This window comes from Elgaria multicarinata, chromosome 9, assembly GCF_023053635.1.
Source record: "Elgaria multicarinata webbii isolate HBS135686 ecotype San Diego chromosome 9, rElgMul1.1.pri, whole genome shotgun sequence".
NCBI lineage: Eukaryota > Metazoa > Chordata > Lepidosauria > Squamata > Anguidae > Elgaria > Elgaria multicarinata.
This window is the reverse complement of record NC_086179.1, coordinates 2,021,393-2,088,985: the sequence shown is the minus strand read 5'-3', so window position 1 is coordinate 2,088,985 and position 67,593 is coordinate 2,021,393. Positions and strand designations below refer to the sequence as shown.

At 49.0% G+C, this 67,593-nt stretch overlaps 4 protein-coding genes across 4 annotated transcripts in view; 1 reads left to right on the top strand and 3 right to left on the bottom strand.

The window, feature by feature from the left end:
• Positions 1-13,238: 13,238 nt before the first annotated feature.
• LOC134403505 (nucleoside diphosphate kinase 6-like) lies at positions 13,239-22,485 on the bottom strand. The gene is made up of 5 exons (XM_063133746.1): positions 22,297-22,485; positions 20,261-20,363; positions 19,521-19,560; positions 18,450-18,610; positions 13,239-14,755 (listed from the first exon to the last, which is right to left on the bottom strand). The coding sequence occupies exons 1-5, from the start codon at positions 22,390-22,392 to the stop codon at positions 14,589-14,591; spliced, it is 567 nt and encodes a 188-aa protein (XP_062989816.1). The 5' UTR covers positions 22,393-22,485; the 3' UTR covers positions 13,239-14,588.
• Positions 22,486-26,019: 3,534 nt separating this feature from the next.
• RABL2B (RAB, member of RAS oncogene family like 2B) lies at positions 26,020-38,773 on the top strand. Its single transcript, XM_063133745.1, has 9 exons — positions 26,020-26,038; positions 26,715-26,869; positions 28,149-28,178; positions 29,162-29,241; positions 30,572-30,651; positions 32,373-32,484; positions 35,329-35,426; positions 35,574-35,657; positions 38,366-38,773. Exons 2-9 carry the CDS (start codon positions 26,751-26,753, stop codon positions 38,444-38,446), a joined length of 684 nt encoding a protein of 227 aa, XP_062989815.1. The 5' UTR covers positions 26,020-26,038; positions 26,715-26,750; the 3' UTR covers positions 38,447-38,773.
• A 4,969-nt stretch (positions 38,774-43,742) lies between these two features.
• Positions 43,743-56,116, bottom strand: LOC134403936 (acrosin-like). The gene is made up of 5 exons (XM_063134478.1): positions 55,881-56,116; positions 52,254-52,503; positions 50,141-50,326; positions 45,009-45,251; positions 43,743-44,258 (listed from the first exon to the last, which is right to left on the bottom strand). Exons 1-5 carry the CDS (start codon positions 56,114-56,116, stop codon positions 43,743-43,745), a joined length of 1,431 nt encoding a protein of 476 aa, XP_062990548.1.
• Positions 56,117-63,189: 7,073 nt separating this feature from the next.
• Positions 63,190-67,593, bottom strand: part of LOC134403935 (acrosin-like) — a 16,880-nt gene continuing 12,476 nt past the window's right edge. Inside the window, exons 5-6 of the mRNA XM_063134477.1 lie at positions 67,021-67,169; positions 63,190-63,705 (exon numbers count right to left, since the gene is read on the bottom strand). Of these exons, the coding sequence (XP_062990547.1) occupies positions 63,190-63,705; positions 67,021-67,169 (665 nt within the window). The remainder of the gene's footprint in view (positions 63,706-67,020; positions 67,170-67,593) is intronic.

Here is a 67,593-nt window from a genome sequence, read left to right as displayed (position 1 = left end):
CAGTCAGGAAGTTTTTCCTGATGTCCAGCTGGAATCTGGCTTCCTTTAACTTGAGCCCGTTATTCCGTGTCCTGCACTCTGGGAGGATCCTGGCCCTCCTCTGTGTGACCACCTTTTAAGTATTTGAAGAGTGCTATCATGTCTCCCCTCCATCTTCTCTTCTCCAGGCTAAACATGCCCAGAGAAGAGAAGATGGAGGGGGACATGACGGCACTCTTCAAATACTTAAAATGTGGTCACACAGAGGAGGGCCAGGATCTCTTCTCGATCCTCCCAGGGTACCAGCCAGACTCTTTTGTTTTTAGGTTTCAGTACATTCATAAACGTATGCTCCTTCCATTGGAACTTCCTGGCACAGGTAAGGGACAAACCTGATACCCTTCTGCTACCAAAGTCCACCTATGCTGCCTCATCCTGGGAAGCAGGACAGCAGAAGGACAGGCAATTGCCAGGCTCCTTTTTTTCCATTTTCCCTATGGGATTTCCGAGGTTTGGGTCACTTTGCAATCAGAACACTGTTTTAACGGTTTAAGAAATAAAAGTATTGAACACTTTAACCTGTTTCATTTGAGACCCTGAGATCTCGATGAATGCAACCATCAACTAGCTGCGTTGCATTCATGCTGAGCCAAGATCAAGGAAACGGTAACGTGTGCAGGAGATTTCTTGGTCAGAGAAGGAGGATCCTCAATCAACCCCTTCCCATATACCAAAGCTGTGAAAGAAGCACTTCTAAATGGGCCATCCTGAACCGCCCAGAGAGCTTTGTGAACCACCCAGAGTGCTCCAGCTATTGGGCGGTATAGAAATGTAATAAATAAATGTAATAAATGTAATTAATAAAATAAATAAATAATATAAAATCCTGGCAGAGCAAGGCCAGGCCAGCAGGGAGTTCTCAGCCCAGGTGACTCACCTCTGCCTCCTCAAAAGACAATGGATCTTCAAAGAACTCAAAGCAGTACCATCGTACACCTTCTCGGTAGGTAAAGGTACCACTAGGGCAGCGGGCTTTGGCCTCCGGTTCTGGCTGAAGACCTACAGAGCAGGAGGCAGAAGTGATGAGGAGGGAGGGGAGCATAGCATAGCCAGTTCCAAGGGCTCCTAGTCCTGTGGGGACACATTTTATGGAATGGAATTGCCAGAGGGATGGTTTTATATGTAAGAGGCTTTGGCAAAGGGTCTGTGCTGTGTAGTGGTTAGAGCGCTGGACTGGGGTGAGATCTACACTAAGCAGGATATAACACTTTTGAAGACTGTACAGGGAGTGTGTCCTGGGCCCCAACAATTGTCACTACTGTTATAAACCGTTTTAAAACAGTAGTGTAGATCCTGGCCAGGACTCAAGAGATCTGGGTTCTAGTCCCCACTCACCAGCAGAGAGGCAGCTGGTTCCAGAAGCCAGTCAACAGAGCATTGATGTCTCTGAAGACAGAGCTTCCATTTGAAGGTGCTGTAATAAATCTTTGAAGGTATTATAGTAGCCTTCACCTGATTCCTTGAGGGCTCTTCAGCCTCAGCCCTCCCACTTCCCATGTTGTGGACCCACAGAGCTCCGCAGGGCCTCTGCCCCCTTTCTCTGGGCTCTGGTTCAACTACGTGACTGCTGCTACCACCTTTGCGCTGACAACTCCTCAATCTATGTTTCCAGCAATGACCTTCAGCGATTATTATGTATTCAGTTTATATCCCGCCGATATACAGAACACCCTAAGTGGCATGCAAACTTAAAACAAGTTAAACAAGATCAAACAATCAATAAAACAGTGCCACAGGAGCTTTTGCCTTGAAAGACGGACAATAAATGTTATAAATAAATAAATAAATAAAACGTTAAAAATAATTTTAAAAGATAAAACAATCAATAAAATGCTATAAAACGATATATAACAGTCAGCAATAAGATTCTTAAAAGGGGAGTTTAATCTCTAGGGCTTCGGATTAGATGTTTCTGTCATGACTGAAGCATCTAATCCGAAGCCCTTCCCTAAAATGCCAGATATTTAGAGGACGGGTGTGTGGTCCCTCAAAGATGGGTAGGAATGCATACTGCACATGTTCACTTGTTCAGGGGCTCAGCATTTTCATTCCCCCAGTGCCTGGACTGAGACACCAATACCAACACACACCCCTTAACACCCAGCCCAGTTCCGTAGCTCTTACAGCCTTGCTCTCCCACTGGGTGTCACGCCAACATTTCAAGTGGAGTGATCAAGAAATTGCTCCTCCTTTTCCCACTCCAACCCTTAAACCAACCTGCTGCCCTCCCATTATTCCCAGGCCAGCCAGCATGGTCACTGGTGGTGGATGAAGTCCAACACATCTGGAGAACCATAGAATCATAGAATAGCAGAGTTGGAAGGGGCCTACAAGGCCATGGAGTCCAACCCCCTGCTCAATGCAGGAATCCATCCTAAAGCATCCCTGACAGGTGGTTGTCCAGCTGCCTCTTGAAGGCCTCTAGTGTGGGAGAGCCCACAACCTCCCTAGGTAACTTATTCCATTGCCGTACTGCTCTAACAGTCAGGAAGTTTTTCCTGATGTCCAGCCGGAATCAGGCTTCCAGCTTGTCTGCATCCTTCTTGAATTGTGGAGCCCAGAATTGGACGCAATACTCTAGATGAGGCCTAACCAGGGCTGAATAGAGAGGAACCAGGACCTCACATGATTTGGAAGCTATACTTCTATTAATGCAGCCCAAAATAGCATTTGCCTTTCTTGCAGCCATATCGCACGGTTGGCTCCTTTTCAGCTTGCGATCTACAACAATTCCAGGATCCTTCTCGTTTGTAGTATTGCTGAGCCAAGTCTCCCCCATCTTGTAACTGTGCCTTTGGTTTCTATTTCCTAAATGTAGAACTTGGCATTTATCCCTATTAAATTTCACCCTGTTGTTTTCAGCCCAGCACTCCAGCCTATCAAGATCCCTTTGAAGTTTGTTCAAAGTGATTGATTGTATCCTTGAGGGAGCTGATGCAACTGAACTCTCAGCTGGGATGGCCCTACCCTGAACGGGTCCCATTCCTGAAGCCACACAGTCCCCGTCGTCTCTGAGCCTGCTGCTGAGACTCCACTCGGTGCTGTGGGCGCTCTTCGACTCCCTCTTCCTAGACTTCTTTTCCTGGCCTTTTCCCTGTCCAACAGATCCAGAAGTTCCTTGGCTGAACTTATTTTCCCCGCCTGCTTTTAACATCCTGTCACCCTTTTCCTTAAGCTCCCCTCATCACGTTCTTCATTAATTGTGTCCAAGCATTTTGTCCTTACATTTAAAACCTCTTCATCTCAAGGTTCACTTGAGGGCCATTTTCAATTTGTACACACTAGAGCAGAGCTTTCCAAACTGTGTGTCGCAACACGTTAGTGTGTCAGCTGCAGTGTGCAGGTGTGTCACGCGAACGTAACGAGAAACCTCTGAGTCTATGTGAAATAATCAAAACCAACTTGCATGCATTTTTACGCAGCAAAGGTGCCTATTAATATGGTGCACTAGTATATTCCCCTTCCGTTGTATCCGTATATGCACACCACGGTCAAGGGATCATACAGGTACTGCGCATGCGCAGTACGCATAATCGGGTCGAAAGAGCTGACTCCGCGTCACTTCCGGTGACGCGGCTGCACCTGAAGTGACGCATTCGAGAAATTCCGTGGGTCCATTTTTTTGATAGAACACCGTCTCAACCGCTGCTCAATCGCAGCTCAACAAAACTGGTTCAATGTGAAAAGTCTTGGAAATGTATGTTATTATCTTGCAAATGATATATTTTAAAAATATAAATGAAAGGTTTTCATGAGATATGTTGTGTCCCCATACGTTTTGTTATTACAATTTATGTATGTGTCCGGATCTCTTACAAGGGCTTAGTTTAACCTCTGGTTTGCTAGTAAAACTGAATTACTGTGTCGCGAAATGATGCAAGTCTAAAAAGTGTGTCACCAACATGAAAAGTTTGGAAAGGTCTGCACTAGAGTGATTTCATGTTCATTTAAAGAGAGATTAAAGCTCAGAAATGTAGTGCTTTTGCCATGGTTAATCTTTGTGCACATATCACCTCCCACATATCCAAACCATGGGTTTCCTGAGTGGTTATTAAATTCTAGGCACTTTTTTTCATGTATTTGCCTTTATGGTGATTTTTAGTATTTTGTAATTTGGTGTACAGCACTCTGATGATTGCTGATGTGGATTGGTTTATAAATTTTATAATGAATATTATTTTTTATTTTTTATTTATTACATTTCTATACTGTCCCTTATCTGAAGCTCTCTGGGCAGTTTACAAAAGATTAAAACATTAAAACTATATATCATAGAATCATAGAATAGCAGAGTTGGAAGGGGCCTACAAGGCCATCAAGTCCAACCCTCTGCTCAATGCAGGAATCCTCCTCAAAGCATACCTGACAGATGTTTATATGGTTTTATACTAATATAAAACCATGTAAACATAAAATAGATAGCATACATCTAAAAAGAGCCATTGAACTGTCAGCCAAACCTAAAACATGTCTGGGATCAATTTAAAAACTCATCACATGCTCCTAAATGCCTAAGAAAAGAGAAAAGTCTTGACCTGGTGCCAAAAAGATGATGATGTTCGCGCCAGGCAGGTCTCATTGGGGAGATCATTCCATAATTAATAATAATAATAATAATAATAATAATCTTTAAGGCACTGGGTAGAGTGTTCACACAAGGCATCACTTATCAGTCATTAACCATGGAAGAACAGTGATTAGGATCCTCTTTGGGGCGCAGAATATATACACTTTTATCATATTTGAAGTGGTGACAATAACTTACCTTCTGCCCAGGTGGTGGACAGGAAGCTGCCAAAGAGGCAAAAGACAAGGCAGACAATGGGTGCCATCTTGGATCTAGGCCTGTGGAGAGAGAGACATAGGTTGAGGAATCATAGAATAGTAGAGTTGGAAGGGTCCTATAAGGCCATTAAGTCCAACCCCCTGTTCAATGCAGGAATCTATCTTAAAGCATCCCTGCAGGTGGACAGAGGGACATCAGCCTTCATTCTTCAGCCTTCAGTGACTTCTGAGCTGTGGACAACACTGCCCAGCTGCCTCTTTGGCCTTCCTCCCCCTAAGAGAGGGTGCGTGCTCATCTCTGAGTTGTACCACCCCTCATGTTCACCCCCCCCCCTCTGGAATGAGCCACTGTTTTTTCTTTGAAGGAAGACTATGCAGTGGTCAAACGCCTGTTTGAGAATGTGCCTCCCTAAATAGTACTAGGATGGCTGTTCATATTCTCACTTCCAGGGCAAATATTTAGGAACATGACAGTGCCAGCATCATTATGTACGTTTGGACTTAACGGCTCCTTTCGATTGTTGCCATTCATCTTAGGAAAATATTGATTGATTCTGAACTTCTGGGCTCTCAAGGACAGGTTGCTGAATTACGTGGCTGAGAATTCTTCCTCTCCTCCTAGGACTGTGGTGTACGGTCTGCAGAAGATATGCCTTCTAAAGATATTTTATTGTTCATTTGTGGCTCGTGGGTGCTGTCGAGGCTTTTAGGCAAAGGATCAAGGACTATTCTCAGTTCTGCCCCTCTCTTTGTGGACACAGGCAAGGTTCTATGGCAAGGATGGGCAACTGGGCCAGGTCCAGCCCTGACAAAATATCCTGTGGCCTCCAAAGCCGCCCAATGCCAGGTTGGGTGAAGCTTCATGTCAGGCATGCAACCTTCTGTGAGCGAAATGCTCAGGCAGAGTTGTTTATGGGTGGAGGACATTTCTCAGGTAAGCTCTTGGGATAGAGTGGAGGATGTACAACCTGATCCCCCTCCTCCACTCCAGGCTGAAGAATTTGGCATGATCCACTATTGTAACCATAGTTCTCACTGAGGAGGGCCCAGGGTAGGCGGAAAAAAAGGAATTGCATTAAATATTCCAGTTACGAATCATACAGCCAACTCCCTCTCACTTGGCGGCATGCTTGGGAAACCCCAGAAGCTCTCCTGGACATCAGGAATTGGGTGTGGGGGGAGGGAGGGAGGACCACCCACGCACGTTTTGGAAAGTGATGCTCCTCTAGGCCTCCAGTCCACCTGACTCAAACCTTAATTATGTGGAATTGACTTTGTTCCCATCCACCCCTTTTGACCCACTGGTCTCTCTATTCTCCTTCCACTCTTAGAATCATAGAATCATAGAATAGCAGAGTTGGAAGGGGCCTACAAGGCCATCGAGTCCAACCCCCTGCTCAATGCAGGAATCCACCCTTCTCCCTTGGTTGTCTGCTTCTATCTATCATCTATTTTTCTATCTATCTATCTATCTATCTATCTATCTATCTATGAATCATAGGATAGTAGAGTTGGAAGGGGCCTACAAGGCCATCGAGTCCAACCCCCTGCTCAATGCAGGAATCCACCCTAAAGCATCCCTGACAGATGGTTGTCCAGCTTCCTCTTGAAGGCCTCTAGTGTGGGAGAGCCCGCAACCTCCCTAGGTCACTGGTTCCATTGTTGTACTGCTCTAACAGTCAGGAAGTTTTTCCTGATGTCCAGCCGGAATCTGGCTTCCTGTCACTTGAGCCCATTATTCCGTGTCCTGCACTCTGGGAGGATCGAGAAGAGATCCTGGCCCTCCTCTGGGTGACAACCTTTTAAGTATTTGAAGAGTGCTATCATGTCTCCCCTCAATCTTCTCTTCTCCAGGCTAAACATGCCCAGATCTTTCAGTCTCTCCTCATAGGGCTTTGTTTCCAGACCCCTGATCATCCTGGTTGCCCTCCTCTAAACACGCTCCAGCTTGTCTGCGTCCTTCTTGAATTGTGGAGCCCAGAACTGGACGCGATACTCTAGATGAGGCCTAACCAGGGCCAAATATCTATCTATCTATCTATCTATCTATCTATCTATCTATCTATCTATCTATCTATCTATCTATCTCTTCTCTTCATGTTAGCCATTGTGACTGCCTAAGGGCAAGGTATAAATGGATCTAATAAATCAACTATAGATTTCAAACTCCAAACAGCAGAAACTTTTCAACCTTTCAATTACTCTGTTACGTTCCACGTACATTATTGGTGCTCTATAAAAAACAACAGACAGACAGACAGACAGCTGCATCTTTTACCTAAAGGATTTCTGGTGATGGTGATGAATACTTCTGACCTAGAGAAAAAGGTAGAGGATGTTACTCCTGACCATTTTTGTTAGATGAAAACCTTCTGATCTCCACGATCTTGTAACAACATGTCACTGCAAGGGAAAAAGATGGCAGACATGCCAGAAGCCGGGGTTCTCACCTCTGAATGGGATGTTCAGTCCAAGCAGGAGATGCTCTACACCGGTCCATGGCATCCTTTTATGCTTGTAGAAGTAGTAGGAGGGAACCAAATGTCCCCACCTCAGCCCCATCCCATTCACAACCTCCAGCAGGATTAGAGCATGCGGAGGTTCAAGATAAGCGGAATGGAAATGGTGAGATAAGGTGAAGGAAGCTGGGACATTTGAAGGGCTGGGAAATTGATAAAGTAATGCAGCTGCTGGTTCTGCCTTTCCTGGAAGTTGCAGGAAAATGTTGATTCTCTCGGCCGGGTACCCAACTGACCTGGGGGGGGGGGGGAGCCAGGGATGCTCGAGCTGGCTGAGATTCACACTTTGAAGCTGCCTGCCTCTCACTTTCGCTTGTGACCTGTTTTTCTTTTTTAACAGGAAAAGTGTGCATTTTGAAAGGGGAAAGTGTCCAATTCCATACACATTTTAAGAAAGTGCGCTCTATTCCCCCCCCCCCCAATTGAGTAAAGCACAAAATGCATCTATTTTGAAAAACAACAACACATTTTTGAATGAACATTATACATACATATAGTTGGAAACAGGGCGAATTCTAATGATTTGTGAACTTTAACAAAATTCGTGTACATCCCTCAGTAGACTATCATTCTGGATTATATTTCAAGTTGGAATTTATTATTTATTATTATTTATTTATATAGCACCATCAGTGTACATGGTGCTGTACAGAGTAAAACAATAAAATAGCAAAACCCTGCCGCATAGGGTTACATTCTAATAGAATCATAATAATAAAACAATAAGAAGGGGAAGAGAATGCACCAAACAGGCACAGGGTAGAGTAAAAGTAACAGTATAAAAGTCAGATCAAAATCAAGTTCTAAAAGCTTTAGAACAAAGAAAAGGTTTTAGCTGAGCTTTAAAAACTGCGATTGAACTTGTAGTTCACAAATGTTCTGGAAGAGCGTTCCAGGCGTAAGGGGCAGCGGAAGAGAATGGACGAAGCCGAGCAAGGGAAGTAGAGACCCTTGGGCAGGTGAGAAACATGGCATCAGAGGAGCGAAGAGCGAAGAATTTTAAGGTGCAGATCTTTCTTCCTCTTCAGAGGCCTTGCTCTGCGTTGTGCCACCAGTGGAAAAGTAAGACTGTGACGAGTTTGCACGGCACTTTGAAGATAAAGTCGCTCAGATTCGTCATGAATTGGACACCACACTTAATGCAGCTCCACCAATAGAGGCGTTCAGAGCGCCATCCGGTTCAGTTTTATTGGATGAGTTTCAGTTATTAAGGCCCAAGGATGTGGACAAGATGCTTGGCCAAGTCCGGTCGACCACCTGTGTGCTTGACCCTTGACCCTTGTGGCTCATTACATCAAATAAGGAGGGGATCGCCGGCTGGGTCCAGGAGGTTGTAAATGCCTCCTTGAGAGAGGGAGTGGTGCTGGCCTCTTTAAAAGAGGCGGTAATTAGACCGCTCCTGAAGAAGCCTAATCTGGACCCGGAGGAGGTTAACAACTACAGGCCGGTGGCTAATATCCCTTTCCTGGGCAAGGTGCTTGAGCGGGTGGTTGCAGGACAACCCCAGGCACTCTTAAATGAAACGGATTATCTAGATCCATTTCAATCGGGTTTCAGGCCTGGTTTTGGAACGGAAACTGCCTTGGTCGCCCTGTGGGATGACCTCTGTCGGGAGAGAGACAGGGGGAGTGTGACCCTGTTGGTTCTCCTGGACCTCTCAGCAGCCTTTGATACCATCGACCATGGTATCCTTCTGGATAGGTTGTCTGAGCTGGGAGTTGGAGGTACTGCGTTGCAGTGGTTCCGCTCCTACTTGGATGGCCAATTCCAGAAGGTGGTGCTGGGGGATTATTGCTCTGTGCCGTGGCTCCTAAGCCATGGGGTTCCACAGGGCTCTATCTTATCCCCTATGCTGTTTAACATATACATGAAGCCGCTGGAGGAGGTTATCTGGAGATGTGGACTGAGGTGTCATCAATATGCGGATGATACCCAGCTCTACTTTTCCTTTTCATCAAACCCAGGTGAGGCAGTGACTGTTCTGAACCAGTGCCTGGGCACGGTAATGGACTGGATGAGGGCTAACAAACTGAGACTCAATCCAGACAAGACGGAGGTACTGTTAGCGGGTGGTTCATCTTTCCGGCGAGGTGATGTTTGCCCTGTCCTGGACGGGGTTGCACTCTCCCTAAAGGATCGGGTCTGTAGTTTGGGGGTGCTCTTGGATCCAGAACTGTCACTTGAGGCACAGGTGAACTCAGTGGCAAAGAGCACCTTTTATCAGCTTAGGTTGATATACCAACTACGCCCTTATCTGGACAGAGATAGCCTAGCTACAGTTATCCATGCTCTGATAACCTCTCGCTTGGATTACTGCAATGCGTTATACGTGGGGCTGCCTTTGAAAACGGTCCGGAAGCTTCAGCTGGTACAAAACAGGGCAGCCCGTTTACTAACAGGGACTGGCCGGCGAGATCACATTACGCCAGTCCTTTTACAACTTCATTGGCTGCCAGTCCAGGTCCGGGCCTGATTCAAAGTGCTGATATTGACATTTAAAGCCCTAAATGGTTTGGGGCCAGGTTATTTGAAGGAACGCCTCCTCCCATATGTACCTGCCCGGACCTTAAGATCATCTACAGGGGCCCTTCTCCGTGAGCCCCTGCCAAAGGAAGTGAGGCAGGTGGCTACTAGGAGGAGGGCCTTCTCCGCTGTGGCACCCCGGCTGTGGAATGAGCTCCCCAGAGAGGTCCGCGTGGCGCCTGCACTGTACTCCTTTCGTCACCAGCTGAAGACCTTTTTATTCTCTCAGTATTTTAACACTTAATTTTAACTTAAATTTAAATTTTACTGTTTTAACTCTGTATTTTAATTTTATATCAATTTTGCTGTGTGATTTTTATCCTTGTTGTGCTTTTTATACTGTATTTTGTATTTGTGTTTTTAACCTGTTGGTTGTTTTATTGTGGTTTTAATTTTTGTGAACCGCCCAGAGAGCTTCGGCTATTGGGTGGTATAAAAATGTAATAAATAAATAAATAAATAAAATAAACTAGCATTCAAATAGGCCCACATGGGTGAATCTTCTGATAAGACCCTTGTCCATGCTTTGGTTATCTCCCATTTGGACTTTTGTCATCTTCTTTTGACTGGTCTTCCTTCTGCTCATCTCTCCTCTTCCGTCTCTCTTTGCCATTCTGCAGCCAAAAGAATCCTGCCTCTCCTGGGAAAAGCAGATCTGGGCACACCTGCCTCGGTCACGTCCATATCAGGTGACTGTAACACACTGTGTGGGACTGTCATTGGGAATTACGTACAGCTGGTATGAAATGTAGCAGCCGGAGCAATGTTCTGCTTCTGCTTTGAAGGTCACATCACGCTGGTGTTGTTGAACTCGTCCTGGCTTAAATTGCACCGGTTACTACCTGCAAAAAGAACAAAATGTTTTCCCAACAGGATATTTGAAGGACTGTCCCCTGCCACATATACTTGCCCCGTAACTGCACTGTTCTTCAGCGGCCTTGCTCCACGTTCCCCCACACGGTGAGGTATGTTTGGCTGGGACAAGGACGGGGCCTTCTTGGGGGATGCAGTGCTCCATCTTCATAGATGACTTGTGGGGGGGGGGGGGGCGGCGAGAGTGGAGGCTTCCTAAAAATCCCACTAGGCCTTTGGTTGTAACTGCTACCTCCTTGCCTCCTGGTGGATCTGCTTTGGTGGGTTGTTTTTAATGCTCCCCAGTTTTAAATTGGCATTTTAATGCTGTCAAAACCACCTTTTTGTTTATACGAGAGCGTTTGCCTCCACTGACAAAACGATCCAACATGGCTTGCCATTTGGAGAAGCGCTTAGCCGGGATTTTAATGGGTAAGACCTGATAGAGGAACAGAAATTTAGGCAATAGGTTCATCTTTACAGCAGCTATTCTGCCAAGCCATGTTAGGTTTAGTTGACTCCATTTAGTGAGATCATTTAACATCTGTCTACGTAGTTGGCCAAAATTTGAACCTTACAACCCCCCTCACCCGCAAATGGCCAGATGAGACATGAGATTTGATCTGGAGCAGCTGAGATGATTCCGAGTAGGCCCTGTCCTTCAGCTCATCGCTGAGATACTCAGTTTGAAGGGAACGCGCCGAGAGCCAAGCTCGGCCCGGGTTTTGTAAGGTGGCTTATTTTCCATGCACAAGCCAGGCTGAGAACCCAGCGCTTGACTTGATGCCCATGGTGGCTTATTGTGTTGGCCAAACCCGGCGGGACGATTTCTTTGTCAGTTTCCAGGAACAGCTACTGAGCAGCAAAAACGTCTGCCGTTCCTCGCAGTCTCACTAGAGCTGCCATCATTCTCCCTCATCCCTTCTCAGTACCCTCACGCTTTTGCAGACCTGTGTGCAGGAGCGAAGAGCAGCTTCCTTTGCATTTGAGCAGTTTCCCAGTCGGTGTTGCTGCTCTGCCTCGAGACGTGTGCAACCCCATTGCCTTGTTGAGACATTTGTGTATATTCAGTGATCCCGCTGGCTGCTCTGCAACCCGTAGGTAGATGTGGCAGCTAGCAATGGAGAGAAACAACAAGCAGGAAGTGAGGCGGGGAGCCGAAAGCCGTTTTGCCCACAGATGCCCCTCCTTCAGAATACGGGACATGCAGGAGCTCTTGGCATATATGTCATTGTAGGGATCTACGGTCGAGAGATGGCAGTCAGATTGGGTCTAGTGGCAGGTGGCCATTCATATCACTTCACAAATTCTGATGGTTCAGTTTCGGTCATGAGGTTCTGACTAGCTACCTTTGGAGGCGTGCAAGTAAATACAAGCATGACACACACACACACACCCTCAGTGAGTCTGGTTATGAGAAGGAGTCCTGCTTGTCCAGGGATTGAAGGACAGATGCTAGACCACAGATGCTAGACCACTAGACCAGTGCTAGACCACTGGAGCTTCCAACACAGTTTATTAGCAAGCAGAAGGGCATGTTCTCCAAAAAGATGGGCAGAGAAAGTCAAAGTGACCTTAAGGGCTCCCACCGCTTCTCTGCTCCTGGTTTCGTTGCTCAGTTACTTCCTGTTTCAAAACAGGAAAGAAACAACCACCACCAGGCCCATTCAGTAGGCTCCTCTAATCCCGCTGCTTCTCCTTGCACACAGCAGGAGAGCGCAGCAACTTCAAATTTATATCGGACTTTCTTGAGAGTTTTTTTGTCACGCAAGGAAGGCCAGAAAGGGGGGGAAGGCGTGTGGGAGGCAGACGTCATGTGAGGGACCTGCGGAAAATCTTGAATGAGTGTGCAATAAAACGCTCGTCGGATGGAGCCCTTAGTCACAGCCAAAGGAGAAGGCCCTTGGAAGGTGCAGGAGAGACGTCTTCAGCTCAGCAAGCACGCGAGGGTCTCCACTTGCAGAGAAACGCTGTCTTAACGACCTGTGCTTTCACCGAGAAAGGCTGGGAAAATGCTGAAGGAAACATACAGGCCACGGAAAGATGGTTCACTGTCGTATTGTGAGGACAGCCATTCCCAATTTCATTCACGCTCATGGGCATTTGCAAGACGGGGCAAGGAGGTGCAATTGACCCTCTAGGGATAAGCCTTAGTTCTCCAGATTCTCAGCTTTAATAAAAAAGAAAAGAAAAAGCAATCCTCCAGCCCTTGTAGAACTCATGATATGTAGCAAAATATGAAGCCACTTTTCTGGCCCTTCGTTTTGTGAGAAGCTAGCCTGTTTCCACCTTTCAGTGTTTTTACGGAAGAGAAATTGCAGCCTCATAAAAATATATATAATTAGAAATCTAGTTTTGTGAACCGCCCAGAGAGCTCCGGCTATTGGGCGGTATAGAAATGTAATAAATAAATAAATAAATAAATAGTCCCTTTTAGCTGGGTTTGGGCAGTAGTTTGTTTACAAGAAACAACAGGTAGTAGCAAAGACAGGTCTTGTGAATATATTTATTTTTCCTGAGTTCATAAACATTTTAAAAATGACCTTGACGATGTGTGCAGATGAAGTTCATCGTTATCGAACCCATATTGCAGGAGGCAAGCTGAGCAGATCTACCTGCCTTGGCAGCAGTGGTGCCCAGGCTTTCAGCAATGCTCTGTCCCCCAATCCACCAGAAACGACAGACCTGTTACCTGATGCTATCGGGGCTTTTTAAAAATGTGTCATCATACACAAAACGTACAGTTCAAGAAGAAATTTGCAATTCCAGAAGACATTGCTGTCGTTCGGAATTCAAGCCATGCAAATGTTCTGTTGTTGGCTGATGTAAAAAGTGGCTGATAACAATGTGAAAGGCAAAGTGTGTAGTCCTGGCTCCTCTAGAACTGGAGAAGCGTCATCATTTCTCCTTCCACCACTAAAGGCACTCTCCACAGGCTCCACTGCCTTCCCCAACCTGGTGCCCTTCAGATGTTTAGGACTTCCAACTCCAATCAGCCCCTGCCACCATGGCCAACGATCGAGAATCCTGGGGTTGCGGTCCAAAACATCTGGAGGGCACCAGGTTCTAGACCACAATACCTGATGGAACGCCTCTCCCGACATGAACCTACCCATACACTGTGCTCAACATCTAAGGTCCTCCTCCGAGTGCCTACTCCGAGGGAAGCTCGGAGGATGGCAACAAGGGAGAGGGCCTTCTCAGTGGTGGCCCCCCAATTATGGAATGATCTCCCCGATGAGGCTCGCCTGGAGCCAACATTGTTATCTTTTCAGCACCAGGTCAAGACTTTTCTATTTTCCCAGGCATTTAACAGCATACAACAACGCTAAAATTGTTTTTTTAACAGACCCCAGAACTGTTGTTAAATGGACTCCGTTGTTTTTATACTGTTTATGTTTTTGATGGTTTTAAATTCTGTATACTTTTTAATGTTCACTGTTTTTTAACTTCTGTAAACCACCCAGAGAGCTTTGGCTATGGGGCGGTATATAAATCTAATAAATCAAATCAAAGTGTTCACCAGTGTTTCCAAAATAAAAGAAATCATCCTAGGATGAGTCAGGTGAAGTTGTCATTTATAAGGGCAGTGATGCCATAGAATATACATTCTGGCAGCCTTAAGACAGCTATACTGTGTTTGTGCATTTCGGGGGGTTTCCTCTTGTTCCTGGGTGTGTGTTTTAATCTCTCAGTCCAAATAATTTTGTTGGAGTTCATGATGCTTCTTGAATTTAGTTGCCAGGAAAGGGCAACTAAAATGATCCAGGGGCTGGAGCCTCTTCCTTACGAGGGAAAATTATAACAGCTGCCATCTCAAGAAGCAGGCCCCTGTGCGTGCCCCCTGACACCAGGGCCCCCTGCGTGCCTTCAGTCTGCCTCTGTCCAGCCGTCTTTGGGCCTATGGCGAATGACCTCCTTGGCATCACAGCAAGCCGGCCCATTGCGCAGCTGCGGCTCCTCGTGCTCGTACCAGTCCTCTTCGCTGAAATCTGGGAAGAAGAAGGCAATTTCCCGGCTGGCTGATGCTGCTGAATCTGCCAGGGCAGGAGAGGGGAAAAACCATGAGCAGGGTGGTCTTTGAACAAGGGAGAGGGTAACAGCGCATACCACGCGGGGAGAGTTTGGGTAACGGCGGCACTTTCGAAGAGGTTACGGCTCAGGACACCACCTGTGTGCTCTTCACACATTTTTTTATTTAATCAATTTATGGACCACTTAACTATACCTTAGACTTAGAGCCTCATGTGGCGCAGAGCGGTAAAGCAGCAGTTTCTGCAGCTGAAACTCTCCCCACAACCTGAGTTTGATCCCAGCGGAAGCTGGTTTCAGGCAGCCGGCTCGGGTCGACTCGGCTTTCCATCTTCCCGAAGTCGGTAAAATGAGTACCCAGTTAGCTGGGGGAAAGGTAATAATGGCCGGGGAAGGCAACAGCAAACCACCCCGCTATAAGGCCTGCCAAGAAAACGTCAGCGAAAGCTGGCGTCCCTCCAAGAGTCAGTAATGACTCAGTGCTTGCACGAGAGGTTCCTTTCCTTTTCCTTAACTATACCTTAAATGGCATCTCAAGGTGGTATACGACATTAAAAAACGTAAAGACAGAATGTTGACTTGAAGTAATTTACAATGTATAGCATCATTTCACTTCCTAGTTTAATAATCATAGAATCATAGAATAGTAGCGTTAGAAGGGGCCTCTAAGGCCATCGAGTCCAACCCCCTGCTCAAGGCAGGAATCCACCCTAAAGCATGCCTCACAGATGGCTATGCAGCTGCCTCTTGAAGGCTTCTAGTGTGGGAGAGCCCACCACCTTCCTAGGCAACTGATTCCATTGTCGACCTGCTCTAACAGTCAGGAAGTTTTTCCTGATATCCAGCTGGAATCTGGTTTCCTTTAACTTGAGCCTGTTATTCTCTGTCCTGCATTCTGGGAGGATGGAGAAGAGATCCTGGCCCTCCTCTTTGTAACAACCTTTCAAGTATTTGAAGAGTGCTATCATGTCTCCCCTCCATCTTCTCTTCTCCAGGCTAAACATGCCCAGTTTTTTCAGTCTCTCTTCATAGGGCTTTGTTTCCAGACCCCTGATCATCCTGGTTGCCCTCCTCTGAACACGACGTTGGCCAATACGAATCTAATTAATCCCTTTGCTTGCCTGGTTTTAAAATACCTGCAATCCTTGCCTCTTCCAATGAATGTCGTGATTCTGCCTCTTTCATTATCTGATTAAATAATGTTATCATATACGTCAGTAACAGATATTTAAATTTTTGATAGGATTTTGAACCATAGTCATCTATACCTGGGGACTTTCTGTTTTAAATTTCTTTATCACATTTTCTATTTCTCTGCTTTCAATGGGCTTAGTTAATACTTGTTTATGCTCATTTTTCAGCTCTAGAATTGTAAAATTTTATAAATATTCTTTAATTCCCCCCCGCGAGAGGGCTTACCTAAAGAATATAATTTTTCAAAGTATACAGAAAAGTGTCCTACTATTTGTTCTGTGCTATGTGTTTGAGAATTATTATATTCTATTGCTATTTTATTCCTATTTCTATGTTTTTTTGCTAACCATTTTGAACTCTTGTTACCAAAGTAATAATGATTCTGTTTAATATGCAAGTTTTATTGTAAACCGCCCAGAGAGCTTCGGCTATGGGGCGGTATATAAATTTAATAAATAATTAAATAAATACATAAATATTGTAGTAGAATAGTGGTTTTAAATGTATGTGTATATTGTGTGTTTTTGTTGTTTTTAGTTTTTGTATATTGTTTGTAAGTGACTTAATATTATGTAAACTGCCCAGAGAGCTTTGGCGATGGGGCGGTATACAAATGCAATAAATAAATAAAATAATCATGTGCATTGATGGTGAATAATAATAATAATAACAACAACAACAAGAAGAAGAACAACAATGGTTGGCCACTGTGTGAAGAGTTTGCTGGACTAGATGGACCCTTGGTCTGATCCAGCATCAGGGCACTTCTGATGTTCTTAAAAACAGTCAATAAAAAATGTATCCGTTAAAACATTTTAAACAGAAGACGACGACGACGACAACACACTCCCAAATTTTAACATTTAAAATCAGAGAACCAACAATAAACTAACTGGGCAGGACAATCAGTCAGGGAAGCCTGGGTGAACAGACCAGTCTGTAACTGGGGCCTCAAGCATGTCACAGTTGGCGCCACCCACGTACCAAGGGAGAGAGCATCCCGCAAAGTGAGCGCCACAAACGGAGAAGGCCCGGTTCCAGATTGCTCCCAGATGGCAACCTGCAAGTTGCAGTACAACTGGCAAGGCCTCCTCCAATTCTCTTGTGGCCGGAGGGTTGATTTCTTTCTTTCTTTACAACATGTGTTTACCGCTCCTCGTCTAAAGAGGTTCCGTAGCAGTGAACAAAAAGCGATAAAGGAATAAAATGATAAAAAAGAGTAAAACACGATATTAAAATTGTTCTTTTTGAAAAAGGAGCACCAATGAAAATTTTGGCTGCTCAATGAAGGAAGGTTTCTTGAAATAGAGCTGTTTTCAGGAGGCGCCGCAAACAACCAGTGCTGGCACCTGCCTGACCTCCAGAGGTAGAGAGTTCCACAGGGGAAGGCGATTGGATCCTAAGTCACTCAGACCTTTATATGCCAGCAACAAAACCTTAAACCTGGTTTGGTAGCTCATAGGCATTTTGTGAACCGCCCAGAGAGCTTCGGCTATTGGGCAGTATAAAAATGTAATAAATAAATAAATAAATAAATAAATAGGCAACCAGTGCAGCTGGGATCACGTATGCTTGGTCAGGCATCCCAGTCAACATCCCGGCCACTGCAGCGTCATAGAATCATAGAACAGCAGAGTTGGAAGGGGCCTACAAGGCCATCAAGTCCAACCCCCTGCTCAATGCAGGAATCCACCTGAAAGCATCCCTGACAGATGGCTGTCCAGCTGCCTCTGGAAGGCCTCTAGGGTGGGAGAGGCCACAACCTCACCAGGCAACTGATTCCATTGTTGTACTGCTCTAACAGCCAGGAAGTTTTTCCTGATGTCCAGCCGGAATGTGGCTTCCTGTAACTTGAGCCCATTGTTCCATATCCTGCCCTCTGGGATGATCGAGAAGAGATCCTGGCCCTCCTCTGTGTGACAACCTTTCAAGGATTTGAAGAGTGCTCTCATGTCCCCCCTCCATCTTCTCTTCTCCCGGCTAAACATGCCCAGTTCTTGCAGTCTGTCTTCATAGGGCGTTGTTTGCATCCGGATGCTGTACAAGGGTAGCTTCACATAAAGTGCATTGCAGTCATCGAACTATGAGGTTCCCAGTGCACGAACTCAGTGGCCAGGCAAGGGCGTAGTTGGCATCCCATCTGAAGCTGGTAAGAGGCGCTGCTCAGCACAGAAGAGGGAACGCTCTGCAAATGAGGAATTAGGTGCCTGGCCTGCATGGAGCATTCTGAGAAGCCCAACTTCAAAATCTCGAAAATCTGCAGTTAGGTTTGATGATGAGACGCGTTTTAGCTTCCCACAGGCTTTGCTTGTGGTGGATTCTGTGGAATTCCTTGGAACAATTTCACACTCCCAGCTGACAGTGTTTCTTGGCCCAAAGTATTACGCCAATTCTGCATGTGTTTGTTTTCATGGGACCCTGAACATTGCAAATTGCTTTGGGAACACAATTCTAGGTGAAATGTGCTTAATATGTTCCTCCCTCTACCACGTCTTTCGGACTTACCTGAGCCGTGCACAGTGTTCCGGGTGTCGGTGAGGCCAAATGTCCCCCGGATGGACTCCGGGTCCGTGTGCTGGGCACGAAATACCTTGGTGGGGCCCATCAGAGATCTCCAGAGTGGGATGGCTTCTTTGTGGGCCAGGATGTAAGCCCTCATGGGGCCGCTAGAGAGCAGAGAAGAAGATATATCACAAACAAGTTCACGTCGTCCTGGATTTTGCATACTCCAAGACCATTGTTCCCTCTTCCTTCCCATTCTTCAGAACCAGAAATCCGCTTCCCCTGGGGGACAATAGTTCACTGGTGACTTCCTGCTTTCCACATATACCATCTTTGTAGGCAAGCAGTGCTCATGAGGGATAAGGGCCCTCCTGTCCTGCTCTGACATGACTTATCCTTCAATCAATTTGGTGAAGCAGAGTAGAACTGGAAACAGGGCCTCCCCGGGGGCTGCTCCTGCATTGTGCACTTCCTTGCCCCATAAAGTGCTTCTGGCTCCCTCCGTCGCAGCTCTGCACCAGTTGTTGAAGACCAGCCCGCTGGAAGGGAATTCTGGGAGCTGCAGTCCAACACCGCTGGAGGGCACCAGATTGGGGAAAGCTGTTGAAGAGCATTTTATTCTGGCAGGCTTTTGAGCTAAATGGCAGATCATGGTTTGTTTGTTTGTTTATTTATTTATTTATTGCATTTTTATACCGCCCAATAGCTGAAGCTCTCTGGGCGGTTTACAAAAACTAAAACCATAAATGCTGATTCTGGCTCCTTGGTGAACTGCTATTTTACACAATTGTAATATTATGCATTTATTAATTATCTGATTTATACCCCGCCTTTTCACTAAGAAAACAGTGCTCAAGGTAGCTAGTTTTAAAATGTTATCGGCCGCTCCGAGCAGTGCCGTTGCATCGCAAGGGTGGGATATAAATGTTTCACTGTATTAATTTACATAAATACAGCTGGCGTGAATTTAGTTGAAGGGTGCTATGGGGATCACCCAACACAGAGAGGAATCCAGGGGCATGAAGGCGGTGGGTGGGGGGGAGGAGTATTTCTCAAGACATGTCGTGGGCATACCTGGCCATGAACTCCACCAGCCTCTGGTAGAAAAAACGCCCTGAAAAAAGAAGAGAAACGCAGGCTTTTATCAGAGGCCCTCCGAGATTTCCCACATTCTTCTCCTTTTTCTTACGCACAAAGCGCAGCGTCGTTTCTGTCTTTCAAGCAACTTGGCGATGCAGACGAGTGCAGGGACTGCACTTGTCCCAGGAAGGGGCTTACCCACCGAGCTTCATGGCTAAGGGCCATTCTGCGCAAGGCACAATTCCTACACGGATGCATCCATTCCGTGTAGGAAACTCATTGTATGAACAGGCATGTGGGTTTTCTGCTTCCTGTACACCCTGCTGTGAGGATTTGGGGCTCCACACCTGTCCCTGCCGACAGCATGGGGCCAGCGGGTCACCAGCATAAGATGAATCAGCCTGCATCAGCCCACCCAAAGCTGCCCACCTTCCTGATGTCTTGGACTGCAACTCCTGTAATTCCCAACCAGCGTGCCCAAAACATCTGGCACGCTGGCTGGGAATTATGGGGCTTGCAGTCGAACACATCTGGAGGGGGACAGCTTGGGTAAGGCTGGCCTGGAGGTAGCAGAAGGAAGGAAGGAAGGAAGGAAACGACTCCCCTAATCCCTCCAAAGCAGAGCTGTCTGTTGACGTGGCCGCTACCAGCTTCTCTGCCGGCTCCATCTACTTCCCCAGCTCAGATGGACAGAACAATGTTTGTGGTGAAGCTCTGGGTGCCTGTGACCCTACCTGAGTGCTCCTGGTAGAAGCGCTGGCTGTCCTGCCTGCTCCACAGCAGATCCTTGCTCCTGACAATCAAGAATCTGTTGTTCAGGATTGTCTCATGCACAGCCTAGAAAGAGAAAGAACATGAATCATAAACTCTTCAACCCAGCACTACGAACAAGGGTGGGGGAGGCAGAAGGGGCAGTTGTGGGGCTGCAGAGGGCAGGCAGCACGGGAGCCACAATCGAGTCTACTGGCCACAACCTCGCACATCTTTTATGGAGAGATCTTGGCAATGGATCCATGTGCAAAGGTATCTGTAATGCAACTCCTGAGTAGGGACACAGGGAAGGGTTTAGAGAGAAAGCAAAACATTGCAATGGGGCACTACGAGGTCATGAGCTGCAGGATTCCTGGATCAGACTCTATCGCCTGGTAAGACGGGCACCATCTATAGCTCTTACGGGGAGACAGTGCAGCACTGGCAAAGTCCACCTCCCCTGGTCGCCCTGGTGCAGAGCACTGGGCTGCTGGTGGTGGTTGACGTGGTGTCCCAGGAGAACTCTTCTGGCTGTGAAGAAGCCCTGCCCCTTTCTCTCAAATCCACACCAGCGACTATAAGTCATGCCCTTGGGACCTCAAGACTGAGCCACTGTGATGCATTCATTCTGCATGGGGCTCCCTTTGATGACAGTTGCGGGTGGCTTATCCCTGCCCCCCTCCCCATTACTCATTACCTTCTGTGTACAATCCTAAAATGCTGGTTTTGAACAAGAAAGCCTCAATTAGCGTCTGATATCAGCTGGCTGAGAACGAACAAACTGAAATTTAATCCAGACGGGGCAAAGGCTACATGATGTTTTACTTTAAAAAATTGTTTTTAAGCTGGACCTTATAATTAAGATTGAGGGGAGACATGATAGCACTCCTCAAATACTTGAAAGGTTGTCACACAGAGGAGGGCCAGGATCTCTTCTCGATCCTCCCAGAGTGCAGGACACGGAATAACGGGCCCAAGTTAAAGGAAGCCAGATTCCGGCTGGACATCAGGAAAAACTTCCTGACTGTTAGAGCAGTACGACAACGGAACCAGTTACCTAGGGAGGTTGTGGGCTCTCCCACACTAGAGGCCTTCAAGAGGCAGCTGGACAACCACCTGTCAGGGATGCTTTAGGGTGGATTCCTGCATTGAGCAGGGGGTTGGACTAGATGGCCTTGTAGACCCTTTCCAACTCTGCTATTGTATGATTCTATGATTCTATGAATTATTTCTCTCTCAATATTTTATTTATAGCCAACAGCCATCACAATACAAACACAAAGCACACAAAACAAAGAAACATTTGATACAATAAAACAAGAATACAGTAAAATGATCAAGATTTAGAACATTCGCAGCAGTTTCTGCAGCTGAAACTCTCCCCACGGCCTGAGTTTGATCCCAGTGGAAGTTGGTTTCAGGCAGCCGGCTCAGGTCAACTCAGCCTTCCATCCTCCCGAGGTCGGTAAAATGAGTACCCAGTTAGCTGGGGGAAAGGTAATAACGGCCGGGGAAGGCAACGGCAAACCACCCCGCTAAAAGGCCTGCCAAGAAAACGTCAGCGAAAGCTGGCGTCCCTCCAAGAGTCAGTAATGACTCAGTGCTTGCGCAAGAGGTTCCTTTCCTTTTCCTTCTGTTTAACCCCCTTAGGATTTGACAGTGGTCTGGTTTAGAAAGGCTGCTCTTAACTTTCTTGCAGCTAGTGCAAACAAAGCTATCCTATAGCTCAGCCTTCCTCAACCTGGGGTGCTCCAGATGTGTTGGACTACAACTCCCAGAATGCCCCAGCCAACTGGCTGGGGCATTATGGGAGGTGCAGTCCAACACATCTGGAGCCCCCCAGGTTGAGGAAGGCTGCGGGTATAGCTGATGAATTTGTCCAAATCAGCCAACAGCCATCTAATTTTAAAATCGTCTGATTGGCCTTCTAAGGTGGTCTGGAAAGGGAGAATAATTAGGTGCCCTGAATGCTATCTTTGGGCAGAAAGGCGGGTGTCCTCTTCTGCAGCTGTGCTCTTACCTTGAGGAAGAGGGGGTGAGCCACGGCATCTGGTTTGACCAGGGCGAGAGTGAGCTGCAGCACGCGCTGAGGAGGGGTCTGCAAAACAGCCCTCATCCTGTTCTTGGGTTCCTTCTGCCCTGGCGGGATCAGGTGGGTGCGCTGCCTGCCGAGGGGAGCAGCCTGTGGAGGCCTGTCCAGGAAGCATCCGCCTGGCAGAAAGACATCAAGCGCATCAAACTTAAGGGAGCAGGAAAAGAAGGGAATGAGAGTTTGGGGAGCGCTGAACAGCTAGCAGGAGTTACGCACACAAACTCCCCAAGGCTAGTACTGATGAATTCTTTACAGTTGGAATTTACGAAAAACTATCTATTTATTAGATCTATATTAGATCTATATTGCTGTATAATATGGCCAGGATTCGACCATTTTTGTCTGTCTCTTCTGCCAAGACTCTCGTTCACGCACTGGTTATCTCTCGGTTGGACTACTGCAACCTTCTTCTCTCTGGCCTTCCTTCGTCTGACATCAGTCCGCTGGTCTCTGTCCACCACTCTGTCGCTAAGATCATCTTCTTGGCCCGCCGCTCTGACCATGTCACTCCACTTTTGAAATCTCTTCATTGGCTTCCAATTCACTCCAGAATCCAATATAAACTTCTCCTGTTGACCTTCAAAGCTTTTCACGGCCTAGCTCCTGCCTATCTCTCCTCTCTCATCTCACACTATTGTCCCGCTCGTGCTCTCCTGCTTCTCGCCTGCCCAAGGACCTCTACTTCCCTTACTCGGCTTCGTCCTTTTTCTTCTGCTGCCCCTTACGCCTGGAACGCTCTTCCAGAACACTTGAGAACTACCAACTCAATCACAGCTTTTAAAACTCAGCTAAAAACTTTTCTGTTCCCTATAGCTTTTAAATATTGAGTTTGTTCTGACTCTATACTGTTTAGCTTCACCCTACCCGGTGCCTGTTTACACTTCCCTGTGCCTGTTTGCATTCTCCTTCCCTCTTTATTGTTTACTACAACTTATTAGATTGTAAGCCTATGCGGCAGGGTCTTGCTATTTACTGTGTAATCTGTACAGCACCATGTACATTGATGGTGCTATATAAATAAATAAATAAATAATAATAATAATAAATAATAATAATAATAAATTGACTGTCTTACAACATCAAAAGCAGACAACAAATCTAATATAAAAACAATACAATTACACACTAAAAAGTATTTTTAAAAAAACTTTTCTTCAATCAGCAAAACAAACAGCCATCATTCAGTACAAAAGTAACTTAAATGTTTATATAAAATGTACAAATGTTAAAATGCCAAAGCAAAAAAGAAAACGGTTTAACTTGGCGCCAAAAAGGAAAAAAAGTTGGCCCCAGTCGGATCTTCTTTTGAAGGGCGTTGGGGGGCCACCACAGAGGAGGCTGCCTTCCTTTGTGGATACATCATTTATTTATTTATTGCATTTTTATACCGCCCAATAGCCGAAGTTCCCTGGGTGGTTCACTGTTTTTAGTGTGAGAGTCTTCACAACAACCCAAAGGGGAGTGTGTCACTGTTATTCCCATTTCACAGATGGGGAATGAGCCTGATATTAGGAGAAGCAGGGAGGGGGAACACGTGTCTATCCACGTGTCTTTTATTTATTTATTTATTTGTTTATTTAATTTATTACATTTATATACTGCCCCATAGCTGAAGCTCTCTGGGCGGTTTACAAAAGTTAAAAACAGTAAACATTAAAAAGTATACAAAATTTAAAAACCATCAGAAACATAAAAACAACAGTATAAAAACAACAGTATCCATTTAAAAAGAACAGTTCTGGGGTCCGTTAAAAACAATTTGCAATTGTGGCTGAGCTATGGTCACTCCACGGGTCGGGTGCATGAGCTGCGCTGATGTGAGCCCCACAGAGGTGTGTGTGTGGGCAGGGGTGTGTGTGTTCTGATTTGGATATCCTGCAGTGCGCAGGAGTCACACCTGGTCCCTGCATCTCCCACACCCCACATGCCTCTCTGCCCTGCCCTGCCATGTCTTGCCCAAGCTGGAGGCTGGACTCAAACCCGGGTCTCTGAGACCCATGTCTCCCTCTCTCCCTCCCCCTGCCTGCCTATCTATCTACACACCTTCTCCCCCCTTGGCATGGGCCCCAATCGAAATCCAGACTAAGGGGCTGGGAAGGCAGTGTGCGCAATGGGCCAGCAGCAGGTGCCGGATTCAGATTCAGCCCTGTTAACCAGAAGAGGAAACGGAGAGGGCAGCCGGCCTGGCTCTGCCACCTCTTCTTGTAAGCCGCCTTGGGAAGGCTTCTGCCCTGAGAGGCGGCTAAGACATGTGATAGATTAGATAGATAGATACAGGGCCGGTGCTACCATAGAGGCCGCTCAGGCGGCCGCCTAGTGCCAAGCTAAGAGGGGCACCGGGCACAGCACAGCAGTCACATGTGTTGGCTGTGAGCCAGGCCAGCCCGAGGATTCAGCTGGGCCTGGGCGGGCGAGATGGCGCCTCGCGCCCGCCCAGCCAAAGCGAAGCCAGGAACGCTGGCGTGGGGGTGGGGCGGCTCCAGGTTTGGACTTCCAGAACGCGCCCGGAAGAGAGAGAGAGAGAGAATGTATGGGTGAATGGGGTGCATCATGGGGTCTTTGAGCGAATGCATGTGTTCATGCGTGTGTTTGTTTGGAGTGAGTGATGCTGAGTGTGAGTGTGTGTGCATGCGTGTGAGTTGGGGGGGGGATGATTTGGAGGTGATATTCCTATTAAATAATGCATTTTAGACCCATAGACGTTCCTTTCCAATTTGTTTGCTATAATTGGCATGACGTATTTCTTGCACTTTAAAATAAATTTAGCAGTTTCAAGTTTTGTGCTTCTTATTTTTTCCAGGAAACATCTGTTCTTAAAAATCAAAGTTGGCTTTTTTTTTTTTTTTTTTTTGGAAGGGGTGTATGTGAAAGTAGCTCACCTTGCCTAGGGCGCAAAATAGTCTGGCACCGGCCCTGGATAGATAGATAGATAGATAGATAGATAGATATCCTTTTCCCCCTCCTTCTCCTCCTCCCTCCCAATCCCCTTTCCTTTTGTGTCATGTCTTTTAGATGGTAAGCCTGTGGGCAGGGACTGTCAAGAAATACTTTTGTAAGCCGCCGTGAGAGCCTTTTTGGGCTGAATGGCGGCATAAAAATCCTTAAATAAATAAATAGATAGATAGATAGATAGATAGATGATAGATAGATAGATAGATAGATAGATAGATAGATAGATAGATAGAATGAATATACTGGACCCATGGGGGAGGGGGGCCGACACCAGGTGGGAGTTAGGATGCCCCCCCCCCCCGGGGAGAAGGGGAGTCAGACAGGATCCCTCCCGGCATAATGTGGGGTGGGTGCGTGGGGGGCCTCGTTGAGATGTAGAGGGGCTGGGGCGAAGAGGGGCGAAGGGGGGGGAGAGGCTGAACCCCCAAACCGCTCCCTTGTGGGCTGGGTTGCCGGGGGGGGGCAGGTCCTGACTGGCGGGAGGGGGGCTGCTCTTACCTGGGGGGCAGGAGGAGGAGGCGGCGGACCGAGGCGGCCGCTTCGTGGCGGGGGCGGCGGGAGCAGCGGAGGCGGCTGCTCCGGGGCCTGGCGGGGCCTGGCGGCGGGGCGGAGTAGGCCGCGTCGCCGCGTCCCGTCGCGTAGCAGCCGAGCCAGGGAAGGCAGGAGGGAAGGAGGGAAGGAGGCGGCGCCTGGGCGGGGAAGGCCGGCTGCGGGCGAGGTGGGCCCTGAAGGGGGGCGGCCGTGGGGCCGTGGTGGTGGGGGCCCGTGAGGCGGGAGCCTGAGAGGTGCCGGGGCGGAGGGAGACGGGGGTGGGGGGCTCGCTTCGTCCCCTCCCCCCCCAGCCCCCAGCCATGGCGTTCTCTCCCCCCACGGCGAGCAAAGCTTCGGAGTCCCCCTTCCGCCCCAGAGGGGTGAATGGGGCCACATTGGGCATTTCAAGGGCATGTTTATGGCCCAGGAATGGGGGGTGGGGGTGGGGGTGGGCATTCATGGGCGACCCCGCCTTGGGAGCTTCTCCCCCCACTTCCCAGGGAATGCCTTGTGTGGAGATGGGGCTGGCTGCGGTGGGGCTGGGGTGGGGCGGGGGGGGGGAGGTGGAAGGCAGTGGGGCAGTGCCACGAGAGGGGGGGTGGGCATCAAGCGCTGCTGCCACCCAAGGGAGCCCGTGCCAGGCAAGCCTTGCCAATGCAGAAGAAGTGGGGCTTGGCAGAGGGTCGGAGGAGGTCCTGGTTTGTGGGGAGGGGGTCGGGGGGTCGGTGCCCACTGGGCTGAATTCCCCCCCCCCGGAGACGGGCAGTGCCACTTGGGGGTCCCGGCAGCCCCTCCGCATGGGGCAGGGCAGGGGGCAGGGAGGTGTGCCAGGTGCTACTTTCGCCCTCTTTGCCTTCTTGCAGGTGCGGCCCGGATCCTCCACTCGTGTCCAGAGCGCCATGGCCAAGCAGGCGACGTGCGACGGAGACGCCAGCCTGGAGCTGGATCAGGAGAAATATGACGCCGATGAGAACGTGAAGATTATCTGCCTGGGGGACAGCGCCGTGGGGAAGTCCAAGTGAGCGGCCTGAACGTCCGCTGGCTCTTCCCTGGGCTGCGGCGGGTCAGATGATATTAGAATCATAGAATAGCAGAGTTGGAAGGGGCCTACAAGGCCATCAAGTCCAACCCCTGCTCAATGTTCCCTGCTTCACTTCCGTGACCGCCGTTTCCGAGATCGAGCGCTGCAAACAAACAGATTATTTCGAACTTAGAATCATAGCAGCCTTCCCCAACCTGGTTCTGTTCAGATATTTTGGGCTCCCACTCCCATCAGCCTCATCCAGCAATGCCAGTGGTCGTGTCGGGTGGCAGCTGTGGCCCAGACCAACGAGAGAAACCCAAAGTGGGGGGTGGCTGCCTTAAATTCTGTGGCTGCCTTAAATTCACTAACAGCAAATACAAAACGTGGCCAGCAAGCAATGCCTAAAATGATCCATTAATCATTTAAAGAATCATCTGCAAAATTAACCAAAAAAACCTTCCCCAAACCCTTAAAATACAACACTAGGTATCCACTCAGGGTATTCTCCTGCTCATAGTCTGACCAGCTGTCATGGTTGGTGTGTGGAAAGAATGTTTTCCTAACTCCTGCCTGGTGTCTGCCCCCCTCCCCCAAACCATGGGTCCAGTATATTTTATTTATTTAAAACATGTCTTAGCCACCTCACAGGGCAGAAACCCGCCCAAGGTGGCTTACAACTTAGATAAGCTGGAGCGTGTTCAGAGGAGGGCAACCAGAATGATCGGGGGTCTGGAAACAAAGCCCTATGAAGAGAAACTGAAAGAACTGGGCATGTTTAGCCTGGAGAAGAGAAGATGGAGGGGAGACATGATAGCACTCTTCAAATACTTAAAAGGTTGTCACACAGAGGAGGGCCAGGATCTCTTCTCGATCCTCCCAGAGTGCAGGACACGGAATAAGGGGCTCAAGTTAAAGGAAGCCAGATTCCAGCTGGACATCAGGAAAAACTTCCTGACTGTTAGAGCAGTACAACAATGGAACCAGTGACCTAGGGAGGTTGTGGGCTCTCCCACCCTAGAGGCCTTCAAGAGGCAGCTGGACAACCCTCTGTCAGGGATGCTTTTGGGTGGATTCCTGCATTGAGCAAGGGGTTAGACTGGATGGCCTTAGAGGCCCCTTCCAACTCTGCTCTTCTATGATTCTATGTGGATGGTATGGATTAATTAGGGGGCTGGGAAATGGTCCGTGGATTAGAAGGCCTTTTATTTCCCCAGGTCTGTGATGTAACAAACGGGGTTGTTACTCATCGGATGTCTTTCTCCCTCTCTTTCAGATTAATGGAACGCTTTCTCCTGGATGGATTGTATCCTTTGAGACTTTGCAAATTCATCCGAAGCCCAGTCCAGGGGAAATTAATTGTATTTTGCTTATCCGTTGTAAAACATCTCTTGAGCTTTCATAGGAGGCCCGGGGCAATCATGGCAATGTTATAAGCACACGCCACGATCCCCCATAAGCCAGGATTGAAAAGGGTGGCAGGAAGTACAACCCTCTGGCCACCCAGCTTGTGAGCACAAGAGAGTGCTGACAAGGGTGTCAAAGGGGTGTGAATAATCCATAGGAGAGACTGTGCCATAGGGGGCAAAAGAAGTTCGGACCCCTCCCTCAGTAAGCCATTCCGTATGAAACGCCTGTGTGATCGTGGAGCCTGATGGCCCCATACCTCACGATCACACAGGGCTTTCATACGGAATGGCTTACTGAGGGAGGGGTCCGAACTTCTTTTGCCTTCTATGGCACAGTCTCTTGTTTTGGAGAAGGTGCAAAGAGTGGCTCATTCAGAACGGCTCACGTTTGGGAGGCAGAAAGAAAACGTGGTAGCTCCACGGTCATGCTGTGCGGCAGCTAGCATGTGATCATGGAATCATAGAATAGCAGAGTTGGAAGGGGCCTATAAGGCCATCGAGTCCAACCCCCTGCGCAATGCAGGAATCCACCCTAAAGCATCCCTGACAGATGGTTGTCCAGCTGCCTCTTGAAGGCCTCTAGGGTGGGAGAGCCCACCACCTCGCCAGGCAACTGATTCCAGTGATGTCACATTTGCTCAGCTGGAAAGGCTTCAGCCTGCAGCGGGATGGGTGACTGCAGGTGGATGTTGTCTGCTGTGGATTATTCACAGGGGCAACTAATTCCCATTGCATGACCTTGGAAGCAAAGAGCCCCCACATCCGTCACACTCCAAAGCCCCTCAGCACCCGCTGCAGTTGCTGAAGGTGCCTTTTTCCATTCGTTCCCCGGGCCCAGTAGCTCTCACCTCTGAGTGCATCCCTTGACTCCCAGTCACAGCAAGCCTCAGCAGCTCTCCACCTTTGCCCTGACGCTCTACAAATACACCGCGACTGTGGACGGGAAGACGGTCCTCGTAGGTAAGGGGCTCGCTTGGCACGACCACCCTGGGCCACGCAAGTGCTGTCCTCCAGCCTTGTGGCACAGCGTCCCTGTCTCCTCCTCCTCCTCCTCCTCCTCCTCCTCCTCCTCCTCCTCCTCCTCCTCTGTTCCCTTTGGGGTCACCAGTCAGAACAGGAGCTCAAACCATGGGAAATCCAAGTTCATTCAAGGATAATGCGTGTAGGTCATGGGAGGGAAAGCTGGAGGTACGTTGGCCAGTAGCGGGCAAGCGTGAGAGGAGGCACATTGGCCAGGAGTTGATAAGCCAGGAGGGTCACAGGAGGAAAGTCCTCATTTCTTGGCTACTGGCTGTCCTCAGAAAGTCCAGGATTGAGGTTGGCCAAGGAGAGCTTATATATCAACCAACGCCTCGAGTGGGCAACTGTGGGAGTTCAGGGCTGGCACCCTGACTGTGGAATGCCCTCCCCTTGGCTGGCACCAACACTGATTTTATTTCGATGCCAAGTAAAAACATGGCTTTTTAACAAAGCCTTTGATGGTTAAATCCACTAAGATGGCACATTGTTTTAACTGCTTTTAAATTATATATTGTTTTAACTTGGTTCATGGTTTAATTTGTTTTTAACCGTGCATATGTATTGTTTTATACTGTATACTTTTATCTGTACGCCGCTTTGAGATCTTAATGATATAGGACGGGATATAACATTTTATTTTATTTATTTATTTATTTATTTATTCCATTTCTATACCGCCCAATAGCTGGAGCTCTCTGGGCGGTTCACAAAAATTAAAAACATTCAAAGTATAAAACAACAGTATAAAACCATACAATAAAATACAATATAAAAGCTCAACCAGATAAAAACAGCAGCAATGCAAAATTACAAATTTAAAACACCAAGTTAAAATTTATTTATAGACTGTTAAAATGCTGGGAGAATAAAAAGGTCTTCACCTGGCGTCTAAAAGCGTATAATGTAGGTGCCAAATGAACCTCCTTAGGGAGCTCATTCCACAGCCGGGGTGCCACAGCAGCATTTTTAAAAACTCCTGGAAAAACAACACCAGTTTCAGCAGCAAACTGCTACGTTGCACTACAGCGCGCTAAAAGTGTGAAATGTCGTTGGTTTCCAAGCTAAATTCAACCTGTGTGGCACTCTGTAGCTGTTACGGATGCCCTTTCCCCCCTTTAAACCCTTCTTCCTTTTAATGGGGTTCGTGGTGGGAGGGCGCATGTGTCCTGCCTCTGGCCTACTGCGTCCTGTAACCCGGGAGAGTTTGGGTCAGGAGCCGGCCTGCTTCCTGGGCTGTGACAAATGGAGCTCTTGGCTTCTGGCTTTTCAGACTTCTGGGACACGGCCGGGCAGGAGCGCTTCCAGAGCATGCACGCGTCCTACTACCATAAGGCCCACGCCTGTGTCATGGTAAGGAAACGGGGCGTCTGGTTTGGTGGGGGGAACGGTCGTCCAGCGTGAGGGCTGGCAGTCTGGCCACTTTCTCACCCTCGTCGTCCCCCGTGCTGCCCTCCTGCTTAAAATAGGCCAGGCTCCATATGCAGTAGATATTATGGGCTGCGTGTATTCAGCGTGACCAGAAGCCCACAGTATGAAAGTTGCTACATGTGGGGAATCGTCCATCAAGGAAAACTTCCATTTTCATTATTGCTGACATTGTAATAGGGAAGTTTCTGTTCCTTCTCACTGCAGAGGGAACCTTGAAAACACTTGTGCCTGAACAAATGTTCGAAGCTGGAGGGAGACCGGGCAGCCCTTCAAGGGCTGGGTCTTCCATGCTCTGCTTCGCTCCTTCCTTCCCACCCCGTGGCAGAATAAACCAGCGTTGTGAGCCAATATAAACGAAATGTGATTGAGTTGTACAACTGCTATTTTATTTGGACTGTTCATAGCAGGCTTCCTACAAGCAGTGTGGTGTAGTGGCTAAAGTGTTGGTCTGGGAGTCAGGAGATCCGGGTTCTAGTCTTCAGTCGGCCATGGAAACCCACTGGGTGACTTTGGGCCAGTCACAGACTCTCAGCCCAGCCTACCTCACAGGGTTGTTGTTGGGAGGTTAAAATGGAGAGGAGGAGGATTATGTACACCGCCTTGGGTTCCTTGGAGGAAAAAGGCAGGATATAAATGTAATAAATGAAATAAATAAACCAGATAACCCTTGTCCACGTAAGAGCTGCCTGCCACGGCGCCCCTGTACCTTTGCTGAGCGCTGTGGCCCGCATCCGAGAGGGCCCTGGCTCTGTGTGCTTGGCACAGCCCAGGCCCGCTGCAATCCCTGCCACCCTTTGTGAACTGCCCCCTCCCCCCCGCCACCTCACAGCCAGCTGTGTGCTGACAGGACCTCTCGGTCGTGGGCCAGGGCCCAGGGGTATTATTGATGCAAGAGGAAGCACCTCCTGCATAACTCACAGTCCGCCCTCCTGCCATCTCAGAACAGCAGCAGGTGGGTTGGGGCACGGGGCTTCTTTCTCTTCCAACCTCAGGCCTCCTACACCCCCACAGTAGCCTCAGTTGGGGGGTGTGTGCTCTTTTACCTTCCTGTCCTGCTACCAAGGGGCCTCATTCTCAGCTTTCCTGGACACCTGTCAGTAGCACCCCCTGGGCTGTGTCTGCTCCCCAGCACTCTCCCCAAGGCCTCCTCCTTGCCAGGGCTGCCTTGCGCTCCCAGGCAGCTGCAGTACTGGAGCAGGCATCCGTTGCCCTGGGCATTGATCCGTCACACTGGGCCTGTTCAGAGGACGATCCAGGCTCTGCGGTTAGCGAAACTGTGCACAAGCCGTGCTGTCGCACACAACGCTTTAAGCCACGCTTAGAGCCGCTGACCCAGCTGCAGACGGTCTGACTGGGCTTAATGAATGAGCAGGGTTTAGAAAAACGCATCACATACGACACCTTAAACCCTGCTGCTTAACCAAAGGCCTCAACCAGCAGGATTTAAGGTGTCTCCTGAACAGGCCCACTCCTCCTGGTCCGTGATGAGAGAGGTGACTGCCCTTGGGCACGGTACAAGCTCTTTTGAGTCCGGCGGGCTGGGGCAGCCCTCCTAGACCTCCCTGGCAATGCTTGCGATAGTTGCAGCAGCGCCGCCCTCTGGCCGGTGTCTCCCTCATGGGCTGTGCCCCCTCTCTTGCCAGGTTTTCGACGTCCAGAGGAAAGTCACCTACAAGAACCTGAGCAGTTGGTACAAGGAGCTGCGTGAATTCCGGCCCCGGATCCCCTGCATCGTGGTTGCCAACAAGATTGACGGTGGGCCTCCTCACGCCCAGGGGCTCTGCGGGATTGGGGCAGGGCAGGGCAGGGCAGGGCAGGGCAGGGCAGGTGTGGGTGATCGGAAGCCACTGCCACTGCTTTGTCTCGCTGTGAATGCTGGAAGTACATTTTAGGTTTTCTTTGGGAGCTATTGTTTGAAACCCAATGGAACCGTTGCAGGGTGGAGTGGGCGGGTGGGAATTATGCCAGCTTCCAGCTGGTGTCATTAAGGGACCCACTTGGGGGCGGGGCGGGGGGGAGCGAGAGAATGTTGGATGTGGCGAATGTGAGGCTGCTCCCTGGACTGGCCCATAGCACCAGTGGGGACTCTTGACACCTGCAGAGCTGGCCACGGCCATCGCGGGGTTGCCGGGGGCAGAACGCGGCCCCACCAGTGGGGCAGCCCTTCTGCCTTCTCTTAACCCCACTCAGCCGGTTGTCAGCAGGGGTGAGGATTACTTTCTAAAGTTGCAGAAATGCAACAGTGACTTTAGGGTTGGGGGGGGGCGTAAGATGGGGCAGGTCACCTTGCGGCCCTCCATATATTTTGGCCCACGACTCCCATCGGCCTTAGCTACCATAACCAAGGATGAGGGATTACGGGGGCTGTAGGCCAAAACATCTGGAGGCCCACAGGTTGCTCACCCCCTGACCTAAGGGAAGGGGAAAAGTGAGGACTGAGCATGCTCAGGGGCACAGCATACCAGCTGATGTCTAGTGGGTGGGGAGGGGATAAAAATCAGGGGATGGAATAGTGTACTCTGGAAAAGGACACGGCTGACTGGCTGGCTGTCACGCTGAACAGGGGCACTCCACACTGTGGCATTTTGTGATCCCTTAGGGTGAAATTCCCCTGTGGAATTCCCTGCCTCCGGAGGTCAGGCAGGCGCCAACTTTGTACTCCTTTCAGCGCCTCCTGAAAACATCATTATTCCAGGAAGCCTTTCCTTAATGTCCAACCAGGAGTCACTGTATTTGCTTCTTTTAAGATCTGTTTTTAAGTGTTTTATTCTGTTTTTATTTTCATTTTATCTTGTAAACCACTCCAAAATTTTCAGTGGGGAGCGGTATATAAATATTGTAAATAAATAAATAATAAAACAGTTGGGAGTCCCTCCTCCTGAGGTCATTTGAGAGAGCCATCGTAATTATGGTGCCCAGTATGGGGACGGACCTCCACAAGGATCTCCCCCTGATGTCCTTCTGATGCCAGGCAAAAACCCAGCCCATTCAGCATATCTGGTGGTTTAAACCCATTGGCTGTGGATTTTCCCACATTGGCTACCAGTTTGTATTTATTAGTGTTTTAAATTCTATGTATGATTCATCGTTAAGGGGTTTTATAGAGCAGTGGTTCTTAACCTTTTTGGTGTCACACCTCCCTTGTGAAAAATCTTATGACCCACGCCTCCCATGTGCTAACGGCCCAAAATTTAGGCTTAGGCAGGACGAGTTTGCATTTTTTAGTTCTGTCTCTGGACTAAAAAAAATGCATATTCAATGAAAGCAGCACAAACACAAGCAATGAATAGTTATGTAGCTGACTGTGGAGGAGTCTTGTTTGTTTGTTTGTAAACCACCCCTCAGCACTTGGAAGATCCCAGCCGCACAATCCAGTCAAGTTTAGGGAGAAGAGGCCTATGTTGGGAGTTGTAGGCTAGGGTGACCCTATGAAAAGGAGGACCGGGCTCCTGTATCTTTAACAGTTGCATAGAAAAGGGAATTTCAGCAGGTGTCATTTGTAGATATGGAGAACCTGGTGAAATTCCCCCTTCATCACAACAGTTAAAGCTGCAGGAGCTATACTAGAGTGACCAGATTTTAAAGAGGGCAGGACTCCTGCAGCTTTAACTGTTGTGATGAAGAGGGAATTTCCCCAGGTTCTCCAAATATACAAATGACACCTGCTGAAATTCCCTTTTCTATGCAACTGTTAAAGATACAGGAGCCCGGTCCTCCTTTCCATAGGGTCACCCTACTGTAGGCCTTTTCTCCTGTGCTCCTAGGCCAGCAGTTGGAGACCACATGACCTCACCCACTCCAAGCAGCATTCAGATAGAACTCTTGGGCTGCTGCATTTTTAAGGGGCACTTTTAAAAATAGGAAAAAAAATGAAAGACAAAAGGAACAACTGCTTAAACTTCAAAAGGTGGAAACCCTGTCCCTTTCCCCAAGGAGAAATTCTCCGAAAATTTCTCCTTCCCCAAGCCTTTTTCTCCAGAGTTTTCATTTTCCTCCCACCCCTCCACAAAATGCCCCCAAATGGAACAATCAACACTTTCGGCCCAGCTCGACTTTTTGCAATAAACCGGGAAAAAAGTGACTTAGAACAAAGCAGTCACTTGCCTTGAAAGATTGATTGTTCTTCACAAATGCTAACGCATGTGTAGCAGGTAACGATAACTACGATAACGCACGTGGTGTACAAATGAGCTACGTCGTAGCTCCCAAGATTAGTAGAAAGAAATAAGGTTGGGCCAAGCTGCGCTGCTACGTACTTGTAAAATAAAGAATTTATAGTTGAGAGGCTACTCACACCTCCCCTGCAGTCGGTCCAAACCTCCCCTGGGGAGGCGTACCCCACCGGTTAAGAACCCCTATTATAGAGAGAGACAGCAGTCCTTGCGAGTTTGCATATAAATCCTTAAAATAAAAACAAATAAAACAGAACAAAACCAGAATTACAGTCCAAAACAACCCAGCTGCTGAGAGAAAAGAACGTGGCAATGACCACGCCGACGTTACATTTGTCCACCGCTTTAAGCGGGGACTTGCGCAGAGCTGCGTACGCTTTCTGTACGATGCCTCCCTGACCGCTCACCTTCCCTTTTGTTTCTCCAGCTGACATGAAGGTGACTCAGAGAAGCTTCAACTTCCCACAGAAGTTCAACCTGCCCTTCTATTTTGTGTCTGCCGCAGATGGCACCAATGTGGTGAAGGTGGGTGAGGGCTGCGGCCTGGCAAGGAGGCCGTCCTTGGGGCTGCCTTCCTAGGGCGAAGAAACGGGAGAGGAGCTGGCTTGGCAGCCACCCTCCAGAGGGGTGGGAAGTTCTCCTTCTCTCATTGGCTCCCTGCCTCTTCCACAGATCTTCAGTGACGCCATCAAGCTGGCTGTTGCCTACAAACAGAATTCGGGGGATTTTATGGATGAAGTCCTGAAGGAACTAGAAGTACGAGAACCTTCCTGGTGTGCTGCATCAGGGCGCCCCCAGGCCCTGCCCTCCTGAGAACGCACCTCTTCCTTTTGGGGACTCACCTCCACATCCCTCTGACAGAGCTTGAGGGCGGCCTTCTGCTGAGTTGCTCTCAAGCCTCCCTGCACCTGCCTCTGACTCTGAAGCCACGGCAGGTGGCTGCAGCTGCGGGGCTCTCTTTCCACCCTTCCTTTTACTTATTTTATTTATTTATTTAAGCATTTTTATGCCGCCATTCAGCCAAAAAAGGCTCTCATGGCGGCTTACAAAAGTATTTCTGGACAGTTGTGGGCCTGTCTGCCAGGCCACCCGCACCCCTTTGTAGCAGCAGCAGCACCTTGTTTTTTCCTAGCCCCAGAAAACAGGCTGCTATTCCAGCTGTTTACTTTCCTTGTTTACTTTGGCAATGGGCGCTTTTCCTGTCTCCTCTCGTCATGTAAGCCAAGATCCACCGCTGTTAAGGAACAAGCAAGAAAAAATAGCTGAAGCAGCAGATTCCTTGTTCCTTTTGCTACAGAAAAGCAAGCTGCTGCTTCTAAAGAGAAAGTGGGTGACAGCAGCAATGGCTCCCGCCGTACTGGGGCAGAAGAATTAATTAAATAGGGCAGCAACTGAAACAAATTAACACAAAACATTCTAGAAACCAGGCAAAACCAGCAGCTGATTTCCCATTCTGCAGTCACCTGAGGCTTGCAGGGGACACCAGCGGCATCTGACAAGGTCACATCTGAGTAAGGAGAGACTGGTTTAGTTAGAACAGTCAAGTCTAGGCAGACACAGAATCCAGTCCAGGGAACTACAGAAGGCTTGGCAGGCTGATTAAATGGAGAAGCCCTGTAAATTGTAGCTGAAACAGGACCCTAGATAGCTCAGAGTGAGCTTTGGTAGCTGGTGCTGTTCCCTGCTAGAACCATAGAAGGATGTTGTCTCAGCAGCAAGGCAAGGCCAGCTGAGCCTTTATGTAAGCAGCCAGAATCTAGTGTGGCCGCCATCCCACCCCCAGAAGGAGCTGGCTGGACTGTTAAAAGGGCGCTCGTCTGATTTTGTGGTCTCAGACTTATGCGAGGCTGAGGAAATGCCGGTTCTGTTGGGTGTTCATCCTCAGAATTGTTGTAGATCGCAAGCTGAATATGAGCCAACAGTGCGATATGGCTGCAAGAAAGGCAAATGCTATTTTGGGCTGCATTAATAGAAGTCTAGCTTCCAAATCATGTGAGGTATTGGTTCCTCTCTATTCGGCCCTGGTTGGGCCTCATCTAGAGTATTATGTCCAGTTCTGGGCTCCACACTTCAAGAAGGACGCAGACAAGCTGGAGCATGTTCAGAGGAGGGCAACCAGGATGATCAGAAGTCTGGAAACAAAGCCCTATGAAGAGAGGCTGAAAGAACTGGGCCTGTTGAGCCTGGAGAAGAGAAGATGGAGGGGAGACATGAGAGCACTCTTCAAATACTACTAGAAAGGTTGTCACACAGAGGAGGGCCAGGATCTCTTCTTGATCCTCCCAGAGTGCAGGACACGAAATAACAGGCTCAAGTGACAGGAAGCCAGATTCCAGCTGGGCATCAGGAAAAACTTCCTGACTGTTAGAGCAGTACGACAATGGAACCTGTGACCTAGGGAGGTTGTGGGCTCTCCCACACTAGAGGCATTCAAGAGGCAGCTGGACAACCATCTGTCAGGGATGCTTTAGGGTGGATTCCTGCATTGAGCAGGGGGTTGGACTCGATGGCCTTGGAGGCCCCTTCCAACTCTGCTATTCTATGATTCTATGATCTTATGATAGGATGGGGGCTGAAAACAGGACTGACTGTCTTTCCCCCTAATCTTCATCAGCGTCTTTCCTTGTGTCCTGAAAAGGCCAAAGGCCAGGGATCCCAAGAAACCACATGCAGAACACGTCGGTAATATGCTGGGGGAAGTTGCTTTCAAGGCCCACTTAAAAGCCGGCTCTGACAAGGCCACAAGTACTTCTTTACGGAGAGAATTCCAGAAATGTGAAAAGGACTCCTTGATGGATCTTTTTAGCGGGCCGGACAGCAGGGCCTCCAAGGCCAGTCTCTGCGCCTGGGCAAGTTCATACAGGTGCTGTCGGTCCTTCAGATAACCTGGTCCCAAACTGCTCGAGGTTTAAAGCTCAAAACCATCAGTTTAAACTGAGCCTGGAAACAAATAAGCGGCCAATGTAGCTGGCACAGTGTTCGCTGAATAGGGCCAGAGCCTCCTGGCAGCAGCATTGTGTACCAGTAGAAGTTTCCGAACAGTCTGTAAAGGCAGCCTGCATTACTGTAGTCTTAAGTCTGGAAGCAACCAAGGCACATAGAACCATAGAATAGCAGAGTTGGAAGGGGCCTACAAGGCCATTGAGTCCAACCCCCTGCCCAATGCAGGAATCCACCCTAAAGCATCCCTGACAGATGTTTGTCCAGCTGTCAGGGATGTTACAGGCGAGGTCTGGAAGTGCCGGGGGGGGGGGGGCGCTTCCCAGTTACAGCCTCCTGTAGTGGCTGATTGTATTGGAGGGTAAGAACAGGAGGGGTTATGTGAGGAGAACCCGGTGTGTCCCCATGGTGTGTGCTAAACTGAACCCCAGCATGCTGAAGTACAGGAAAGTGTTGCCTGGGGCTTGCCCTTCGGCAGCTGCTGACCACCATTCTCCTTTCTGCCCCCCCCGCCCCCCCTGTAGAATATTGAACTGGAGAAGAAAGAGGACGGTTCATCTGACAAGGAGGAGAATGGCTCAGAAGAAAGCCCCCCGTCAACCTGAGCCCGGGGAATAGGAAGACCTCGTCCCGCTCCCTCACGTAGCTAGAGGCTGCTGTTTCCGCAGAGACTTGGGAGAGCGGCACCCCCTGCGTGGAGGTGACCAGCGGCCGTGCAGGAGGGAGGCAGCCTGACTGAGAACAGCCCTGCTGTTCTGGGTTCCTGTGTGGTGGATGACTGAGAAGACGTCCGGGAGCAGCTTCCTACCCTTGAGAAGGGAGGAGGCACCCTTTGGTGTGAGCTGGACTCACGGATGCAGCCGGCCCACGTCTTGGGGAGCCCTCAGCACCAGTAGCGGTAGATGGCATCCACCTTGAGAAATCGTTATTAAAGGACTCGGAACAAAGTTTCAATGAGTTTTCTTGCGTCCCCCCTGAGGTAGCAAAGAGGCTGAGGCTGTGTTGTGTAAGAAGAGCTGCGTGGGCCAACAGTCCGTCTCACGTGGCACGCTGCTTCTCGCGCTGGCCAGCAAGATGCTTCTAGGAAGTCCAGAAGCAGGGCATAAAAGGCAGCAGCCCTCTCCTGTTCTTTCTCTCCGGCAGAAGCGTTCGGTGGCACTCTTGTGGATCAGGGCCATTGAGTACCTGGGGTACTGCAGGGCTCAGTCCTGGGCCCAGTGCTCTTCAACATTTTTATTAAAGATTTGGACGAGGAGGTGCAGGGAACGCTGATCAAAGTTGCAGATGACACAAAATTGGGTGGAATAGCGAATACCCTGGAAGACAGAAACAAACTTCAAAGTGATCTTGATAGGCTGGAGTGCTGGGCTGAAAACAACAGAATGAAATTGAATAGGGATCAATGCCAAGTTCTACATTTAGGAAATAGAAACCAAAGGCACAGTTACAAGATGGGGGATACTTGGCTCAGCAATACTACAAACGAGAAGGATCTTGGAATTGATGTAGATCGCAAGCTGACTATGAGCCAACAGTGCAATATGGCTGCAAGAAAGGCAAATGCTATTTTGGGCTGCATTAATAGAAGTAGAGCTTCCAAATCACATGAGGTCCTGGTTCCTCTCTATTCGGCCCTGGTTAGGCCTCCTCTAGAGTATTGCGTCCAGTTCTGGGCTCCACAATTCAAGAAGGACGCAGACAAGTTGGAGCATGTTCAGAGGAGGGCAACCAGGATGATCAGGGGTCTGGAAACAAAGCCCTATGAAGAGAGACTGAAAGAACTGGGTATGTTTAGCCTGGAGAAGAGAAGATTGAGGGGAGACATGAGAGCACTCTTCAAATACTAGAAAGGTTGTCACACAGAGGAGGGCCAGGATCTCTTCTCGATCCTCCCAGAGTGCAGGACACGGAATAACAGGCTCAAGTTAAAGGAAGCCAGATTCCAGCTGGACATCAGGAAAAACTTCCTGACTGTTAGAGCAGTACGACAATGGAATCAGTTAACTAGGGAGGTGGTAGGCTCTTCTCCCACACTAGAGGCCTTCGAGAGGCAGCTGGACAACCATCTGTCAGGGATGCTTTAGGGTGGATTCCTGCATTGAGCAGGGGGTTGGACTCGATGGCCTTGTGGGCCCCTTCCAACTCTGCTATTCTATGATTCTATGATAGACTTAGGTAAGTGCAGAAAGGATGCGTATTGGGGCAAAAAAAACCAACTTAACCTCGTATGTCCTGATGGGGCCTGATCAGGAAAGGAATCTTGAGATCACGGAAGATGGCTCAAGGGACAGGAAGACCTTTTTCTCCCTCTCTCCCATAATACTACAACCCTGTGGGGTCATCCCATGAAGCTGATTGGTGGGAGGATCTGGACAGATTAAAGGAAGTCCTTCAACAGCAGATAGTTAAAAGAATGGAATTGGCTACCACAGGATGCGGTGATGGCCACCAATTTGGATGAATTTAAAGGGGGCTTAGCTGAATTCATAGAGGAGAAGTCTAGCAGTGGCTACTAGCCCTGAGGGCAGCATGGTACCTTCAGGATGCAAGACGCCGTTCCTCTGCGTACCAGACCCTGAGGAACAGCTGCAGGAGGAGGCTGTTGCACTCATGTCCTGATTGTGGGATTCCCTTTGGGGCACTTGGTTGGCCACAGAACGCTGGACAAGAAAAGCCTCTGCTCTGATCCAGGAAGGGCCCCCCTTTTTTTTGCATTTTCATGACAGTAATTGGTGTAATTTTTAAAAAAAATTAAGTTAGTGTCCATCACATCAAATGGCAGTGAAATACGTCAGCTGTTATGCAGCCCATGTTGGATGATACGAGTTTTGCCCTCCAGTTACGTTCCTTCCTAAGGCATTTCTGCCACAAGTTCCTGCCGAAAGCCATAATTAAGTTTCTTGTTCCTCCAGGCCATCGGGTGGGGGGTAGGGGGCAGCTGATGATTTCTGGGTCATATCAGGGCCCCCAGCAGGCTCTGGATCAGAAGTGGCACCTCTTCGGTGGCTTTTGACCCTGACAGAACCACTTCCCAAGGACCCGCACTGGAAGGGGCATGGCCAACACCAGCAGCCCTCAGTGCCACATCTCTGAGCCCAGCGCAAATGGCCGGTGCCTTCCCATGCCTTTGAGCCTGGAGGTTGGACCTTTTGTCTTGAAAAAGTTAATGGCATGACAGCAGGGGTGGCTTGGACCTGGGGCTACCAGGTCTCCTAAGCAACAAGCTCTGGCCAGTGTTGGACCAAGTTACAGCGCTTCTTGGCCATCCAGGCATTGCGCCTCTCACTCCGTTGTCCCTCTGCACAGTTACAAGATGGGGGATACTTGGCTCAGCAATGCTACAAACGAGAAGGATCTTGGAATTGTTGTAGATCACAAGCTGAATAGGAGCCAACAGTGCGATATGGCTGCAAGAAAGGCAAATGCTATTTTGGGCTGCATTAATAGAAGTATAGCTTCCAAATCACGTGAGGTCCTGGTTCCTCTCTATTCGGCCCTGGTTAGGCCTCATCTTGAATATTACATCCAGTTCTGGGCTCCACAATTCAAGAAGGACGCAGACAAGCTGGAGCGTGTTCAGAGGAGGGCAACCAGGATGATCGGGTCTGGAAACAAAGCCCTATGAAGAGAGACTGAAAGAACTGGGCAGGTTTAGCCTGGAGAAGAGAAGATTGAGGGGAGACATGAGAGCACTCTTCAAGGACTTGAAAGATAGTCACACAGAGGAGGGCGAGGATCTCTTCTTGATCCTCCCAGAGTGCAGGAGACGAAATAACGGGCTCAAGTCAGGAAGCCAGATTCCAGCTGGACATCAGGAAAAACTTCCTGACTGTTAGAGCAGTACGACAATGGAACCAGTGACCTAGGGAGGTTGTGGGCTCTCCCACACTAGATGCCTTCAAGAGGCAGCTGGACAACCATCTGTCAGGGATGCTTTAGGGTGGATTCCTGCATTGAGCAGGGGGTTGGACTTGATGGCCTTGTAGGCCCCTTCCAACTCTGCTCTTTTATGATTCTATGATTCTGGCAAGATGAGAATGACCTGCTGCTGCACAAATGACTCCTAGTTCACTTCCAACATTCACGGTTCTTTTTGCATTTACCGTATTTCTTCAATTCTAAGACGCCATCGATTGTAAGACGCACGCTAATTTCAGTACCACCGACAGAAAAAAAACACGTTGATTCTAAGAAATAATAAACGCACCCGCAACTCTAAGACGCACCCCGTTTTTAGAGATGTTTATACGGGGGGGTGGAGTGTGTCTTAGAATTGAAGAAATACAGTATTTTTTTCACGGAGAAACCCTGTGAGGGTGAGAGGTGATGACTTGAGCCAGGGGCTTCCGCTTCAGGGCTGAGTGAGGATTTGAAATCAGCCTTCCGGATGCGTTACGCTGCAACTGACAGAATGGCTCAGTTCAGACAAGACATTAGTCAACGCAGTGTGAAAAGTCCATTCAAGGGTTGAGTTTCTAGAGTTTACTCCCCACACAACGTGTTCTAACTCCACTGTTGTGTGACTGGGCTACCGTGGAGTTGAGTAAAATACATTGCGATGTTTGATTGACAGTTCCTCCGTCCTCTTTCTTCCCCTGGTCCTCCCGATGGTATCCCATCAGCCATGGCTGCAAAAAACCCCAATCCTAGTGGCTCTCCTAGAGCTGCAGTCGCTCCTTTCGCCGCTCTGGCCAGGGAGCCCCGTAGCCAGTGGGGAAAGTCAACGCAACGGGAAACTCCACGGAGCCCATCACACAACACGCAACACAACGGTTGTGCAGGAACTCTGCACAGGGTGGATGTTCAGCATGAAGCGTTTTCCACAGAAACTCTACCATTGCGTGGAGTTTTCCTGCCAGACAACACGTTTCTCACCGGTGGTGTAAAACCACCATGGAGTTCTGAAACCACTGTTGAGAAACGTGTTGTCTGAACTGAGCCAGTGACTGAAAACGACGGGAGTTACAGTCCCAATAGTTCTGAAGGTGACCAGGTCGGGGAAGGCTGATTCAGATCAGGACATAACAACACAAGGTGTATTTTAGAAAGGCACGTTGTCATCTTCTGGCTCTCCCCCCTCCCACTGCCCCCTCATACCCTCCCAAGCTGGAACTGAAACAACTTTGCTCCTAGAAACTTTCCTCTGCTGGAATATTCACCAGAAATCCTCAGAATATTTAGCAGATATTGACAGTGGAATGTCTGTTTGGAACTCATTTCAGTATTTTGCTACAGGATAGATGACGTGCCATGATCAACAGCAACATACGAAATTTTATACTTGCCACTTTCTAGGATTAACACCCTCAGGGGAGGTCAACAAGGCCAAAGCGCTTGTTTGAGAAAGTTTGAGAAAACCGAGACTTTTGAATCTCAGCAGGAGGTCAGCTGTAGCCTCAAACGGTTCAGCTGCGTGCACACGACAGGCGTCACTGCGAGAGTGGCGCCCTGTCCTGCGATGAGGCAGAGGGATCTCCAGGTCCCGCCTCCGCAACGGAGTCCCCGGCTGAGCCTTTGGCCATGGGAGCGCCTCGCCCTAAACATCCGCCCCGGCGTGTGAGATGGGTTCATCATACTTGCTCAGTTTACAGGGTACTTCAGAGGTCCACCACGTGAACGTCTGCCCTGTTTTCTCTGCGGAGGGCCTCCTCCGAGAAGCAGCATGGAAACAAAACGGGGTGTCCGCCATTCACCCATTTGCCCCCATGCTGCGCACCGCCATTAGGGCGTATGCAGGAGCAGGAGGTGTCGGCCGGCCCCAAGGCTGTGGGCCTAAGTCGACCCGGCGGTGTGTGTGGAGGTGGGCAGCTGCACACGGTGTAACAAATATAAATTTATTTCCTTCTGGATTCGATATATAAACTGCCACAGGCGCTCCTCTTAGGGACTTGCTAGGACTTATCAACAGATTTTCACGCCGCAGGTACTTGGGGGTTTTCCTTCTGTTTGCAAGGTCTCCTCGGCCTCCTCAGGCGGGGCCGTGGCTGATGGCTGCCCTGGATTCTGGAGAGGAGCCACATTGGCTTCCTCTGTGACTTCCACCTCTGTCAATTTCGGCCATGCGTCACTTTTCTGCTTCCTTATGGTACGCAAGAAACCCTGAAGAAGTTTAAAGAAAGTAGCCACAGTGCTGTTGGTATCCAGGAGAGTGAGTAACTGGTGTGGGGCTTCAGGTGCAGGGGCTTCGGGCTCCGTGGGAGACGGTTCTGGGTTGGGTTGCGGTGGGACCTCGATCTCTGGTTGAGGCGAGGCTTCAGGCTCAGGGGCTTCAAACGCTGGTTGAGGTGGAGCTTCTGTCTCAGGTTGAGGTGAGGTTTCAGGCTCAGTTTGTGGTGGCGGAGGGGGCTCCGTATGGGGTGGGGGAGGGGGCTTGGTATGTGGAGGGGGATGGGTCTCGGTATGGTGAGGGGGAGGGGTCTCGGGAGGGGGAGGGGGAGGGGTCTCGGTATGGGGTGAGGTAGAGTGATGGGTCTTGGTATGGGGTGAGGTAGGGCGATGGGTCTCGGTATGGGGTGGGGTAGAGTGATGGGTCTCAGTATGGGGTGGGGTAGAGTGATGGGTCTCAGTATGGGGTGGGGTAGAGTGATGGGTCTCGGTCTGGGGTGGGGTAGAGTGATGGGTCTCAGTATGGGGTGGGGTAGAGTGATGGGTCTCAGTATGGGGTGGGGTAGAGTGATGGGTCTCAGTATGGGGTGGGGTAGAGTGATGGGTCTCGGTCTGGGGTGGGGTAGAGTGATGGGTCTCAGTATGGGGTGGGGTAGAGTGATGGGTCTCAGTATGGGGTGGGGTAGAGTGATGGGTCTCGGTCTGGGGTGGGGTAGAGTGATGGGTCTCAGTATGGGGTGGGGTAGAGTGATGGGTCTCAGTATGGGGTGGGGTAGAGTGATGGGTCTCGGTCTGGGGTGGGGTAGAGTGATGGGTCTCGGTCTGGGGTGGGGTAGAGTGATGGGTCTCGGTCTGGGGTGGGGTAGAGTGATGGGTCTCGGTCTGGGGTGGGGTAGAGTGATGGGTCTCAGTAAGAGGTGGGGTAGGGCGATGGGTCTTGGTCTGGGGTGGGGGATGGGTCTCAGTATGTGGGGGTGAAGTGGGCTGGGGCTGGGTTTGTGGTGGGGTTTGGGGCTGACTGGTGGTCTCAGGTTTTGAATGAGTCGTTGCCACGACACTGACGGTTGAGGGAGGCTCCGTTTGAGTGTGGGCTGGGGCCGGCGTGGTGGGCGTGGCCCTAGGCGTGGGAGGTGGCTGGGGCATGGGGCCGGCCCAGCCCTTCACCCAGCTGTAGAAGTGCTGCGTGGAGGTGTAGACCCCTGGCCGGTACGCTTTGCCGCAGCCGTGGCCCCAGCTGGTGATTCCAATAACCCAATATGGCTGAGAGGTCTCTTCCCTGCACATGAGGGGGCCGCCACTGTCTCCCTGCAACAACACAGACAGACAGGAGTTTGCATCTGACTCAAATACAGGGAGGGCAGAGCTGCTCCCTTGGGTGCCTTTGAGAGGACGATGGCACAACTGACCCGATGGACAGGCCAAAGGGATCGGTCCCTGCCGTCCCTCTGGCGACGAGGGCAAGGATGCAGACGGCGCTCTGTGGGTGAGCGGGGGACAGCTGGTGCCTCGACTCTCCCCCTGGAGCATGGGGAAGAGGCAGCCAGAGTGGGCAGAAGGAGCTCTCTTGCTGGTGAAGGCCGGGGGCAGGAACCGCTTGGCAGCCCCGGGGGCAGAGCTGGGCAGCGCAGCTCTTGGAGGGGTCTGCAGGCAGCGGCCTCAGGGGTACAGCCACGGAGGCTGGAGGGGTCAGTTTGCGGGGAACTCCCATCTTCTCCAACTGCCAGTGGTCCCCGGTATCCGCAGCACGTTGTCAGGTTGAGCAGGATGTGCTCCCCAATGCTTGCTCTTTGCAGACCTCCCACAATCATCTGAAGTATGAAGGCCTGGCAAGGGATGGAGAGGACGGCCTTGCATTGGGACCTTGCCGGGGAATGGACTGGGGGAGACGTCCATTGAAGGTGTGATCCCATGCATGTTCAGAAAGAGAAAAAAGGCCTTCGGTTCCCAGCATACCCCAGCCTTTTTTTCTGTCTAAACATGCATAGGATTGTGGCCTTGACCAGGGTGGATTCCTGCATTGAGCAGGGGGTTGGACTTGATGGCCTTGTAGGCCCCTTCCAACTCTGCTATTCTATGATTCTATGATCACCTTTAAAATGTGAGGGAGAGATGGCCTGTCAGGGAGGCAGGGCAAGAGCAAGGGGGACCCTCAGCCCGTGAAAGGAGGAGAAGCAGGACAGGGGAGATGCGTTCCTACAACCTTATCTCACTTTCATCCTTGGTTAAGTGGATATATCAGGTCCCCGGTAGAAAGGATGGACTTCCCAGGTCCCTACAGCAGGGGTGCAGAAAGCGCGGCCCGCCCAGCCATTTGCACAGCAGCTTGCCAGACGTGGCGACAGCTGCCGCTGCGGCATTTCCTAGGCCTTTGCTTACCTCCGATGTCTCACAAGATCAGAGAGCCGCGAAGGAATCCCTTCATAGCACGAGCAGTGCTAAAGCAGCTGTTGAATCAGGGCCGTTGGGGAAGACAGATGGCTGTTGGAGCCCAGGCGAACCAGAAGCAGCCCAGACCGCTGCTTTAGCACTGCCCCAATATGTGTGTGTGTGTGTGTGTTCCCACACTCCAGTATGTGTGTCCCCCCACCTGTGTGCGCACATGTATTCATGTGTGGTCCCTGGAGCCCCTGGCAAAACCAGATTTGGCCCTCAAGGCCACTAAGGCTTGTGCGCCACTGCCTTAGAAAACCACAGCAGGAGATCAACTGGTGTTGGGTTGAAACACCCTAGGGTGCCACCTCTTGAGTAGACCAGGGCTGTTGTCTCTGGACAGCAACCTTGCAGCAATGACTCTGGCAGGACCACCTCTGAACTGGGAACCAGTTTCCAGCTTACTCCAGCTTTTTATTAATTTTGCCTGTTGAACACCAAAAATAACTATCAATTGAATGTGGATATTTCCTTTCACAAAAAGGCCGGGGATACCTGTTGTTGCACCCAGGTGCTACTTGTGGGCTTCGCATTGGAGCGTCTGATTGGCCACTGTGGAACAGAATGCTGGGCTAAGTTAATGGTGGTCTGTTGACTGTAAATAAGGATTGATGCTGGGCTAGGTTGCCCCGTGGTCTGATCCAGCAGGGCTCTTCTGATGTTATAGAATCAGGCTCAAGCGATCTGCTTAATTCTGGTTTCTAAGCTTGCACTCCAATGCACTGAATGAAGTGGGGCTTACTTCCAGGGAAATATGCATGGGGTTGGGCTGTGAATTGCTCTTCCTTTTGACACAAAAGGCCTTACGAACAGAGAAGGGGCAGCTCAAAGAACGTTCAGGGAAAGGCTCCCAAAGAGGGATGTCCGTCACTGGGAAATCCAGTCTTTGGGGGGCTTCCCAGACTTCTGTGGCATGCCTCACTCAGCTCGCATTTACAAGCAGAGCTGCATGTTTTCCCCAAATTCCGGGAACTTTTTAATGGTTTAAAAACAAACAAAAAACATTTGCAGAAATAGACCTTTTTGCAAATAGTGGCAGCAATTTGCACAAGTTTTGCAAATCGTGCCCTAAATTCGTGCAAATTATGCAAATCGTGGTTGCAATTTCTGCAAAGGCCAGCTGGCCCGCCTCACAGCTGACTGAGTTTATTTATTTATTTATTTTATTTTATTTATATATCGCCCCACAGCCAAAGCTCTCTGGGCGGTTTACAAAAGTTAAAAACAGTGAACATTAAAAAAATATACAAAATTTAAAACCATCAAAAATATAAAAACAACAGTATAAAACAACAGTTGAGTCCGCTGGTGGAAGGCGGAGCGGCGTGCACGGGGCCAAGCCAACGAAAGCTCACCAAGCAACACCAACAGCACCCCCGATTCCTCTGACACCCCTAGACCCTAATGACATGTTTTTATTTTGGGGGAGGGAGAGGCGCTAAAGCAATTCTAGCTCAGACTTGCTTGCATAAATTCAAATTTCAATATACGTTTGAATTTATACCACATTCGCAATTACAAATTGCACAGTGTTAAATTTAATTTTGCCTTAGAAGATGCTAAGAAGGCTGTTTCAAAAACAGCGGGGAAATGATGATGATTTTTAGTTTATTTATTTTTTGCCTCAAATTCCACGAAGGCCGCTACATTCCAGTAGGGCTGTGCACCGTTTCGGATCTGAACCCCGAATCCGAAACGAATAGGGGTGTTTTGGACCATTCTGAAATGGATCCGAAATGGTTCAGCTGAGGTCTGAAATGATCCGAAGTGGTTTGGATTGATCCGAAACGTTTCAGAAGTATTCGGAGCTTTGGACACCATTTTAGCTCAAAACGTGTTTTGTTTTGCCATAGGATTACATTGACCTAAAGAAACATCTATAACTTTTTTATTTTTAATGATAGAACAATGAAATTTGGTGAGCTTACAGATATCTTAGAGATGCTTATGTGTGTCCAATTTTAGACAGATCTGTATGTTGGTTTTCTTGCAATGAATTTTTAAAAATGTGAGTTCCAGTCATTTCAAAGTGCTATAACTTCCTCATTTTTCAAGAAACACGCATATAACTTTGCATCATGATAGAACCTAAACAGGGCTTGATGCATGGCAATTTTAAAGCACATGTGCACATCCGCTAATTTTTAGGATTATTTTTAAGATTTTACCCTCAAACCATCCCCCCTTTTACAAAAATGCATTTATCTCTGTCACTTTTAAAGGTAAAGACATGTGACTTGGCAACCTGATAGACTTAAAATATATCCGTAGGCATGGCAATTTTGAAGCACATGGTTTCATCCGCTGATTTTTAGGATTTTTTAAAAAAGTTTGAGGTTTTAAAATTATTTTTTAAAAATATGCTGTCATTTTTTACAATACACACCTGCAACTTTGCAACATGATAGAAGCTACACAGGGCTTGATGCTTGGCAATTTTGAAGCATGTAGGTTCATCCACTGATTTTTTGTGATTTTTTAAAAGGTTTTGCCATTCCCCCTTTACAAAAATGCATTCATCTCCGTCATTTGTAAAGGTAAAGACATATAACTATGCACCATGCTAGCCTCTAAATAGGGTCTTAGGCACCCCAAGTTTGAAGCATATTGGTTAATCCCCTGATTTTTAGTGAATTTCTACAACTCAAACCTCATTGAGGACTAGTATCTTGAGAGGTACTTCCCCCACCCCCCAAGAGAAATGAAATTACAGATACAGACCTGAAAATTAGCACCATAGTAGGTCTTCTGAAGGGCTTGATGCATGGCAATTTTGAAGCACATAGGTCCATCCGCTGATTTTTAGTGATTTTTAAGGTTTTTAGGCAAGTTCAGAAAGCTCTGTGTGTATCGGCAGCCGTGATTGACAAGTTCTTACCTAAATTGGCAGGAGGAAGTACAGGCTGTCCTTAGTATTGCCTGTGTTCCTTTGAAGCTAAGGTCAGCCTGTACGTCCTCCTGCCAATTTAGGTAAGAACTTGTCAATCACGGCTGCCGATACACACGGAGCTTTCTAAACTTGCCTAAAAACCTTAAAAATCACTAAAAATCAGAGGATGGACCTATGTGCTTCAAAATTGCCATGCCTAAAGATATATTTAGAATCTATCAAGTTGCCAAGATATGAGTCTTTACCTTTCATGGAGATGAATGCATTTTTGTAAATAGGGGGATGGTTTGAGGGTAAGATCTTAAAAATAATCCTAAAAATCAGCGGATGTGCACATGTGCTTTAAAATTGCCATGCATCAAGCCCTACTTAGGTTCTATCACAATGCAAAGTTATATGTGTTTTCCTTGAAAAACGAGGAAGTTATAGCACTTTGAAATGACTGGAACTCACATTTTAAAAATTAATTGCAAGAAAAGCGATGTACAGATCTGTCTAAAACTGGACATGCATAAGCATCTCCAAAGTATCTGTAAGCTCACCAAATTTCATTGTTCTATCATTACAAATAAAAAAGTTATAGGTGATTTTTCAGACAATGCATGTCAATGGGGAAAAAAGGACGTCTGAATAGCGTTTTGGAGGTCCGAATTTTTCTTCGGATCCAAAACGAAACGGGGGTTCCCTGAAACGACCTGAAATGAAACGGGGCTGTTTTGGAAGGTCCGAAACGGGCTCCAAAACGAAACGGGGTGTGTGTGTCTGTGCACAGCCCTACATTCCGGTGCAGCGCCCTGCTTACCCTCCTCTGATTGCCCCCAAGGCATGAGGCTTCAGCCTCCAGGTGCAACCGCTTCCCAGAGCAGTACTTTACCTGGCAGCTGTCAACGCCTCCTTCCTCGTATCCTGCACACAGGTGGTGTTCTCGGATGGCCCCGTTGTACCAGCTGCTGCTGTTGCACTGCGCTACGGAAAAGCGATTGACTTTCGCTTCCTGCATGATATCTGATCCCAGCGAAGCTGTGGAGAATGGAAGGCAGGTGGTCAGCTCCCCTGTTTGCTGCACCTCCCCCCCCGACCTATCTCTGCTCAGTTTGACCTTGGAGTTCAGCTACACCTGGGTCCCTCAGCCATCCTAGAACGCGAAAGAGGCAGCCGCAGCTGAACTGCCCCAAGGGGCATTGAATGGAGGCAACCCTTGGTGGGGATTTTTTTTTTTCAGATTAGGTGGAATACGAATGTAAATAAATACAAATTAGTCCAAATACTTTGACTCCAAAAAACTATAATATTTCTGGCACGTCCCAAAGGATTCAGAATGTGCCTGCTACATGATTTGGAGGTAAGTGAGGCAGGGCTAAGGGCAGCCCAAGTAGGTCCAGGTAAGGATGTGGCATGGTTATTACTGAAATTATGGCATTTCTATCCCAGCAGGGAGACTCATGAATGCGATAAAATGGGTGAGCAACCTCAGGCCAAGGGGCAAAGCCCAAATGGGGTGGGATAGCTAACACCCTGGAAGACAGAGACAAACTTCAAAGTGATCTTGATAGGTTGGAGTGCTGGGCCGAGAACAACAGAATGAAATTTAATAGGGATAAATGCCAAGTTCTACATCTAGGAAATAGAAACCAAATGCACAGTTACAAGATGGGGGATACTTGGCTCAGCAATACTACAAGCGAGAAGGCTCTTGGAATTGTTGTAGATCGCAAGCTGAATAGGAGCCAACAGTGCGATATGGCTGCAAGAAAGGCAAATGCTATTTTGGGCTGCATTAATAGAAATATAGCTTCCAAATCACGTGAGGTACTGGTTCCTCTCTATTCGGCCCTGGTTAGGCCTCATCTAGTGTGTTGCGTCCGGTTCTGGGCTCCACAATTCAAGAAGGATGCAGACAAGCTGGAGTGTGTTCAGAGGAGGGCAACCAGGATGATCAGGGGTCTGGAAACAAAGCCCTATGAAGAGAGACTGAAAGAACTGGGCCTGTTTAGCCTGGAGAAGAGAAGATTGAGGGAAGACATGATAGCACTCTTCAAATACTTAAAAGGAGGGCCAGGATCTCTTCTCGATCCTCCCAGAGTGCAGGACACGGAATAACGGGCTCAAGTTAAAGGAAGCCAGATTCTGGCTGGACATCAGGAAAAACTTCCTTACTGTTAGAGCAGTACGACCATGGAAACAGTTGCCTAGGGAGGTTGTGGGCTGTCCTAGAAGCAGCTAGACAACCATCTGCCAGAGATGCTTTAGGGTGGATTTCTGCATTGAGCAGGGAGTTGGACTCGATGGCCTTATAGGCCCCTTCCAACTCTACTATTCTATGATTCTATGATCCAGAGGTCCCAATCCAGCCCTCCAGGTTCTCCAGATGGCTACGCCCCTTCTTTGGCCCTGCCTACTTTCCACCAGACACCAATCCTGTGGTGGCTTCCTGGCTTTTTTATGTGTTGTGTCCTCCCCCCCACCCCATTCTACAATTTGAAAATGCCTTTCCTACGGCTGAGCTACCGGGAAGAACTTTAAAATATGCTGATATTTGTGGTATTTTGGCCCCACGCCTTTGACCCACCGCCCTGCCCACCTCTTCTCTGACCTGGGATTCATGCCACGGGCTGAAAAGTTCAGTCCTGCTGTGGAAGAACCATGAACTAAGGGCCAGTGGAGGAGCCCAGGAGACCATTTTGCTGCCCTTCCCATCCTAGAATCATAGAATAGCAGAGTTGGAAGGGGCCTACAAGGCCATCGAGTCCAACCCCTTGCTCAATGCAGGAATCCATCATAAAGCATCCCTGGCAGATGGCTGTCCAGCTGCCTCTTGAAGGCCTCTAGTGTGGGAGAGCCCACAACCTCCCTAGGTAACTGATTCCATTGTCCTTGGGTAGGCAACATTTGTCCTTCTCGAGGCCTGTGCCCTGGCTTCAAGGCATGAGGCCCTCGGTGGCATGGAGGAGGGAGGGCCTTGGGTCCTCACCATGCTCTTTCAAGACGCCCCAGCCACAGATGTAGCAGTAGGTCAACGAGGACACCTGGACGGTGCTGTCGGGCAGGCACGCTGGCTGGATGTATTTGCTGCACGTGACAGGTTGGTCCAGTTCCATCAGGGCGATGTCATTGAGTTTTATGCCTGGCTTGTACTCCTCGTGTAGCACCACTTGCTTGATGTAGCGCACGTGGACCTCGGGGCCAAGCGACGAAAGCTTTGATGCGCCGACCACTGCACGCCAGTGCGGAAGACTCCTGGAGAGGCAGAGGAGGGGACAGGACATAGGTTAACCCCAGGCAGTGGTCTGATGGCCGGGCCGTACCGTCACTTGTGCAAATGGTCAGCACCTCCGCTGGAGGAAAAGTTAAGGCTAGTCGTAAATACCTCTTCACAGTTTCCAGGGTTTCAACTTAACTGTGCTGATTTGCTAAAAAAAAAAAAAAGGTTACAACAACTGGGATTGTTTAGCTTGGAAAAAAGGAGGCTAAGGGGAGACCTGATAGAGGTGTACAAGATTTTACATGGTGTGGAGAATGTGGCAAGGGAGACATTTTTCTCCCTCTCTCAAAATACTAGAACCCAGTGGGGTCATATCCTAAAGCTTTTAAAACTTGATGTTGTGCAGACTTCTACTGTTACTTTCTACTGTTAGTTTTACCCTACCCTGTGCCTGCTTACCCTACCCTGTACCTGTTTGCATTCTCTTCCCCTCCTTATTGTTTTACTATGATTTTATTAGATTGTAAGCCTATGCGGCAGGGTCTTGCTATTTACTGTTTTACTCTGTACAGCACCATGTTATTATTATTATTATTATTATTATTATTATTATTTATTTATATAGCACCATCAATGTACATGGTGCTGTACAGAGTAAAACAGTAAATGGCAAGACCCTGCCGCATAGGCTTACAATCTAATAAAATCATAGTAAAACAATAAGGAGGGGAAGAGAATGCAAACAGGTACAGGGTAGGGTAAGCAGGCACAGGGTAGGGAAAAACTAACAGTAGAAAGTAACAGTAGAAGTCTGCACAACCATGTACACTGATGGTGCTATATAAATAATAATAATAATAATAATAATAATAATAATAATAATAATAATAATAATAGGTGGGAGATCAAGGACAAAGAAAAGGAAGGACTTCTTCACACAGCGCGTAGTTAAATTATGGAACTCACTACCACAAGTTGTAGTGATGGCCATCAATTGGGATGGCTTGAAAAGGGTGTTGGATAAATTCCTGGAGGCAAATGCTATCAATAGCTATTAGCCTTGATTGTTGTGGGCTAGCTCCAGTATTTGAGGCAGTAAGCCTGTGTGCCCCAGTTGCTGGGGAACATGGGCGGGAGGGTGCTGTTGCACCATGTCCTGCTTTGTTGGTCCCTGGCTGACAGCTGGTTGGCCACTGCGAGAACAGAGTGCTGGACTAGATGGACCCTTGGTCTGATCCAGCATCAAGGCTCTTCTGATGTTCTTATGGAAAAGGTGCAACTAAAATGATTAAGGGGATGGAGCACCTACCCTATGAGGGAAGGCTACAACAGCTGAGATTGTTCAACTTTGGAAAAATGGAGGCTGAGGAGAGACATGATAGAGGAGTACAAAATTATGCATAGTGTGGAGAACGTGGAGGGGGAGACATACTGGAAGCCAGAGTCTTCCCATGAAGCTGATTGGTGACAGAGAAAAGGAAGGACTTCTTCACACAGTGCAGAGTTAAACTATGGAACTCGCTACCACAAGATGCAGTTATGGCCCCCAGTTTGGATGGCTTTAAAAAGGGGCTGGATAAACTCCTGGAAGAGAAGGCTCTCAACAGCAGCTATCAGGAAATGTGCTACCTCCGGTATCAGAGGAAGAATGACTTGTCCACATTTTGTTGTGTTGCAACCTAGAATTAAAGTGGAGTTAATTAGGATTTCTTCTCACTGATCTACACAAAACAGTCGTTGATGTCGAAGTAGGGAAAGAATCTGCATGCTTTACAAAAAGATTTACAAATACAAAAATGAGAGGTCTTGATTGCATAAGTATTCACCTCCTGTGCGGTGACATCCCTAAATAATCTCTGGTACAACCAAATGTCCTCAAAAGTCACACAATTATTTGAATGGAGTACACCTGTGTGCAATTCAAGTGTCACATGATCTCAGATAAAATACACCTGTTTCTGGAAAGCCCCAGAGTTTGCTTGAAGCAAATGTAAACAAACAGCATCACGAAGACTAAGGAGTTATCAAAACAAGGGCCAGGATGAAGTTCTGGAGAAGCACTAATCAGGGTTGGGTTATTTAAAAAATCCTGAACTATCCCCCGGAGAACCAGTAAATCCATTATTACAAAAGAGAAAGAATATGGCCCAACCATAGGGTGACCATATTTGGGAAACCAAAAAAGAGGACACCTAGTGTGCGTGTGGGAAAGCAGCTTTCTGAGTCCTGCAGAAAGTACGTTATTCCCCCGCCACCTTAAAGAACCCGATTGGAGTGGAGGAGGGGAAAGGATTTCATTCTGCACCACCACCATCCACTCCAGTTGGGGCCTTTTCTATAATGTCCACGAATGACCCACTTTCCCTTTTAAGACCTCAATTGGAGCTCGGGGTGGGGGAATGATGTGCCTCAAGAAAGCATGTCATTCCCTCCTGCCATGCTAATGGCAGCCTTAAAGAGGAAGGTGTGTCATTCCAGGACATTATTGAAAATTATAGAAAATCCCCCCTGACACCATGGAAAGAACAAAATCCAGGACAAATCCGGGGAAATCCTGGCAGTTGGTCACCCTACCAACCACGACTCTGACTAAAGAAGGCCATCCACCAAAACTGAGGTAAGGAGGGCATCAGTCAGAGAAACAACCAAAAGGCCAACGGTCACTCTGAAGGAGCTGGAGAGAGCCACAGCTGAGATGGGAGGAACCGTCCATGGGACAACCGCCACCTGGACACTCTGTAAAGCTGGGCTTTATGGAAGAGCGGCAAGAAGAAAGCCAAAAACCCATGTCAAATTCCATTTGAATTTTGCCAAAAGGCATATGGGAGACACAGCAAACATGTGGGCAAAAGGTTCTGTGGCATTTTCTTTTGTCTCTCCTGAACCTACCGGTCAATCAATGTCCCCGGACAACCTAGAGTTCTAGTCCAGGCGGGGAAGAGATCATTTCTCTCATCGTGCCATTCATAACTCTGTTTTTCCGAACTGAAGTCTCTAACCTCAGATCTGTATTTCCAGCTGAGTTGTGTTGGGAGGAGAGGGGAAATACCCCTCACTGTGGGGTTGGGTCACTTATCCAGTAGGCCTGGGGGGGCTCTCAAAGTCCCTCTCCCGACAGGTTTCAGATTTCAAGGTGGAAAATCAGGGCTGCTTTAGGGGGTTGGACTCGATGGCCTTATAGACCCCTTCCAACTCTACTATTCTATGATCTCATCTGAAGAGCGTAGGCCAAGCGCCATTCAAGGTCGTTCTGAGCAGTGCCACCCCCACCACCCACTGATGATCCAGCCCAAGGAATATCAAGATGCCCACTGTTTGGTCTGGCTCATGGCGGTCCCTCCATACGGTGGGTTGGGCAACTTTCAGGCCGGTGATGTCTCCTCTGCCACACCGACCGGTTGCCCTCACTCACCTTTTGTTTCCAAAGCAGTGGGCTGCTGTGAGAACCCACCGGGCCGTGATGAGGGAGCCTCCGCAGGTGTGCTTGTGCCCTGTTATCGTCGGGAGCTGCAGGCTGACGATCCACGGCCAGGCCCCCGGATGGGCATCGATCCCACCCACAATCCGTATGCTGCCGCCGTGGTCCAGCCCCAAAGGACGTCTTCCACAAACACTGGAAAGAGACATGGACAGAGATTCCTCACTCATAGTCTTCTCTGGCACGCAGGCCACCTCAGGGCAGCTAATCTTTCCACTGCAAGTGACTGAGGCCCAGCTTTCCTCTCAGGGTGATCCCTGGCCTCCTCCTCCTTAGACAGTGTAGTTCTAGACCTTTATCCACAGATTCCATGGTCTTCTCTCCCAGGGATGAATTGCCCTCCAGGGCCTCTTTGCTCCCCAACCTACAGCTGGGTTTCACACTGGAGAGTCCTTGGTTGTTTTGGCCAGTTCCTTCCCCCTAATGCCCTGTAGGCTGTTCCGCACACACCCAGTTCTCTCCAAGTAGGATTGCACGCTGCCATTCTCACAACAATCCCAGCCACCACCACCCACACCCATTTTTCTAGGCATGGCCCTCTTGCACCCCCGTTCCTCTTGGCTGCTACTCTATGGCACTGTTCCAAGGAATGTCCCATGCACCGAGCATGGTGCTCTGGCGCATAGGAGCCCTTCCTTCCTGGCTGACCCAGATCGGTTCCCGCCACTTACTCGCACGTATCAACTATGGCATGACTGGACCAGACAGTGGCAAGGATCTGGAGTGGAAGGAGCACCCATCTCATCCTCCTCGTGGCTCCAGATGCTTCTCCTATCACCACATTCTCCTGGGACTCCTAACATCACAAATGCACGGATCCCGGCCGCATCCAATCAGCACGGAGGCAGTATGACATCATTCAGAACACACTGCTTCCTGAATGCTCTCTTTTTCCTCTGGAATGTGTTGGCAGCATCAATAGAAGCCTCTGGGCCAGGAGCCCAAGCTGAGGGTGCCTTGGGAGCCCCGCCGAGGAGCAGCCCATGTCGTGGACACGGCAGAAAGCGCTTCTTTCTTGGTCCTAAACCAGGGGTGGGCAGAGGGTCGCAAAGGACAATGGGTGGTAGATCAGGGGTTGCACACCCGTGTGCATGCACACACACATACACACCCGAGCTTAGCACACAGGGATGGAGAGGTTTAAATCCACATGTTCAGATAACAACTTCCCCCAGGTTATGCACAGTTTAAATTGCGCTCCTGACTGCCAAAATGGCTCTTTGGCAGGGTGCCGGAGCATGATTGTCCTGGGGGAGAGGACACACTGGAAATGGGGGGGGGGGGGTTATGACTCTCCTTACATGCCTGCTTCCCCAACACAATCAGAGTCATAGAATAGTAGAGTTGGAAGGGGCCTACAAGGCCATCGGGTCCAACCCCCTGCTCAGTGCAGGGATCCACCCTAAAGCATCCCTGACAGATGGTTGTCCAGCTGCCTCTTGAAGGCCTCTAGGGTGGGAGAGCCCACAACCTCCCTAGGTAACTGGTTCCATTGCCGTACTGCTCTAACAGTCAGGAAGTTTTTCCTTATGTCCAGCCGGAATCTGGCTTCCTTTAACTTGAGCCCGTTATTCCATGTCCTGCACTCTGGGAGAATCGAGAAAAGATCCTGGCCCTCCTCTGTGTGACAACCTTTTCAGTATTTGAAGAGTGCTCTCATGTCTCCCCTCAGCCTTCTCTTCTCCGGGCTAAACATGCCCAGTTCTTTCAGTCTCTCTTCACAGGGCTTTGTTTCCAGACCCCTGATCATCCTGGTTGCCCTCCTCTGAACACGCTCCAGCTTGTCTGCGTCCTTCTTGAATTGTGGACTCCAGAACTGGACGCAATACTCTAGATGAGGCCTAACCAGGGCCAAATAGAGAGGAACCAGCACCTCACGTGATTTGGAAGCTATTCTTCTATTAATGCAGCCCAAAATAGCATTTGCCTTTCTTGCAGCCATATCGCACTGTTGGCTCTTATTCAGCTTGCGATCTACAACAATTCCAAGATCCTTCTTGTTTGTAGTGTTGCTGAGCCAAGTATCCCCCAGTGGACTTTGTCTACGCATACCTCAGAATGAAGAACCCTGAGCCAGAAGTGTGGCTATTCCATTGTAGACTGCAGGTAAGAGCACCAGTTCTGAATGCTCCCCGTATTCAAGAAATAACCCCTTGCATGTAAAAATGGTGCATCAGGGAGAGAGGTTCGAGCCCAGCTCATTTTGTATTGTGTTAACTTTCTACGTTGCCGGGGGGGGGGGGAGCATTGGGGGGAAAGTAAACCCCCCTCCTGCAATGCGAAGTGGTATAGTCCAATCTCCCTCTTCAGAACTCAACCAGCATTGGCTCCCATAGGTATGGAATCCTCTCCCTAGAAAAGTAGGCTGAGTCCTCCCCAACCCACACCTTCTTTGAGTCTGCTTTTCATAGAATCATAGCATAGCAGAGTTGGAAGGGGCCTACAAGGCCATCGAGTCCAACCCCCTGCTCAGTGCAGGAATCCACCCTAACACATCCCTGACAGATGGTTGTCCAGCTGCCTCTTGAAGGCCTGTAGGGTGGGAGAGCCCACAACCTCCCTAGGTAACTGGTTCCATTGTCGTACTGCTCTAACAGGAAGTTTTTCCTGATGTCCAGCTGGAATCTGGCTTCCTTTAACTTGAGCCCATTATTCCGTGTCCTGCACTCTGGGAGGATCAAGAAGAGATCCTGGCCCTCCTCTGTGTGACAACCTTTTAAGTATTTGAAGAGTGCTCTCATGTCTCCCCTCAGCCTTCTCTTCTCCAGGCTAAACATGCCCAGTTCTTTCAGTCTCTCTTCATAGGGCTTTGTTTCCAGACCCCTGATCATCCTTAGTTAAAGGAGGCCAGGCAATGTGTCTTGCTCTTGCCATTGGCTGTGGCTTTCCATGGTTGCATCTAACCCTTTCAAAACTTACAATGAGGCGTGAAATGATATATGTAGCTTTCTCTCTTTTATTATTTATCATAGAAACATAGAATAGCAGAGTTGGAAGGGGCCTCCAAAGCCATCTAGTCCAACCCCCTGCTCAATACAGAAATCCACCCTAAAGCATCCCTGACTGATGGTTGTCCAGCTGCCTCTTGAAGGCCTCTAAGTGTGGGAGAGCCCACCACCTCTCTAGGGAACTGATTCCATTGTCGTACTGCTCTAACAGTCAGGAAGTGTTGATGCTTGTTTGAAAGTGATTTTATCATATTTGTAGCTCACTTTGGGGAAAAGTTATATTTTGAAAGGCAGCTTAGAAGCCTTTATAATAATAAATAATGACCACTTTGTTCTTCTGCAGGTGTAATACACCAGCCTGGAGTGTGTAGTGTACAGAGTGTCCTGGAAAGGCGTTTCAAAAGTTCAGCCGGTGCAGAACATACCCACCTGCCTGCCTCTGAGCTGATGTGCCTCAGAGGCACAGACAACCCTTCTGTCCTGGCCTCCCATCAGTCTCTGGGCAAAACTCAAAAGGGGCCCCATGGCGGTGTTAAAAGGAGCAGACGAGGTCCACAGGGGCCCAGACCGAAAGGCTGAGGCCAGAAGGAACAGGCAAGGGGCCTGGATTCCTTGAGTGTGTCTGGACCTCCTAGGCTCTGAAAGCATCTTTCTGGAGAGCACCTGCTGGTTGAATGAGCCACGAGGCCGGGTTCTGTGAGTGCAAGGTTGTTCTTGACAGGAGGGGCTTGTTACTGTAAGGTGAACAGATGTGAAGAGGCTGCAATCCTGTATTCATTTATCTGGAAGTAAGCTTTATTGAAATCAGTGGGAATCGTTTCTGGGTTTCTTTGGGACCTTGATTGGGATTTCTGTTCTCTGCACACTGAGGCAGAGTAAACTCAGGAGATATTTGGATAAAAGGAGGGAAAGATCCTTGTCTAGCATTGTGATAATGGGCATCTTTTCTGGCCTTTCTTTGTATTGTTATTGACCATGGTCTTGTTTACATGTCTAATGAACCAGAGACATAATGACACATTTTTAGATTAGTTTCTCACTAATAAACCAGAAGTTGAAACACTGATAACACTGGTTTATCTCACTGATAAATCAGAAGTGAAGTGGTGCTAGTGAGAGGTGACAGCAACAAGCCTTTAGTCCATTTTGTTCCATGGGTAATGGTGGCAGGAACATAGTATTTTATGTTATTTCTCAATGCTAGATTTTTCTGCACTTGACAACTGCTTCATTTGTTCAGCGGTAGCAATATCCTGAATCTGTGAGTATGGATACAAGAAAGGTGATAGGGGAAAGAGTGTTAAATGTTAGGAAAGGTGAGACTATGGTCACCCAGTGAAGGATTTGCAGTCAGAAAAGATATTTGAGGAAAGGGGAGACTGTATCACAGAGAGCATAGCAAAAGCTACAAAAGTAGGAGTGAAGTTAGTTATTCCAGTGATTTTAACATTAAAATGTTATGTAGAACAGGATTGTCTTAATTGTGTACTGTGAAATCAGACATGTGACCAAGGCCAAGTTTGGGTGGGTTTGCATGATCGATGAGACCAATGATCACATTCACATCATCAATGGTGGGCGGTGACTTTTCCATACCCCTGAACCCTTGTGGGTTGTCATGCCGTGCGAATCCAGCAAGTGTGGCCTGTTGGAGTGCTTAACAAACCACCCATAACCCAAGGAGCATTTTAAGCCACCCAGCCATTGAGAAGGCAAACAAGAAGGAGGAGCCAAAGAGTAAAGACTTACAAAATCCCTTTACTCTTAGTAAAGAGGGGGAAAGAAGCAAAACATAAAGAAATGGGTGTCACTAAAGAGAAGCGTAGGCAGAGCGTAAGAAAAAGACAACCGGTTTCTTCTTGGCCTAGTTTATGGTGACCAGTGTGCCAGCTCCAGGTTTTGGAGGGCCCTTGAACAAAGGACCCTCAAGGTCCCCCCTCAGAGAGTCCTGCTGCTCCTCCTCCTCCTCCTCCTCCTCCTCCTCCTCATAGCTCCCACTTCCTTGCTTGACATTCAGGGAGCCAGGAGCCTGTGGCGTCTCCTGCTGCTCCATCTCACCACCACCGTCTTCTGGGCCAGTGCAGAAGCAGTGAGCAAGCAGGTTGCAAGAGTGAGGAGAAGGAGCAGCTCCAGGGGGTTCTTGCCAGTGGGGCCCTCCTGGGGTGGGCCCTCAGCCAGAGCCCAGGCATGCCTGCGCCGGACACTGGCCCTGGTGGGGACGCCGAATGGCCCACACAAGGCAGGTATTCATTTTTCACACCTTTATTGATTTAGAGGGCAATCCTCTGCGTATTTTACTCAGAGGTAAGTTCCAATGACCTCAGTGGGACATTCTCCCAAGTAAGTGTGTATAGGAATGCAGCCTTATTTGAGAAATGCACGTGTCGCTTTCCACAAAATCCAAATATATATATATTGACATTCCAAACAGTTACATTTCAAGTGTTAAATATTTATTCTCCAAGCATTTTAACAGTCTATAAATAAATTTTAACTCGGTGTTTTAAATTTGTAATTTTGCATTGCTGCTGTTTTTATCTGGTTGAGCTTTTATATTGTATTTTATAGTATGGTTTTATACTGTTGTTTTATACTTTGAATGATTTTAATTTTTGTGAACCGCCCAGAGAGCGCTGGCTATTGGGCGGTTTAGAAGTGTAATAAATAAATAAATAATAAATAAATAAATAAAATAGTTTGCAAATCTTAAGGCTGACTTGGCGCTGGGCTGAGACACTGTGAGATTTCTGCGTGATGAAATCCGGTGTTGGATTGTGGCTGGTATTTTTGAAAACTTTGGATCTGACAGTATCCATAACTGGCAAGGTATTCAGAAATCAAAGACGAAATGTGATTTACAGCAAAGGACTGCACACTAGGGGAATATCTCTCAGAATCCCCCCTCCGCCTTCTCCCACCTGTTTTCTGCCTGTTCTGCGCTTTCCACACTCCTGCTGATTCAGGCCTGCCACGAGGCCTGGCACCAACAGCGTGGAAGGGCCTCAGCTCAGTAAAGGTCCCCTGAGCAGGAGGTGTTGGCGAGAAAGACCCTCGTCGGCCTGAGACCCCCCGAGCGAGCTGTTGACCATCAGAGCGAACGTTCCCCCGTTCGACGTACCGGTGGGCCGGTTCCCATTGATAGCCAAAGTGGGTCCATCTTTGCTTAAACTGCATTGCCTTTTGGGTATGTTGACCGAGTCAGTGAAGTTTTTCTGCCTAGGTTCATATTAAGATGTGCTTATCTGTACCAAAGGAATGCTATGAAGCCTGGTACAGTATGTAGAGTTGCTAATGAGCAGACATTCCAGTGCTGCCTTATCAAAGACCATGTCATACAAGTTAATCAATCCAATTAGTCAGTGCACCTAGCTCAAACCGACTCCAGCCAAGGCATCTGGCTTCACTCAAGATGGAGCATCACGTAGTTAGAGATGTCAGTTAAGAATCTCTTTGTCCGTTTGCCTATATAATGGAGGAGCTCGTAAGCTCTAGGTGTGGCTCTCTTCGGCACGAGCTAAGAGAGAGTCACCCGTTCAGCTGAATGTACCATATTAGAATAAAACAGCGTTGGACTGGTCTGAAGTTTCTGTGCCTCTTAGTGGGACAATTGGTGCGTCCTCCTGGGAGAACGACCCCAGTTTTTGGGCAACACCATCGACGCACCACAGAGGTGGAATGAGTAGGACGCGCTCTGTGGAAGGCAACCCTTTATTCCCAGTATGCTTTTACAGGCAAAACGCTGCCGGAATATCCAGGGGTCCAAGACTTCTGCCCATCCAGACTGTGCTTTGGGGATCTTCTCTTCATCAGGCTGGAATCAGTTTCCTTGGCTCTGACATTGGGACCATGTGAGCTCAGAGAGTCCTCAGCCATTCCCAGACCCCAAAAAAACTGGGGAAAGATACCGGGGCTGCTGCAGTGCGGCTGTCCGAGACCCCCCTCTGCCCTGGAGTTGGGTTGTGAGCCGTTTGGGGTGGGGGGTGCTACAGAGCAGTCGTGCACAGGGTCTGGCTCAGAACCTGGTGGGTCCTATCCTCAGCCACTTCAAAAGTCATTTGTCTGGGAATCGGGGTGGAGACTGGGGCAGGGCTTGTGGTTTTCACGTGGGGCGCCTGAGCTCTTGTAAATTAGGGTATTTTAAAAAATGGACACTGAAGAAACCTAACAAACATGACTGAGTGCAAATGACAGGGAGGGCTCAGGCTGTGGGGACGGGTGGGGGGCAGCAGAAGACTGCTGAGGTGGTCCTGGGCACTTCATCCGGGCTGTGGCTGCAGTGGACCCCCTGGCCTTCTTCAGGGCTGGTTGGGCCAGTAATTCCGCCCAGTGTACGGCGGGGGCAGCCACGCCGGCCTCACCCACTTTTTGGTACCTCGAATAATCTTGTGAGTGGGAAAATTCCAGTCAGGGTATTTAGGAGGAAGCGTGGCATACCACCAGGCTGGCATGCTTCCTGGCCACTTCCACGTTGTCCTGGTAATATAACGGCGAGTTGTCTGCACCGTCGTGAGGGGGGTGGTGGTAGTGGTAGTCGTACGAAAGGGGATTGTTTTCCTTGTGGTCCACTGGTAGGTGGGATATATGCGTACGGTTGTGGGCCGGGGCCGGGCCGTTGGCTTGAACGGTGGGAGCAGAGCAGACTGAGGTGGGTTCTTCAGGATCTTCTGGATCCAGTGATAGTAGCTCTGGGTGGAGGTGAAGACCCCTGCCGCCTTCTGTCTGTCGCAGCCACTGCCCCAGCTGCTGATGCCAATGACCCAGAAGCGTTGCGAGTTCTCCTGCTTGCACATGAGGGGGCTGCCCCCGTCACCCTGCAGCGGGAGGAAGAGGGAGAGGCGGGCGTGAAAGGCCGGGTGAGGCGTTTGCCGCTGCCGCTTCAGCACCTGAGGGCCCGGGACTAAGCAGCCAGGTGCACACGGAGGCGTTTCCTTTAACCGCTTCGTGGGCTTGGTGGGGGTGGGAGTGGGTTGAATATTTTACTGTGGAAATATTTATAGCCTGCTATATTATACTTGAAGGTCAGGGTATAAATCTAACCCGGGGGTGGGCAACTTGTAGCTCCCCAGATGTTTTGGCCAACAATTCCCATCACCACCACCACTACCACCACCACCACCCTTGGCTATGCTATGCTAGCTAGGTCTAAGGAAGGGAGGGGGGAGGACCAAAACACCTAGATGGCCACTTATTATTATTATTATTATTATTATTATTATTATTATTATTATTTATTTATATAGCACCATCAATATACATGATGGTGGGCCACAAGTTGCCCTCCCCAATCTAAACAATAAGTAAACATTTACTACTTGAGGACTGCGTGAATGAGCCCTACCAGGCCAAACGCCACAGGCTGGCTGGCTGTGTCTCTCCTAAAACGATTCCGTGGAGCCCACGCCCCCGTCCCGTCGTGTGCCACCGGACCGTGAGAAGTCCATTTACGGGCAGGGCAAGCCCAGGCTGCTCGCCACCTTTGCTCCCAGCCCACAGTGGGCAGGCTAGCCCTTTCCCTAGTCCGTGGGGCACGTGAGGATGGCCCTTGTGGGGCGGAATCGTGGCTGATCACATCACTTCATGTTAATTTAGTAGGAAGAAGAGTCACCGTTGCCTAAGGGTTATTATCGTTTGTTACTGTTCTACACCAGACCTCCCCAAGCTTGTGCCTTCCAGATGTGTTGGGAGCCAGCCAACAGGTATGTAGGATAGAGCTTCATCCCACGTACCTGTTTCCCTCGAATTATCCCCTACAGCGCTAAGCTGTCGCCGTTGTTGTTGTTGTTGCTACCGGGCAGCAAGATCCTTTGCACACCAGGAAATGAGTTTAAGGGGGGAAATGTAAAGAAATCATAAAAAATCAATGGATGACCCAATCCGATTCAAATTTGGTATGCTTAAAGCTCTCCCTAATATCTATTACTGTGCCAATTTTGATGTCTTTATCTTTAAAGCTTTTGCAGATGAAAGTATTTGTTTAATTTTTCTTCAAATCCTGCTCCTGCGCCCCAGTGGCCGCTCGGAAAACAACAAATGAATCGCTCAAAAACTAGTAGCAAAATATTGCACTTCTTTTGGTTAAGAAGCGCAATTAAAGCAGGATGCATGGGAGTACTTCACAATAAAAGCAGATTATAAGCTGGAAAACTTCGGAGTCCTTTGCACGCAATTCGCAATGATTGCACAGTATAATGCTGGTGTGCTAAAGCTCGCAGTCTAACACATCTGGAGGGCACCAGCTTGGGGAAGGCAGCTGAAGCAGCCATTCCAGTTTTCAGAGTTGGGACAGCGCATGAAGTAGCAACGCCACGGGCTGCCTTTATCTATCTCTACAGCCTGACGCTCTCCTTGAAGCCTACTTGGCTTCGCCCTCGGCTGCCCCAAGGCGTCCCTCCGCTTCCTCTGTCACCACCACCTCTCTCTCTCTCTCTCTCTCTCTTTCTCCCTCACACACACACACACACACACACACACACACGTTGTGCTGCTTGAAATGTGTTCAGGTACACCATTCCGTCTTCACAAGAAAATGGGGCAAACTCTGGCCCTATTATGGGCAGAGCTCCCCAAAACAGGCATCAAAGCCATGAATAGCACCGGGAAAGCCAGCTCAGTCACTCCTGGGCCCAGGCTAGCTCAGATTCATTCCAGGAGGCCAAAATTTAGATGGCCCCAGAACGGAGGCAGAGAAACTCCAGCAAACATACCAGCTGTCTATAGCCTCTCCAGGAAGAGAAGGCTATCAGTGGCTGTAAGTGGTGATAGCTACTCCAGTAGCAGAAGCAGTATGGCTCTGCACACCAGTCTCTGGGGAACATGGGTGGGAGGGTGCTGTTGCGCTCAAGTCCTACTTGTGAGTTCTTTGTGGGTAGCTGGTTCTCCACTATGTGGACAGGATGCTGGACTAGATGGACCCTTGGTCTGATCCAGCATCAGGGCTCTTCTGATGTTCTTATATCCTTGACACACATAGTTGTTCCGAGTTAGGGGTGTGCAAGACCTGTCCTTCTATGTATTCAGAGTATTATGTTTTTCCACCAGCACCCCGGCCACCAATATCCATGGACATGCCTCAGAGCGATTCAAAAATCCTTCGTTTTAGGTGCCGCAAGGGAGATGCTGATGGGTGCGAGATCCAGGACAAATAAAAGGAAGGACTTCTTCACACAGTGCAGAGTTAAACTGTGGAACTCATTACCACAAGATGTAGTGATGGCCACCCATTTGGATGGCTTTAAAAGGGAGTTGGATAACTTTCTCCAGAACCTGAAGAATAGGGTGGATCCCCTTGAAGCACCAGCAGTTCTTCAGTGGGGATGGAGCTAGGAACACCAAACCCAACTGCAGCCTTCATAGAATCATGGAATAGCAGAGTTGGAAGGGGCCTCCAAGGCCATCGAGTCCAACCCCCTGCTCAATGCAGGAATCCACCCTAAAGCATCCCTGGCAGATGGTTGTCCAGCTGCCTCTTGAAGGCCTCTAGTGTGGGAGAGCCCACAACCTCCCTGGGTAACTGATTCCATTGTCATACTGCTCTAACAGTCAGGAAGTTTTTCCTGATGTCCAGCCGGAATCTGGCTTCCTTTAACTTGAGCCCATTATTCCGTGTCCTGCACTCTGGGAGGATCGAGAAGAGATCCTGGCCCTCCTCTGTGTGACAACCTTTTAAGTATTTGAAGAGTGCTCTCATGTCTCCCCTTAATCTTCTCTTCTCCAGGCTAAACATGCCCAGTTCTTTCAGTCTCTCTTCATAGGGCTTTGTTTCCAGACCCCTGATCATCCTGGTTGCCCTCCTCTGAACACGCCTTCCTCGTCCCATTGATCTCCAGATGGGTTGGATCAAGTCTCGTAGCTGGCATAATGGGGGCTGTCGTCCAAGCTAGCGAGTACCAGGTTGGAAAAGGCTGGCCCTAAGACTTCTGCTTCAGCTCCAGGCTGGAGCAACAACCTAGGGATGGTTGCTCCGTATCTGATCTGGATCTGGTCCACACTGAGCTGTCTGTGGCCCTGCTCCCCTTCCTGGGCTTCTGCTGAACCTCACTGGTCCTTCCCCCCAGCACACACACACACCTCACACCCCTAATGTCAGGACCGCGAAGACAAGCGCGATGGGGCCTCAGCAGGCTCACCCTGCAGTTGTCGATGTAGGCTTCGTCAGATATGGCACAGATGTTGTCATCTCTGATGCCAATGAAATACCATCTGCTGCTGTTGCAGACTTTACCGGGGAGCAGCTCCACGGCGGTCTCTTGCAGGATGTCCGCGTTAGGAGCACGCCCTGCAAGCAGAATGGGGAAGGCGTTGTCTCTCTACCTGCCAGTCCGTCCTTTCTACAGGGTCAGGTGCTGTGGGTTAAGCCCTCCTGGAACAGACGCCTTGGAGGTGATAGATGCTCTGGGCCCTATCTCCAGGGGTCAGTAGGTGGGTGGCTGTGGGTTAGCCAGCAGCGAGGGAAATTCACTCTGCACCTGCTCAGAAGTACACAGTTCTGATTTTGCAGAGTTCCAGGATGGGCCTTGGCAGGTCAGGTGAGCCTTGGCTGAAACTGTCCCAGGGAAGGACAAAATCTTTAACAACCAACCAAGAAACAACCACTGAGCCCTTTCTTCCTGCCTCCTCCCCAGGGCTCCACTGGACTTTTTTTTCCAATCCATGGCATCTGTCAGTGGGCACTTCTTCAAAGCCCAGGGCACGGTCTTTTG

What these genes read in the sequence shown, in the direction of transcription:
- LOC134403505 (XM_063133746.1), bottom strand. Translation starts at nt 22,392, where the DNA reads ATGAGGGCTGTTTTGCAGACCCCTCCTCAGCGCGTGCTGCAGCTCACT. An exon ending in CTCACCCCCTCTTCCTCAAG is followed by an intron (nt 20,364 to 22,296) that starts GTAAGAGCACAG and finishes TTCTCTTTCTAG; the next exon opens with GCTGTGCATGAGACAATCCT. An exon ending in CTGGTGGAGTTCATGGCCAG is followed by an intron (nt 18,611 to 19,520) that starts GTATGCCCACGA and finishes TCTGCTCTCTAG; the next exon opens with CGGCCCCATGAGGGCTTACA.
- RABL2B (XM_063133745.1), top strand. Translation starts at nt 26,751, where the DNA reads ATGGCCAAGCAGGCGACGTGCGACGGAGACGCCAGCCTGGAGCTGGAT. An exon ending in CGCTTTCTCCTGGATGGATT is followed by an intron (nt 28,179 to 29,161) that starts GTATCCTTTGAG and finishes TCCCAGTCACAG; the next exon opens with CAAGCCTCAGCAGCTCTCCA. An exon ending in ATGGCACCAATGTGGTGAAG is followed by an intron (nt 35,427 to 35,573) that starts GTGGGTGAGGGC and finishes CCTCTTCCACAG; the next exon opens with ATCTTCAGTGACGCCATCAA.
- LOC134403936 (XM_063134478.1), bottom strand. Translation starts at nt 56,116, where the DNA reads ATGAGTGAGGAATCTCTGTCCATGTCTCTTTCCAGTGTTTGTGGAAGA. An exon ending in CACTGCTTTGGAAACAAAAG is followed by an intron (nt 52,504 to 55,880) that starts GTGAGTGAGGGC and finishes CTGCCTCTCCAG; the next exon opens with GAGTCTTCCGCACTGGCGTG. An exon ending in AAACGGAGCCTCCCTCAACC is followed by an intron (nt 44,259 to 45,008) that starts GTCAGTGTCGTG and finishes CCCCCTCCCGAG; the next exon opens with ACCCCTCCCCCTCACCATAC.